General features: G+C 41.9%; 2 protein-coding genes across 3 annotated transcripts in view; one reads left to right on the top strand and one right to left on the bottom strand.

Annotated features, from left to right (window-relative positions):
- The window catches only part of LOC139383990 (WD repeat domain 25), a 31,872-nt gene extending 4,788 nt beyond the window's left edge, over nt 1–27,084 (top strand). Inside the window, exons 2-7 of one of the 2 annotated variants that reach the window (XM_071128620.1) lie at nt 4,717–5,367; nt 16,228–16,375; nt 21,524–21,654; nt 22,315–22,485; nt 25,570–25,710; nt 26,487–27,084. In XM_071128620.1, coding sequence (XP_070984721.1) covers nt 4,735–5,367; nt 16,228–16,375; nt 21,524–21,654; nt 22,315–22,485; nt 25,570–25,710; nt 26,487–26,708 — 1,446 coding nt within the window. In that variant the 5' untranslated portion in view covers nt 4,717–4,734 and the 3' untranslated portion in view covers nt 26,709–27,084. Of the gene's footprint in view, nt 1–4,716; nt 5,368–16,227; nt 16,376–21,523; nt 21,655–22,314; nt 22,486–25,569; nt 25,711–26,254 lie in introns of both variants that reach the window. The other variant, XM_071128621.1, reaches the window with a different exon arrangement.
- A 7,598-nt stretch (nt 27,085–34,682) lies between these two features.
- LOC139383815 (brain-enriched guanylate kinase-associated protein-like) lies at nt 34,683–61,174 on the bottom strand. The gene is made up of 6 exons (XM_071128385.1): nt 61,104–61,174; nt 55,078–55,239; nt 52,658–52,724; nt 42,436–42,543; nt 38,641–38,724; nt 34,683–36,182 (listed from the first exon to the last, which is right to left on the bottom strand). The coding sequence occupies exons 1-6, from the start codon at nt 61,172–61,174 to the stop codon at nt 34,683–34,685; spliced, it is 1,992 nt and encodes a 663-aa protein (XP_070984486.1).
- Between the last annotated feature and the right edge of the window lie 10,915 nt (nt 61,175–72,089).

Below are 72,089 nucleotides of genomic sequence, written 5' to 3'. Positions count from 1 at the left end.
GGGCTGTAGCAAGCTCCAATGGCACTTGTTTAAAGACGAGGTTCTGGAAGACAACATTTCTATTATTTAGAGTCCACTCAGTCAGTGAGAATGAATTCTGAGGGAGGCGTGTCAGGCCGAGTACTCAAGAATGGCGCATAGCTGCCAATCCTTCATATTCAATGGTGGTGTACAAAGACTCCACATCCAAGGTGACTGAAAAGGAAGCTGTGCCTCTGAAACTGTGCCTCGATTCCTTGATTTTATTCAACACATCTGTGGTGTCTTAAAGAAAGGCTAGAAGTGATGGCAGAAAAGGCTTAATAAAGTAATCAATGTACTTGGAGATGAGTTCTATCAGGCTTTCTGCCTGAGGGGGCTCTCTTATCTGAACTCATTATCTGAAATATAACTCTGTGAGGACCCCTTTCAATCGGGGCAGCAGGTAGCCTAGTGGTTAGCGTGTTGGACTAGTATCCGAAAGGTTGCAAGATCGAATCCCCGAGCTGACAAAGGTACAAATCTGTCGTTCTCCCCCTGCACAAGGCAGTTAACCCACTGTTCCTAGGCCGTCATTGAAAATAAGAATTTGTTCGTAACTGACTTGCCTAGTTAAATAAAGGTAATAACAATCCCATTTTAGGGCCTCTAAGGATGAAAGTAAGAGATTGGTAGAATTCATCATTGTATAATTGACTTCTGTCACATTTTATTCTTACCCCACACTACTGTAGCACCACTGTCTGACCGCATTCTGTTCATTTTTGGACAAGGATTCAATTGCATCCCGCTTTGTCTTTGAAAGGTTACATTTTGTTTTTTATTATGGATCCCATTCAGCTACTCTTCCTGGGGTCCAGCAAAATTAAGACAATACATTCACAGATTTCACAACCTGCTGTGTGCCCTCAGGCCCCTACTCCACCACTTCCACGTATCTACATTACTAAATCCATGTGTATGTATTAGAGGTCGACCGATTATGATTGTTCAACGCCGATACCGATTATTGGAGGACAAAAAAGCCGATACGATTAATCGGCTGATTTAAAATGTTTTATTTGTAATAATGACAATTACAACAATACTGAATGAACACTTATTTTAACTTAATATAATACATCAATAAAATCAATTTAGCCTCAAATAAATAATGAAACATGTTCAATTTGGTTTAAATGCAAAAACAAAGTGTTGGAGAAGTAAAAATGCAGTCTGTGCCATGTAAGAAAGCTAACGTTTGAGTTCCTTGCTCAGAACATGAGAACATATGAAAGCTGGTGGTTCCTTTTAACATGAGTCTTCAATATTCCCAGGTAAGAAGTTTTAGGTTGTAGTTATTATAGGACTATCTCTCTCTATACCATTTGTTTTTCATATACCTTGACTATTGGATGTTCTTATAGGCACTTTAGTATTTCCAGTGTAACAGTATAGCTTCCGTCCCTCTCCTCGCTCCTACCTGGGTTCGAACCAGGAACACAACGACAACAGCCACCATCGAAGCAGTGTTACCCATGCAGAGCAAGGGGAACAACTACTCCAAGTCTCAGAGCGAGTGACGTTCGAAACGCTATTAGCGCGCACCCCGCTAACTAGCTAGCCATTTCACATCACATCGTTACACCAGCCTAATCTTGGGATTTGATAGGCTTGAATTCATAAACAGCAGAGCTGCTGGCAAAACGCACGAAAGTGCTGTTTGAATGAATGCTTATGAGCCTGCTGGTGCCCACCATCGCTCAGTCAGACTGCTCTATCAAATCATAGACTTAATTATAACATAATAACACACAGAAATACGAGTCTTAGTTCATTAATATGGTAAAATACGGAAACGATCATCTCGTAAACAAAAAAATATTATTTCAGTGAAATATGGAACAGTTCCGTATTTTATCTTATGGGTGGCATCCATCAGTATAAATATTCCTGTTACATTGCACAACCTTCAATGTTATGTCATAATTACGTAAAATTCTGGCAAATTAGTTCGCAATGAGCCAGGCGGCCCAAACTGTTGCATATACCCTGACTCTGCGTGCAACGAACGCAAGAGAAGTGACACAATTTCACCTGGTTAATATCGCCTGCTAACCTGGATTTATTTTAGCTAAATATGCATGTTTAAAAATATATACTTCCGTGTATTGATTTTAAGAAAGGCATTGGTGTTTATGGTTAGGTACACGTTGGAGCAACAACAGTCCTTTTTCGCGAATGCGCACTGCATCGATTATATGCAAAGCAGGACACGCTAGATAAACTAGTAATATCATCAACAATGTGTAGTTATAACTAGTGATTATGATTCAGTTTAATGCTAGCTAGCAACTTACCTTGGCTTCTTACTGCATTCGCGTAACAGGTGGGCTCCTCGTGAGGCAGGTGGTTAGAGCGTTGCACTAGTTAACCGTAAGGTTGCAAGATTGAATCCCAGAGCTGACAAGGTAAAAATATGTCGTTCTGCCCCTGAACAAGGCAGTTAACACACTGTTCCTAGGCCGTCATTGAAAATAAGAATGTGTTCTTAACTGACATGCCTAGTTAAATAAAGATTAGATAAAGGTGTAAAAAAGAAAAAATCTGAAAAATCGGCCATTCCGATTAATCGGTCGACCTCTAGTAAGTATAGTGCGTATGTTATTGTGTGTGTATGCAAAAGATTGACCTATTTTGTTTCTACATCTGAAGGCCTGGTACAAGAAAAATACCTTTCCAACTACAGACACCAGTGTCAGGTCAGTCAGTTTCTGTGCCCTCAAACACATTTTAAGCCTAAATCTACTTTGTCCAGAATGCAACAAAACAAATGTACACATTTTGATGTGGAGAACCTGTTTTAAAGGGTAAAAGTGACACAAACCAAACATAATGTCTGAACACTATCAACAAGGCAGGTCCTACAGGCCCTAGTTTTGTCGCACCTTGACTACTGCTCAATCGTGTGGTCAGGTGCCACAAAAAAGAACTTAAGAAAATTGTAATAGGCTCAGAACAGGGCAGGACAGCTGGTCCTTGGATGTACACAGAGAGCTAATATTAATAATATGCATGTCAATCTCTCCTGGCTGAAAGTGGAGGAGAGATTGACTTCATCACTACTTTTATTTATGAGAGGTATTGACATGTTGAATGCACCGAGCTGTCGGTCTAAACTACTGGCACACAGCTCAGACACCCATGCATACCCCACAAGACATGCCACAAGAGGTCTCTTCACAGTCCCCAAGTCCTGAACAGACTATGGGGAGGCACACAGTACTACATAGAGCCATGACTACATGGAACTCTATTCCACATCAAGTAACTTGACTAAGCAGTAAAATTAGATTTAAAAATAAATTAATAAAAAACATTGGCACAAAGCAACACAAACATTAGTACAGACACATGCATATGAGTTAAGTTAATTAGTTGAGTATTTGGGAGCAAAGGACATTCGTTTAGACAAGACCCTTACAGTGTCATCAGAAAGGGGTTCTCCAGAAATGTTGATCACAGCCTTGTTCTGGTCCTGCTCCATGTGGTTGGATAATCTTGCTTTCTTCCTCCTCCTCTGTGTTGGCCGCATCCTCTCCTCTTTGTGAACCTTGCGTGGCTCGGCTTTCTGGCCTAAAAAATCTTGGTAGGAGCCGGCCTCGCGGAGTGTCTTGGATGATCCTCATCGTCGACTTCACCTCTTCTAAACTTCCTTAGCTTGTCCAGCTTCAATTTAAGAGTGAATGTGTCTATGTTGAGGTATGTACGCTTGTTCCAGTTTGGTGGGTGTGGTGAATTGTGGCCATTTTAAATCGCAAAACTTGTGCAGCACACTATACGGTAAGCACCATCTGGGCCACCATAATCAACTTTTTTTTTCAGCTGGTAATTCAGAACTGTTTCTGTTAAATTCAATGTTACACACTTTTTTCAAATGTTCTGTTGAACTGAACACAACCCAGGATTGTTACTAAAGCACCTTATACCACCCACCACTGCGACCTGTATGCTCTAGTCGGCTGGCCCTCGCTACATATTCGTCGCCAGACCCACTGGTTCCAGGTCATCTACAAGTCCATGCTAGGTAAAGCTCCGCCTTATCTCAGTTCACTGGTCACGATGGCAACACCCATCCATAGCACGCGCTCCAGCAGGTGTATCTCACTGATCATCCCTAAAGCCAACACCTCATTTGGCCGCCTTTCCTTCCAGTTCTCTGCTGCCTGTGACTGGAACGAATTGCAAAAATCGCTGAAGTTGGAGACTTTTATCTCCCTCACCAACTTTAAACATCTGCTATCTGAGCAGCTAATCGATCGCTGCAGCTGTACATAGTCCATCGGTAAATAGCCCACCCAATTTACCTACCTCATCCCCATACTGTTTTTATTTATTTACTTTTCTGCTCTTTTGCACACCAGTATCTCTACCTGCACATGACCATCTGGTCATTTATCACTCCAGTGTTAATCTGCTAAATTGTAATTATTTGCCTACCTCCTCATGCCTTTTGCACACAATGTATATTGACTTTTTTTTCTTTTTCTGTGCTATTGACTTGTTTATTCCATGTGTAACTCTGTGTTGTTGTCTGCTCACACCGCTATGCTTTCTTGGCCAGGTCGCAGTTGTAAATGAGAACTTGTTCTCAACTAGCCTACCTGGTTAAATAAAGGTTAATAAAAATAAAATATATATTTTTTAACACTGCTTTAAACCTGTCTCAATAAATCGTCTTTTATTGACATCCCACAGGGTTCTGGGGAAAGGACAATGACCTCGTTAGTGGCCTATGATGATTCTGACCAGGAGGATGATGACGGAGCACTCCCTCATCTTGCCAACTGTCCCATGGATGATATCAGGCAGTCCCAAGGAAACCAGAAATGGTTGGATTCTAACTTCTATGGACCATTATTACCCAGTCCCCATTACAAACAACTGGAAATAGGACAATGTGTTGAAGGTAGGACAGTGTCTGAACCTCACAGGGGGATTTATCCCCTTCCATTGGGTCTCTCAGGGGTTGTGGAGAACAGCTCAAACTCAAAACCATACTCCGCTCCACAATACTGTGTTAATTTGACCACAGCGAAGAGGCATCAGGCTGCACCACCTGGTGTCTCGCCATACATTCCTAAGAGACAGAGGTTGGCCACACAAGGAACGAGAGAAGAACCAACCTCTTTGGAAACAAATGATAAGTCCACTGTCTCCAGGCTGCTGACCGAGGTCTCTGAGCGGGTGCGTCCGTACCTGGGGCCCAGGCCTGGCAGGGCAGCGGTGCCGAGGTGCATGCAGCTCAGCCTCCAGGCCCACCAGGCTCCAATCAACATGATCCAGTGGTGCCCAGTGCCCCAGCTCAGCCATCTCCTACTGTCTGCCTCCATGGACAAGACTGTCAAGGTAACCATGATGATGTGTGTGAGCCATTGTGTGCTCCATGTTTTCGGGTCATACATGTCGTAGTGTAAATCATAGCCTACACACAGGCATACTTTTACACCTGTCAGTCCTAGGGACAGGTAAGTGGGTAATTAGTGTACAGATCTGACGTTCAATGGAAGTGGCTCACCAGGTTAGACGGTAAGATGGATGATAACAGAGCGAGACATGCTGCCTTTAGAAACACCTGTGTCACTGTCAGAGCAATGTGTGTCAGGACCCATGGGATTTCCTTTCCTCCACTACTACCTACTATTGTTGTCACGATACCAGAATTATGACTTGGATACCATGTTCAGTATCACAATACTCGATACCATCACGATACTACATACTAAAACAATGCCCAAATGATACCACAGCAACAACAACAAAAATAATGCGTATTAGCCAAAGTCACAGGATGGCACTTGATCCAGATATCTTTTGAGTTCAATATAATTCCATAGATTTTTGAATGTATGCTTTAATTAATAAAATACAATCATACAATCAATTTCAATTAGTTTTTTACCAGTCTAACTACATAACAGCATAATGGTAATAATTTATTTGAATGGTAAATCTCTATTGATAGACTGGGTAAATCAAGATGTAGCCTAGGCCTGTTCACAATACACGTGAATGCATTGAGCTTGTTTTTCATGAGGCTACAGATGGAAAACAATCAGTTTACCTTCCATTTGGGACATGTTTTATTTTACTGATCAACAACATTTACATAGAAGCAGTCTCTTCTTTTATAAAAGTGCCATGATGTCATTCACACACAAAGAAACTCCCAGTGGTGAGCACATTTGTATGCACGCAAATAATTTGATATTACATTGATTTACGGGAGTAAGCAGAGCATGGAAATTGTCATGTAAACATCTTACTCTGCTTATCTTAAGGTCAAAATCGAAGTAGGCATATCATACATACACCGATTAAAACCCCTGGTTTTCAGAGCAATCTTTCAAATTATTAGGGCATGTAAGCGGCTTAATCTGCACATGTGCCAGCAGCAAGACTCCCTGTTATGCCGAGTGAAGAGTTCAGGAAACACCTGTAAGTATGCATCTTAGAAATAGTTTTCACATACAAACTTTAAATGTCTGAATTCCGAATCAAATGGAATTTGATTGACATGGTCACTGTGGTAGAATGTTTCTGTTTATGGCCTGATTTCAGATGTGAACAGGATTATTAGGGAAAATGTTTAAAACTATTTATATTAATTCTGTGCAACTTCAGATGCGCGTTTACTGTGAACACTGAAGCTGAACCCGCTTTAATTTACTGTTTTAACAGTGACCAACTAGGCTACTGTGGCTATTTGATTAAAATGTAGGCCTACCATGAGAAAATGCATCAACATTTTAACATGAAAATAGCAGTTATATCATTGTCTACAGTAGCGGCCAATGTGTGGTGTTCAATGTAGGCCTACATTCCATGAGACTTTTGGAAGAAAAAATAACACACAGGGCCTGACATTAACCTGTTTATCCACTTGTCCTTCAGACAAGGAGGTGACTGACCATTTTGTTGTGGTGTTTAATGTAAGAAACCACTTTCATTATTCCCATTACAGAGAATCAGACAAATTATAATACCCTCTGCCTATTGGCTACTTAGCTTATTCAAGCCTGTCTCAAAATACAACACTGACCTTTTTTTTTAAGACAGACTGTACCAGACTTGCTTTTCAAAGATCGCTTCAAATGTACACACTTTGCTCTTGTTGGAAGCAATCACTCCCACATTGCTGACTACAAAGTAGCTATAACTCGGACAATAACGCACTAACTAGCAAAGAATATGAACAAATGTGCACACGTGGCTACATGCAGCGCTCGCTTTGATCTCAAAACAATTGTGTAATAATCATGACTGCTCATGCTGTAAAATAGTCCAGTTCAAAGTGAATGGCATATCCATATATGGCAAGGGTCTATTTGCATATAGGTCTACTGCAGCTCTGATTGGTTATGGCTCACCGGTCTGTACTCTGTATAGAGTACTGGCCTGAGTAATGCCTGTCAATGCAATAAAATCTGATGCTCTATGCCTACAACTAAATCTCTTGCATAGTTTTGCATACAAAGTCTTGCATAGTTAGTTTTGTTTCGGTATGTTGCATTGAAAGTGGTTAATATTGCATTGATTCGATCACATAATTCCACAGTAAAGGGAAACGTTGATGGGGTTAACTACCGGGGGGAAACTCCACTCAACTTTCTAAACTCCTGCTTCTCTGTGCTGGCTGTTATTTTTTCTGCAAGGCTGTCCTGGCAGAGCTGCACCCACAAACAGCTTAAATGGAACATTTATATGTAACCGTGCTCAGTGTTTCCTCATGGCAGGCTAGAGCTAGCAATGAGTGCGCTATGGGAATATCAGCTGTGCTGAAAGACAGACTTGATCCTCTCTCAATCAGTAGATGACATGGGACACATTTGACAGAAGTACCCAAAAGTATGTTCTAGTATCGAGAAAGTACTGACGTTTCGGTGTACCATGTAACACTACTACCTACCACATTTCACCAGGGTCGTATGGCACCAAATGGAAGAAAATGGAATGAAACTGTGAGGGACTACCTTAACTTGCCAGATAAGAAATTGTTTTAATTTTCTGTTGCAAAATGTTTTGCTACGGTGTGCCCCAATTAAAACGACCCAGGAAGACCTACATTTACCTAATGTAACCTAGGTTCTATGATATGAGGGATGTCTCTCACTTTGGGTAACACCTCTTAGGGATGGAGTCTAGGAAGGTCCAATCACACAACGTCTGTCGGACAGGCGCAATGACCAATAGTGGACCAACCCACTTTCCATATAAGGAGCCGTAGTCTGCTCCCATCTTCACTTCTAAGTACGTTCATCTTCCTTACGCAAAGCATGAATGCGGTGAGAGACCTCACTCATAATATCATAGAACCGGGGTTACATTAGGTAACCTAAAGTTCTATTTCAATTACTCGTTCGGTCACTTTGGGGATATAGCCAAATCGAGTAGCGCTCATATACTCTGAAGCCATGTCTGGATCGGATCAACCTTCAAAGTCCCGACAATAAGCACTATATGCTCTAATGAGGGTGTAGTGACGTCCAGTTCGTAGAACCTCACGAATGTATGGGGGGTACCCCAGCATGCCACATTATAGATATCTTGAAAAGAGATGCCTTGGAACAATGTCCATGATTTAGACAAGCTTCCACTATACAATGGGATAAAGCACTACTAACACAAGGGACAAACCTTGGATATCGCTGGGGCAAATCATAGGTAGTTGTGGCCTGACGGTGCATGCAGCTCTCCAACCTGTTTTGCTAATGCAATGGCTAAAGGTAAAGCAGTTTCAAGCAAGCAATCTAATTTTCACGCTTTCCAGTGGCTCGAACTGCAGCTGTGAAATGGACTCAAGCACCACAACGATTGTAGGATGGGTCTAGCTGTTTGGGTACTGAGCGTAGACTACGCTAAAATGTGAGGTTGTCATACTTGGGATCAGCTAGCCACTGTTCACCCAGGAGATTACTATTCTGACTCAGGCTTCCACCATGTTATCCGGGGTGAGCATTGTTGCGCCTCATTTGACCGTAGTGCTGTGCGGTGTAAGTGGTCAGTTTTAGCTGTAGCTAGCTAATAATTCCAGGTATCTGAGTGCTTGGTTTAGTTCGTCCAGTACGGGGAAAACAATAGCCATAATGCTGAGCGAGAAGGTTCTGGCAGCTGGTTTATATGTGAGCTACTCAAAGCCTGGCCGTGGGGTCTGTACAACTCACCTAGCTAAACACATAGCTGTAGTTAGCCGCAGAACACTATTGCTCTTTACAGGCTGAAACATCTCCCACGACCATAGTACCAAGGCACAACTGGTCAACCTAGCCAGCGAGGGCGCTGGTAAGCTACATACGGGGGAAAGTAACACTACCCAGTGTAGGTATAAGAGCTAGCTCAAAGTGTGTACTGGCGGACGGTAGCTGTGGTGCTAGCCCTGGTATTAGCTGGCTGGCAATTGCCTAGCTATTGCTTGCACACTGATAGCTGAAGAACGTGAATGGCATACTTCTTAAGTGAGCTTCGCCTAGTAGTGTTGCGTGGGCTAACTGCATCACAGCAGGGGACTCGCCCTGTGCAGTGGTAAAAGTAGCCATATCTCTGGTATGGAGACCTGGGCTATGCATCTGCTATTCGAAGCTTAGCTGTATAGCTAGCGAGTCCGTTCGCCCAGTGGGTCAGTAGTCTAGTTATATCAAGCATACTTCCCGGGGAGGGAGATCTTGTTGTGTGCTTCACCAATACTTAGCTGTGCAGCCAGTGTTCCCTGGCGTTTAGCTAGCTAACTTAGTAGCCTCGTCCCTAAAATAGGAAGCTTGGGGAAGTTCCATGGCAGAAATTAGCTGAAGAGGGGTCGAAAACCGCTGTAAATCAGTGATGTTGGCTGGAGCTCCAAAGGTGCTCACCAGATTAGTGCCATAGGAGCAACAGTGTGCGAGGGCTGAAAATGTCAACAAAATGAGCACTGGTGACCTTTTAGAACTAAACATTTTTTGAAGGCCAAAAAAATAGCTAGCCACAATGAGGTTCATTTTGAGAATTCGGCTAACCTTGAAGGCAACCTAGTTAACTAGCTAGCTGCTTCTCAAAACAAACCTCATTGTGGCTAGCTATTTTTTGGGGGGTCTTGAAATGTAACATCCAATCAAAATCTCCAGGCCTCCAAGGGAGTAAGTGATTTGAGGTATGGGAACGTGAGAGACTAGTAGCCTAGCTATAGCAAGCACACCACTAACTGAAGAATGTGCGTTCTTTCTTAGCTAGCAAGGTTAGTTTAGAGTCTGGCTAACCGAATCTCGAGTATATTTCCTTTCTTCCACTTTGGTGGGAATAAGCAACACGAAGCAGGTATCTGGGCTGGTAAGGCGAGAGCTGTCATGTGAGGGCAATCCTCAGCACGAAGCTTCTGTCCTGCGCTTGGCGGCTGAGTTCTTGACCGTCCACCTGTGAACAGTTAAGCAGAGGTCCAAGTCGATGCTGAGTAGAGGACCTTAATTTGAACCCGTGAAGAAGATGAAAGAAGTTAAGATACTACGACCCCTTATATGGGAAGTCGATTGTTTCTCTATTGGCGGTTGCACCCGTCAATGACCGACTTTGTGTGACTGGATCTTCCTAGACTCCGCCCCTAACAAGGCGTTACCCAAAGTGAGACACTGAAAGAGTGATTGTAAATAGAACCACCAGCTAGCTATTCATCTCATCCATAGGCCAATTGGTGCAGAAAGCAAAATATTTTGATCCAGAGCAAAAGTGCGTTTCCTGCACAGCGCCAGAGAGCATTAGCTACCTGCTACCAATGGGCTCGATATAATTAACAATTTAAATATTAATGATGAAATTTGCCTATTCATGCAGGAGTGCAAGTGTACTGCTGCTAGGCTCCCTCTGTCACTTGGCAGACTAATTCAGACGGCAGGGCTTGTGAGTTAGTTGTCTGTTGCTGGGGATTAGATCAGTTAGTAACACTAGATTCATAATTGTTTTCCTCGTCCAATTACTTACATAAAACCTATTTGAGGATGCAAATTAATTGAGCCCTTATCAATATTTATTGTTTGTATAATAATCTGTCTAAAGTCGATCAATCTCACAAATAATTTGAATGGGCCACCCAATTGGAATATGCAATGCAAAGTTAATCCAGGGAAACCCAAATAAAAATTAGTGCCAAGCTGAGGAAGGGGGGACAGGTCAGTAGGGTACACGGGTAGGTCAGAAGAGGACCCTATGTCCTTGGCCAGCCCTGGTCTTTTGTAGGCTACTATTTGTAATTTAGCTGCACGAGAGAGATGTTTGTAGCTCTGTACACAGTCACCATGGTTACAGCAGGTGTCTCGCAATAGTGTTTATGTTGATAACATGAATACAATTTTTATATTTTTTGTTACTTAGAAACCATTAGGAGGCTGATTTTTTTATTTTTATTTGCCAGGACTTTAAGTGACCAGTGAAATGGAAAATGTTGCAAACATTCATTTTCTACATGTTACATTAGAGGGCAGTGTTTCTCTTACAATGATTATTTAGCTGAACTTGTTTAGATGTTGCTGTTGTTCATGATAGACGGAAATACTATTGTACAGTTCACCTACTCCAGTATATTTAATTTTCAGCTCTTTTTTTGTGTTGCTCTGGCATTCCCTCTAATGTCTTCACTGCTTTACATTTCCAAAATATTTGCCTCTAAGCTTCTAGGGGATTCTGTTTGGTACAGAGCAGCGAAGAAGGAGCTTGTTCCTGAATTGACATGTCACACATTCCTGTCGACTCTCTGTGGAGTATGGGGGCTGTCATACTTCTCCATGCTCTTTCATGCTCCGTGCAGTACAGTGTTCAATAATGAAATAGAGGGAGACGGATCTGGCTCACAGATCTTCAAAGACCCTCTCTGTGGGTCTGGATATTCTATGGCATAGAAACTTCTCATCATTAGTTTTGGCCTTCACACATGAGACCACCCACTCAATTTCTGACGTTTCCTGAGGAGACTTTTCCAAATGGACTGGCAGACGCTTTCTTTTGACACAGATGTCTTCCATGGCACCTACAGTTGGCAACATTGCCACCTACTTGAATCGGGGTTTGTCAGGTTCAGCAAGCCTCTAATCTCCAAAGGGTGAAATTGACTTATTTCTGTTGTCATTGGGCTGTTTTTGCAGCCTTCTTCTTGTCAAGTAGTAGAAACTACCTAATCACACTCGTGACAGGCTGGTGCACTATTCCTTTGTTTCTTCACGACTAGGATCAGAGAAGCCTGTATTCAAATCACAAAATCATTCAGCTATTTCTTGCTTTGAGATCGATTTATGGCACTCCAAGTTAATTAGCTAGATAAATGAATTAGTGAGTGCTGTCTTGCTTTTTTTAAACCCTCAAAATAAGCCCTAATCTACAACTGAATTAAGCCAATTTGTCAGTAAATAAAATAAAACACCTTTTAAAGGTCCAATACAGGATCAAATCATTTCTGGTTGACAATTAAGTACTTTATTGTGATTTGTATTCAATGAAAATTGTAAAAAGGATTGAGCAAAGAGCAATTTCTCAAGAACTTCGCTAGTGCTGTCAGGGAGTGGTCTGAGAGGGGGGCAACTGAAAACTAGCTGTTATTGCCAAAGAGGTTTGGAACTCTCTCTCTTATTGATCTATGAACTCGGGAGGCTAAAACTCCCTCCCACCAAAACAGGCTAACAATTCTGTCAGCCTTTTCAGACAGCTATTACACTAAAAAGGCATCATTTTCACAATTTCACAGTATTATTCCAACCTCAGTGTGGAAATATACACTGAACAAAAATATAAATGCAACACGTAAAGTGTTGGTCCCATGTTTCATGGGCTCAAATAAGAGCCAAGACATTTTTCCATATGCACAAAAACTTATTTCTCTCAAAGTTTGCACAAATGAGCTTATCCCTGTTAGTGAGCATTTCTCCTTTTTCCAAGATAATCCATCCACTTGACAGGTGTGGCATAATCAAGAAGCTGATTTAAACAGCATGATCATTACACAGGTGCAACTTGTGCTGGGGAAAATTAGAAGGCCATTCTAAAATGTGCAGTTTTGAGAATGCCGAGTGTGTGCAAAGCTGTCATCAAGGCAAAGGGCTACTTTAAAGAATCTCACATATACAATTTATTTAGATTTTGTTTAACACTTATTTTTTGGGGTTACTACATGATTTCATGTGTTATTTTGTAGTTTTGATGTCTTCACTCTTCTATAATGTAGAAAATAGTAAAAAATTGTGTGTTCAATCTATTGACTGGTACTGTGCATATATAAAAGACAGAAAAATCATGTTTTTTACTGTACTGGTCCTTTTTAAAGGGATAGTTGACCAAAATGTAAAAAATCTAGTAACAAGGAGAGACTGCAATCCAGACCTGCGTTCATGACGAGTACCATTTTAAATCTTTACTTCCATAGTAATTTTGGTGTTTGCTTTAGTCTGGAGGGGCTCCTCTATGGGAGGAGTTAGATTAGTTGCAAAACTGCAATTAGTTCCATTTCGCTAGGGCAGCTCAATCACTCCCAACTAAACTTTTTGAAATTATTTTAAATAGTTTTTGACCCAAGGTCTGCTGCAATCCATTAATTTTCTGGGTTAACCTAGACACTGTCTTCAACCGCTAAAGTTGTTAGTATGTTCTAAGTTCTTGGCCCAAATGAATGCAAGCATATCAGTTTTTGGTGCATATGCATTTGTTTCCTAGCCAAAGTGAGAGGTGAACACAGAGCCTCAGATTACCGTTTCTCCCCCCTCAAAAGTAATTCAATGCCATCCTAAAGGACTGTGTGGCTGCCTGGGGCCCCAATGTAGGAGGCAGCAAATAGTATGTGAGATTGTTTACACGTACAGCAGCCCAGGGATTTTACTCTGGTTTCAATTTCGCCGCCAGATCATTATCTCAGCGTGGTCCTACTAGTAGATATGGATTGCCGGCTTTACCTCAATTGCCTTGTCACATTGACATTTATTCACACAGTCTGAAAATAGCATTCCTGTTGGCTCTGGAGGTGACGGTAGAGCACCAGGATGTATTCGACCAGAGGCCCTGTCATCATGTCACTCAGGGGACAGCAAAATATCCTTCTCAAATAGCTCTAGTTCTCCACCAAAGCCATTGATCTAGGCGGACATGTTTTGTAGTTTGAGTGTTTGCTTGTGGACTTAATTTAGCACAAACCCTTGATCCAATGTGCTATTGGAAGCAAAATACTTTTTCAAATTAGATGTTTGATCTACAGTTAAAATAAAATTTAAATAAAAGATCCCTTCTGCATACACTTAGCAATATGATAGTGGGAGAGGCAACTTTTTTTTTATTTAGGCTAATTTATTTGAATTGAAGAACTGTGAAAGAAACCGATGAGTATCTTTTCCCCTGTAATCTATAGGGAAATTGTCCAGTTTGAAACGCCCCATATTACCGATTTTACTTAGGCAAAGTGTGAGTGTAGCACCCTCTTAAAGAACCATACTTTTTTCTGATACAGAATAATGCGTGTGATTTTAAAAAGCCTCTTTGTGCTCTCTCTGGGGTGTATGAGAATTCCCATTACAACCTTTTAAAGCTCCTCAAAACATGACTGTCTCTAATGAACCGCTGCACTGTATCCACGGGTCTATTCATTAGGAACCAGACAGAAGCAAATGGGATGAAATGGGGAGCAAACTACCTGAATTTCAGTGCAGCTGGAAGCTCCAGTGCAGCTGGACAATGATCCAAAACACATAATCAAGTCTACATGAAAATGTCTTAAAAGTAACAAATTTGAAGTTTTGGAATGGCCTAGTCAAAGTTCACACCTAATCGCACTTGCGATGTTGTGTGCAAAACTTGAAATGAGCAGCTCACGCTTGAAAACTCACATTCTGCTGAGTTAAAGCAGTTTTGCATGCAAGAGTGGGCAAAAATTGATCCACGGGGATGTGATGCTAATCAAAATAACAGGAAGCATTTGGTTGGAGTCATTGCATCTACAGGTGGCACACTCAGGGGAATTGGGTGTTGCATAACTTTGTTAATAAAATAAATAGAATAAGTAAAAACAATAAGATTACACTTGTAAACTCGGGTTCCCTTTTATCTAATATTAGGTTTCTGTTGAAAATGTTAAAGTGTAAAAATAGAGAATCAGAAAGGGGGCAAATACTTTTTCACAGCACTGTACATGCAGCTTCTCTTCTGTCATTATATGTTGCCCTAAAAGACAATTAACCCTTGCTCACCAAAATATCATAAATCGTTAGACTGAATGCTTCAATCTATTTGAAGCATCGGTAAAGTTTAATCTCTTCTTTCGCGTTCGCAAAGACGTTTAGGGACGGGAGAAAGTGCAATAAGAAAATAAAAAACGGAGATATAATATTGTTTTGACCATTTGTAAGGAAATAGAAAGCTTTGAAAACAACCCAACATGTTTCTGTTAAGATTTCAGTTCGGCTTGGATGTGGATGCATATTTTGTGGTTTAAATACTATCAGCTTTGATGCTAATAATGATGGCACCTCTACAGATGGTATCTAACTGAGCATTTGCATTCTCTCAAGATGCTGAAAGAAAGTAATCATATTTCTCAAGACTTAGCCTACATTTGGCATATGACTTTACTGCAAGAAATGCTTAATACTGCAGGAGTTAATATGAAGGCTATGTGAGAGGTTATGGACCTATAGTCAGTGTCCAGATTTCAGTTTCCATTTAACCCATCTGAACAGGAGGCTACAGTGCCCTTGACATGCCAAAGGCCTATTTGAAGACCTCATCTTGTGACTGTCAAATTTGTATAGATCTTCACAAAACATCCTCATTTACCACTTCACAATTTTTTTCCCGAAACATTACTTTTCTTGCCATCTGTCTCCTTTCAACTCTCCTTTCGCGCCTTTCCTCTTACTGAATTCAACTCCGACATTGTCCTTTTTGCCTCCGTGGATTGACATGAACGTTTTCTTCCTGTTCCCAAAAGCATTTGGCAATTGACGCACGAACAGTTAGGCCATGAAGCTTAGGCTTATGCACTAATGCCAGATAGCTCAAAATAATTAAATAAAAGCCTCAATGTAGCCTATAGGTACACATTTCACATGAATAATATATTTAGATTTTAAGATATTGTTCTCTCTTTATTCAACCCGCATGCCACCTTTCATCCACATAATATTTAATGACCCTAAACCTGTCCACCCCACTGAGACTGTGGGTTCTGAGTCAACCCGCATCACTAGTTTGCACTAATGAATACACCCTGTTTTGCAGATTTGGGATGGTGCAGAGAGTGGGCAGTGCCTGCAGGTATACTCCTCCCACTCGGGGGCGGTGCGAGATGCCTGTTGGTCCCCCTGTGGGCGACGCCTCCTCACCGGCTCCTTTGACAACACGGCCATGGTGACGGACGTGGAGACAGGTGAGCAACTCTCTCTGGAACAATCCAAGTCACTTGTATTTCATATTGGTGACCAAAAATGTTTTGTGTGTTTTCTTGATTAGTTTAGGTCTACTAGTATCCCTTTTACATGTATTTCAAATCAAATCAACTTTAATTGGCCACACACATGGTTAGCAGATGTTAATGCGAGTGTGTAGCGAAATGCTTGTGCTTCTAGTTCCGACAGTGCAGCAATATCTAACTAGTAATCTAACAATTCCTCAACAACTACCTAATACACACATCTAAAGGGATGAAATAAGAATATGTACATGTAAATATATGGATGACCGAGCGGCATAGGAAAGATGCAATAGATGGTATAAAATACAGTATATACATATGAGATGAGTAATGTAGGGTATGAGAACATTATTAAAGTGTCATTATTTATAGTGACTTCTCCAAGATTTAATATTAGACCATTGAAAAATGCCATATGTAGAAAACTTTGGATAATCGTTGAGACAAATAGCATTTTATATAAGGCTGATTGTGCCCTTAAACTGGCATAGCCAACGTAAGTGGAAAATCTTGTAAAGTCCGTCCCCTTAAATCCTCCTGTAATGCATATCCTATTTTCTTAAGTGTTTTTTTCCAACCGTAAACACATGTAAGTACGTGCGTTGATTTAAAGCTCTCAGTGGCTCTCCATCTTTTAGGTCACCACATGATTAGTCGTTGCAGTGTGCACTTCCTCTCCCCGCGTGGCTGTCAATTCTGCCAATAAAGCCCTTGGATAATTGCTTCACCCGCCCATTAAATAACCTGGCAGCTCGGGGTAAGTGATCGATAGCAGATCCACAGGCAGAATCCAGCATGCCCACACACCGTCAACCCTCAGGCACCAGACTGCTGTGACATTATCTCCCGTTTACCCCTTCCTGTCGTTGGTCACAGAGTGTGTTGACTCATTTAGAGGACTGACCCAGCAAACGGGGGATGTCCTTAGGACATAAGAAGATGCTCCCGTTGGGCTCCCTTTAGGGTTTTATCGGAACAATATCCCACAGAGCGTTCTTGAAAAGTTACATGTTTACCTCAGTTTGGTTTGAAAATAACATTACAGTAAGGACTCTTCATGACCATTTGGAATGACAGTTAGGCTCCATCAGTCAACTTTTACACTGGCAGTTCAGCACTCATGTATACCAGTATGCAATGCTTCTTTATCTGGCAGGCAGGGAGACTAGGCTCACTTGCTCCCTCTACCGCCATGACTAGATTTATATCCCTCCGGATGGCGCATTTTGGTGAGGTATTGAGATTATTAGAATATCAATGCAGCAGCGTTTGTTATGTCCACGCTGACAGTCACAAATTCATATATATGTTAATAGCAGGTGGACTGAGGAGCTGGAGTGGTGTGCTTGTGTTTGGAGCATCAGCTCGTAATCAATAGATGTGATTCATTGGCTCTTGATGCTCTTCAATAAATCAGAGGCTCTCAGCTGCAACGAGAAAGGCTGGGTTCTTTAGATGATGGGCTGTCAATGTAAACAGCACAGACCTTGGCTGTCTGGCTGGCTTTTGGAGAGCCTGCACTTAGTGCCTTCAGAAAGTATTCATACCCCTTGACTGATTCCACATTTTGTTGTTATAGCCTGAATTCAAAATGGATTAAAATAAATTCTCACCCATCTACACACACTACCCCATAATGAAAGTGAAAACATGTTTTTTTTTATTGATAATGAAATACTGAAATATCAAATTTACATGTATTCACACCCCTGAGTCAATACTTTGTAGAAGCACTTTTGGTAGTGATTACAGCTGTGAGTCTTTCTTGGTAAGTCTAAGAGCTTTCCACACCTGGATAGTGACAACATTTGCCAATTTTAAAACAATTATTTTCAAAATTCTTAATTTTGTTTTTATTTATTTTTTACCCCTTTTTCTCCCCAATTTCGTGGTATCCAATTATTTTAGTAGCTACTATCTTGTCTTAACGCTACAACTCCCGTACGGGCTCGGGAGAGATGAAGTCAAGCGTCCTCCGATACACAACCCAACCAAGCCGCACTGCTTCTTAACACAGCGCCATCCAACCCGGAAGCCAGCCGCACCAATGTGTCGGAGGAAACACTGTGCACCTGGCAACCTTGGTTAGCGCACACTGCGCCCGGCCAGCCACAGGAGTCGCTGGTGCGCTATGAGACAAGGATTTTCAAAATTCTTCAAGCTCTGTCAAATTGGTTGTTGATCGTTGCTAGACAACCATTTTCAGATCTTGTCATAGATTTTCAAGGAGATTTAAGTGAAAACTGTAACTAGCTTATGGTAGATAAATTAACATTAAATTCTCTGGCAACAGCTTTGGTGGACATTCAGTCAACATGCCAATTGCACGCTTCCTCAACTTGAGACATCTGTGGCGTTGTGTGACAAAACTGCACGTTTTAGAATGGCCTGTTATTGTCCCCAGCACAAGGTGCACCTGTGTAATGATCATTCTGTTTAATCAGCTTCTTGATATGCCGCAGGTGGATGGATTATCTTGGAAATGGAGAAATGCTCACTAACAGGGATGTAAACACGTTTGTGAATTTCTTTTTATGGGTATAATAATAAATATTAATATTATTTTGCAAGGCATTGGAAAACCTCTATGGTCTTTGTGGTTGAATCTGTTAAATATTTACTGCTCGACGGAGGGACATTACAGATAATTGTATGTGTGGTTGTACAGAGATGAGGTAGTCATTCAAAAATCATGTTAAACACTATTATTGCACACAGAGTGAGTCCATGCAACTTATTATTTGACTTTGTAAGCATATTTTTAATCTATTTAATTTATTTAGGCTTGCCATAACAAAGGTGTCCGGTATTTATTGACTCAAGACATTTCAGATTTAAATTTTTAATTAATTTGTAAACATTTTACATTTTATCAATTTAAAAAAAATTCAGGCTGTACAACAAAATCTTGGAAAAGTCTGAATAGTTTTCGAAGGCACTGTACATTATCTGACCCCTTGACCTCAACGGTCCAGATTAAGGTACCACTACACATGCTTTGGCCATTTGTTTGCATTCAATGGTACCATGCTTCCACCTTTTCTTTCTTTATTTTATTTTTTTGTTAGTAGTTACTATCTTGTCTCATCGCTACAACTCCCGTACGTGCTCGGGAGAGACGACGGTCGAGAGCCATGTGTCCTCCGAAACCCAACCAAGCCGCACTGCAGCGCGCATCCAACCCGGAAGCCAGCCGCACCAATGTGTCGGAGGAAACACCTAGTGCACTGCGCCGGCCCGCAACAGGAGTCGCTAGTGCGCGATGAGACAAGGATATCCCTACCGGCCAAACCCTCCCTATCCCGGATGACGCTAGGCCAATTGTGGACCTCCCGGTTGCGGCCGGCTGCGACAGAGCCTGGGCTCGAACCCAGAGTCTCTGGTGGTACAGCTAGCACTGTGATGCAGACCACTGCGCCAGCCGGATGCTACTGAACTGTGACGGTCATTTTCAAGGACATCTTAAGTGTTTGTCTCAAGAAGCTCGGTCCAATTCATTACATTTGTTGAGTCCTAAAGCAGTCATATTTGGCCTACAGAATGACTGTCACAGTTCAGTAGCAATCGAGAGTTGGAGGGATGGATTAAATGCATTTTATTTGAAGGGCATTAGTGAGAAGTGGCAGCTGCTTTTTGGGCTTTTTCAAGCCTGTTCTTGGGCCAGTGTGATTGCAAGCCACTGGAAGAATATTCACAGGCAGTGGTTTACAACAGAAGCTCTAACTCCACTTTGAAAGCATCCACTTTCATACATTATGCTTTTGCCTTCAGCCATTCATCGTGTTTTTGGACGATTCTTTCTTCTGGGAGGAATGTATGTGAAGTGGTCATAATATCCTATGTAGCTCAACCACTAGTGTCCTGCTTTTTGTAGTTTCTCTAATGAAGAAAGATTTTTTTTGTGTTTTTTTTTTGCTCCATCTATCTTCAATGTCCTCTCTCTCTCGTATCATGCAGGCCAGCACTGTGGATCATATGGCTAGGAGTTCAGAGACCAGCTCCAGCACAGAGAACGGTCCCCTCCCCTTATCTTCAAACTCCGCTAAGCTAATCAATGTTTCTTAATTAAAACACGAAAGGCCTTATTTGTTATGCAAATTAGGCTGGTTTCTCATAGTCTCCCCAAACATTAGCTTTGAATCTCGATGACAGATCTCAGATCCCTCCCAAATCAAAACCATTAAAGGCAAAGATGTGAAATGCACCCCACCTGGCCACACGCCTGAAGAAATATTCCACAAACTTTGCTGATCAATAGGACGGGGACTCGCTCCCCCCAATAAATAAGCGAGTCCCTTGTCTTTGGTTATTTGTGGTGACACTTTCTCATTTAAACAAATTTGTGTGGAAATACACATTTTAAATATGGGGTGGTGTTTTGTCCGGCACTTACTAGAATTTAACACTTTTGAGGGAGTCTTTAACACTGCTTATAGAAGTCTTGGTTGTGTGTGGGATTGATTTTAGAGGAGTCGCATGGCCCTGAGGCACATCTCACATAGCCTTTGACAGGTCTGCTGCCTGGGTCCCCATGCAGGTTTCTGCTGTACGTTCTGACGGAAACATTGGGCTGTTGCACCCTTTTCAGGCTTGATTATATTTAAGCCCTGCAATGTTTGTTTTGAAGCTCAACATCACTATAAGTTAATAAGGAAAAGCTTGTTGACACTTGCTGGCCAAAACAGTGGATTTTTGTTTAGTTTTTTAAAATATCTTTATCATTTCTTTGTCAGTTTTAAATTAGCTTTTTATCTGGACTTCTTTTTTTACCAGTGTGTGAGAAAAGCTGCTTTTGGTTTTCAAATACTAATTTGCTCTGCATGGTTAAGGGCATAGTTCCAAAAATATCACAGGACTTTCCCAAATGTCTCGTACTTTATTTGGATATCACTGATTCATTGTGCCAAAACATTGTGCTAACTGGGTTTGTCATATATGGGGTGGTGCAGGACCTTCCTTGATCTGAGGGCTCCTTTGACTTTGAAGTGGCTCTGTGTCCAATTTCTCTGTCATGTATGCTTTATCCAAACCGTTATTTTTTTCCGTACTCCTCTCCTGTTTGCTAGAGGTTTGTGGTGGTGGTTTCTGTGTTTGCTTCCTCAGGACAGCAGATCGTGAAGGTGGGGAACCAGTTCAAGGTGATGTGCTTGGCAGTGCAGCCCAACGACCCTGAAGTGTTCCTGTGTGGGGGTTACAGCGCAGAGGTCAAGGCCTGGGACGCCCGTACCTGCAAGGTCAGCCGCATCTCTTCTCTCCAGCACCGTAGGCCTATCCCTGTTAGACCTGGATTCAAATAGTATTTGTTTTTTTTGAAATACTTTCGTAATGGAAACAATAGAATAGTCCCAAAAGTGTAAACCTCATCTATCTGGCACTCTAGGCAGGCTCTGTCAAACACTCAATTTGATATTTGTTCCCAGGTCTGATTTCTCGCTGTGGCTGTCCGTCACCGAGAGTCATCTAACAGCACTGTCGAGGCATGCTAATCTACAATGTGGTGCACTGCACCCCTTCTGGCATGAGTTCAGACTGGCATGTTCCCAATTGCCTAGCCACTAGTACATTTTAATGACAAAGTATTTTTTTCTGGCAGTAGGTGTCAATGTACACTACTGTTCAAAAATTTGGGGTCACTTAGAAATGTACTTGTTTTTGAATGAAAAGCACTTTTTTTTTTTTGTCCATTTTAAAATAACATCAAAATTGATCAGAAATACAGTGTAGACATTGTTAATATTTCAAAAACAAGGAAATTTCTAAGTGACCCCAAATTTTTTAACGGTAGTGTATGTTGCAGAGGAATTGGAGTAGTCATATCTGCTAGAGGAGCCAAGCTTCACAACATGCAGTATTTATTCAACCTTCAATTTATGCCCTATCTTCTGTGTTCCCAGGTGGAGAGGGTGTACAGGGCACGGATCCAGCAGACTCTGGCCATCCTGTTCCTGACCGGGGGCAGGGAGTTTGTGACCAGCAGTGACTCGGTCAGCCGGGACTCTGCCGAGCGCACGCTCATTGCCTGGGACTTCCAAACCACCGCTAAGGTCTCCAATCAGATCTACCATGTAAGTAAGAACAGGGTCGTGTTCAGTAGGGCATACTGTATCAAAACAATTTGCAACAGAAAATGTATATGATAGTTTCTTATTGGATAATTTCAGTTAGTACCTCCCTAGTTATCTCTGTTTCAAATTGTCCCTACGGGACAAGGCCTAGATAGCTTGTCTCATCCCAGCCATGTTGTCCCTGCTATTGCAAACACACTGTGCCTGTAAGGAGCAAAGAAAATCTCTTAACTAGTCATAAAGTACTTTATCAATCTATGATTGGTAAATAATTTTTTACAACTTTTAAATGAATTATATACACTGCTCAAAAAAATTAAGGGAACACTAAAATAACACATCCTAGATCTGAATGAATGAAATATTCTTATTAAATACTTTTTTCTTTACATAGTTGAATGTGCTGACAACAAAATCACACAAATGATCAATGGAAATCAAATTTATCAACCCATGGAGGTCTGGATTTGGAGTCACACTCAAAATTGAAGTGGAAAACTACACTACAGGCTGATCCAACTTTGATGTAATGTCCTTAAAACAAGTCAAAATGAGGCTCAGTAGTGTGTGTGGCCTCCACGTGCCTGTATGACCTCCCTACAACGCCTGGGCATGCTCCTGATGAGGTGGCGGATGGTCTCTTGAGGGATCTCCTCCCAGACCTGGACTAAAGCATCCGCCAACTCCTGGACAGTCTGTGGTGCAACGTGGCGTTGGTGGATGGAGCGAGACATGATGTCCCAGATGTGCTCAATTGGATTCAGGTCTGGGGAACGGGCGGGCCAGTCCATAGCATCAATGCCTTCCTCTTGCAGGAACTGCTGACACACTCCAGCCACATGAGGTCTGGCATTGTCTTGCATTAGGAGGAACCCAGGGCCAACCGCACCAGCATATGGTCTCACAAGGGGTCTGAGGATCTCATCTCGTTACCTAATGGCAGTCAGGCAACCTCTGGCGAGCACATGGAGGCCCCCCCAAAGAAATGCCACCCCACACCATGACTGACCCACCGCCAAACCGGTCATGCTGGAGGATGTTGCAGGCAGCAGAACGTTCTCCACGGCGTCTCCAGACTCTGTCACGTCTGTCACGTGCTCAGTGTGAATCTGCTTTCATCTGTGAGGAGCACAGGGCGCCAGTGGCGAATTTGCCAATCTTGGTGTTCTCTGGCAAATGCCAAACGTCCTGCACGGCTGTAATCCAACCCCCACCTGTGGACGTTGGGCCCTCATACCACCCTCATGGAGTCTGTTTCTGACCGTTTGAGCAGACACATGCACATTTGTGGCCTGCTGGAGGTCATTTTGCAGGGCTCTGGCAGTGCTCCTCCTTGCACAAAGGCGGAGGTAGCGGTCCTGCTGCTGGGTTGTTGGCCTCCTACGGCCTCCTCCACGTCTCCTGATGTACTGGCCTGTCTCCTGGTAGCGCCTCCATGCTCTGGACACTACGCTGACAGACACAGCAAACCTTCTTGCCACAGCTCGCATTGATGTGCCATCCTGGATGAGCTGCACTACCTGAACCACTTGTGTGGGTTGTAGACTCCGTCTCATGCTACCACTAGAGTGAAAGCACCGCCAGCATTCAAAAGTGACCAAAACATCAGCCAGGAAGCATAGGAACTGAGAAGTGGTCTGTGGTCCCCACCTGCAGAACCACTCCTTTATTGGGGGTGTCTTGCTAATTGCCTATAATTTCCACCTGTTGTCTATTCCATTTGCACAACAGCATGTGAAATTTATTGTCAATCAGTGTTGCTTCCTAAGTGGACAGTTTGATTTCACAGAAGTGTGATTGACTTGGAGTTACATTGTGTTGTCTAAGTGTTCCCTTTATTTTTTTGAGCAGTGTATAAATGCCCATTGGTTCTTGAAGAATATAACATAGAAATGCAGCTTAGTTTATTTGTCATACCCCATCAGAACTGAAAATATTAGATTGGAATAAAACAATGTTGGTTTAAATGTAAATAAACACAATATAGCCTCAAAGCATAAATAAAACTATACTGTACAAAAATATAAAAGCAACATTCAACGATTTTACTGCGTTACAATTCATATAAGGAAATCAGTCAATTGAAATAAATTCATTAAGCTCTAATCTATGGTTTTCACATGACTGGTCAGGAAGCCATGGGTGGGGCGTCGAAGGGCATAGGCCCCACTGACTGGGGAGCCAGGCCTAGCCAATCAGAATGAGTTTTTCCCCACAATGGTTTATTACAGAAATAAATTCTCAGTTTCATCAGCCTTCCTGGTGACTGGTCTCCGATGATCCCACAGGTGAAGAAGCCGGATAAGGGGGTCCTGTGCTGGCGTGGTTACACGGTTGGATTTACAGCCAAATTCTCTAAAATGACATTGGAGGCGGCTTAGAAGTTAACATTCAATTCTCTGACAACAGCTCTAGTGGACATTCTTGCAGTCAGCATGCCAAATGCACACTCCCTCAACTTGAGACATCTATGGCATTGGGTTGTGTGACACAACTGCACATTTAGGTGATATTTTGTCCCCAGCACAAGGTGCACCTGTGCAATGATAATGCTGTTTAATCGGCTTTCTTGATATGAGATGGATTATCTTGACAAAGGTGAAATGCACAACATTTTTGAGAAATAAGCTTTTTGTGCATATGTGAAGATTTCACGATGCCTCGTGAAACATGGGACCAACACTTAATATGTTGTTTTATATTTTTGTTCAGTATATAATGTTGATATCATGGATGGTAAGTCCTTGCATCCATAACTATATTCATGATTTTGAGTAGTTACATTTTTCTAGCCTCTATCCTTCAGCTTTTTACTCAAACAGTGACGGGGTGCGCTGCTTTGTTTCAACTGCAGATTGCCCCTTTAAAGCTCTTGTTTTTGTTTTCCATAATAGTTGGATACTACATTTTTCCTCTCCCTGTAATGTATGTAAATGTCGGTCCATTCAGTCCTATGTCTTATTGACTATTTAAGTGCATGTGGGTGGTTTTTATGGCAGAAAATACAGATACTATCATTTGAGTATGAATGCCAAGCCAGTTGAATGCTTTCTGACCTTCTCCCATTCACTTGATTTAATCCAGGAGCGGTACACGTGCCCCAGCCTAGCCCTTCACCCCCAACAGGACTCGTTTGTAGCACAGAGCAATGGCAACTACATGGCCCTATTTTCTGCCCAGCGGCCATACAGAATGAATAAGAGGAGGCGGTATGAAGGACACAAGGTCAGTGGTGATGAGGCTGTGCGGTTGCATGGGAGATCTATACGCTCTACAAACCGCTCTATAGCTAAAAGCAGTAGTCCCTCTGGTCTGTCATTTACAGTCCTCTACAAACGCACATGGTTAAACAAAAAACAATTACACCGATGAGTCACATAAAGAACGTGACATTCAGATATGTTATACAAATATTAAAGGGACCTGCTGAGGTTTTGCTGTAAATATTTGTCTTACGAGTGAGTGTAGTTTCAACGTTGGTCCTTTGTGTAAAAACATGGTCTGTCTGCTAAACGGTGCTAATATATATATATTTTTTTACATTCCAATTAGAATAAACATGTCATTTATTTGTTTATGCATGTTATTTCCCCTGTGTGGGAATGATATGCTAAACAGTACTGAGATGTGTATTACTAACAATAGACATAGGTGGTCTTTATCTTAAATCCTCTCATGTGCATGACGGAGGTAATAAAGGAAACAGTGTGAATATGAAATGCATGCAAAGCAGTAATAACAATAATACTTGTTTGGGCTTTTCCACCAGGTGCTCTAACTACTATAGGGGGAGTCTCAAGCAGACAGCAGAGGATTGCAACCTCAATGTAATCTCGAGCTGCATTATTGTAAACTTGTATTTCATGAATAGCCCATTCCTATCTGCATTTTTATATTTTTTTGCACTGCAAGTATAGTGGAAAATGTGGGCCCGGGTCATTTGTGGTGTGTGTATAGTGTGTAAATTGATTTCATTGCTAATGTAAGGTGTGATGGTTTAGGTTGAGGGCTATGCGGTGAGGTGTGGCTTCTCTCCGGATGGGTCCATACTGGCCACGGGCAGCTCCACAGGCTCCGTCCACTTCTACGACCAGCAGAGTGCTCGGACGCTGCACACGCTGCTCGCACACCAGCAGGCATGCATGTGTGTGTCTCTGCACCCTGTGCTGCCCGCTGTGGTGGCAACGTGCGACTGGGGTGGCGAGATCAGGATCTGGCAGTGATTGGCACAAAGAAGGGGAGGAATTATAACACCCAGACACTACAAACATCCAGGCATCCTTCCTATCTGAGCTGCCGGAGAGAAAGGAAACTGCTCAGGAATATTTCCATAAGGGCAATTTACTCTTCATACTGAAATTCGCTTCCATTCAAATACATACCTGTTGACCAAACTGCTGGCAGTTGTCTATTGCTTAGCTTATATCATAACTTCAATCAAATGTCAAGGCAAAAATGTAAAATTGACTTTTTTTGGTTGTTTTTTTTGGTACCATAGCTTACTCAGGAATTAATGTACAGGATTCTTACTCGCATTGTAAATGAATGACGTGATGACCCTGTTTGTCACAGCTTTAATAAAAGTACTGACCTATTCTACATTCATTGTCATGTATGTAGTGTGTGGTCTTTGTAGAAAATGATAATTTGCAGTCAGGGGCACATTACAGTGCAGAGGATCAAAGACAGGTTTTCTTAATTAGCATTTCAAAGGGTACATTTTTAAAAGCTTTGAGTTTATTATCATCAGACAGTAGTGGGTATGGATGCAGCTCTAGCCCGTCTGCCATATTAAGTCACTGACCGAATTGCGAAGCAAGTCAGAATTATTCTCTAAATTCAGCAGCTTGTATATTTCCTCTACCAATAGTAATTTGGTAACTAAAGAAACTTTTCAAAGGAATATCCAGGCCTGTCAATCATAAGTATTCCCTAAGGCCAGGTAACAATGATTAAATCAACTGGACGTGTAAATATTTTTGAATATTTGTGTACCTAAATACATCTAGCTGTTGGTAGTGAGTGACATCTAAATACCTAAGATTGAATGTAACGGATAATGTCAAATGCATCAATTACATTTTACAAGATTATAGTGTATTTTACTTTAGATTACCTCCATTTTAACTGCTGATATTCCATTTGTCCTCCTCTTCTCACCTGTGTATGTCTGAGCGAGGCAAGGCTCGCACTCCTGGTCGACCTGCCACCCAGTTTACTTCCCTTAATCTAGGGCCGATCCTGGACGTGCCCCCAATCTAGGACCAGAAATTGGCTTTGAGGGCAGGACGACCAGAACAGAACAGTTACTGCAAATATAATGGATCAGAGCCATATATTTTGAAGAGTACAGACAATTTCTTTAAATGTGGAATATTGTTCTCATTCTAAGCATTGTTTTAATATTCCCCCATGTAATATTAATGGGGGAGCTAACATGGCTGCCATATAATTTTGAAGTGTTATATACAGTTGAAGTCAGAAGTTTACATACACCTAAGCCAAATACATTTAAACTCTGTCCTGACATTTAATCCTAGTAAAAATTCCCTGTTTTAGGTCAGTTAGGATCACCACTTTATTTTAAGAATGTGAAATGTCAATAATAGTAGAGAGAATTATTTATTTCAGCTTTTATTTCTTTCGTCACATTCCCAGTGGGTCAGAAGTTTTACATACACTCAATTAGTGTTTGGCAGCATTGCCTTAAACAATTTAAACTTGGGTTAAACATTTCAGGTAGCCTTCCTTAAGCTTCCCACAATAAGTTGGGTGAATTTTGTTACATTACATTACTGAGTCAGGTTTGTAGTCCTTGCTCACAAACACTTTTTCGGTTCTGAACACAAATTTTCTATAGGATTGAGGTCAGGGCTTTGTGATTGCCAATACCTTGACTTGGTTGTCCTTAAGCCATTTTACCACCGCTTTGGAACTATGCTTGAGGTCATTGTCCATTTGGAAGACCCATTTGTGACCAAGCCTGAACTTCCTGACTGATGTCTTGAGATGTTGCTTCAATATATCCACATAATTTTCCTACCTCATGATGCCATCTATTTTGTGAAGTGCACCAGTCCCTCCTGCAGCAAAGCACCTCCACCACATGATGCTGCCACCCCCGTGTTTCACGGGATGGTGTTCTTTGTCTTGCAAGTCTCCCCATTTTTCCTCCAAACATAAAGATGGTCATTATGGCCAAACAGCTCTATTTTTGTTTCATCAGACCAGAGGACATTTCTCCAAAAAGTACGATCTTTGTCCCCATGTGCAGTTGCAAACTGTAGTCTGGGTTTTTCTATGGCGGTTTTGGAGCAGGGGCTTCTTCCTTGCTGAGTGTTATGTGGATATAGATACTTTTGTACCTGTCTCCTCCAGCATCTTCACAAAGTCCTTTGCTGCTGTTCTGGGATTGATTTGCACTGAGTTAGGCTAATTGACATAATTTGAGTCAATCAGAAGCTTCTAAAGCCATGACACAATTTTCTGGATTTTTCCAAGCTGTTTAAAGACAATCAACTTAGCGTATGTAAACTTCTGACCCACTGGATTTGTGATACAGTGAATAAGTGAAATAATCTGTCGGTAAACAATTGTTGGAAAAATGTAGATGTCCTAACCGACTTGCAAAAACTATAGTTTGTTAACAAGACATCTGTGGAGTGGTTGAAAAACAAGTTTTAATGACTCCAACCTAAGTGTATGTAAACTTCCAACTGTAAATGCATCATAATGCTCATTCTCTTCTAGACATTATATTGCCCATGTATTAAGGTGGAGCTAACAATGACGAGACAGCTTACAGCGAGGAGGTAAGGGCCCTGGCGGAGTGTTGGCAAGAAAATAACCTCCGTAAACGTCAACAAAGGAGCTGATCGTGGACTTCAGGAAATAGCCGAGTGAGCACGCCCCTATTCACATCGCCCCTATTCACAAGCTTCAAATTCCTCACAAACTGAAATGATCCACCCCCACAGACAGTGTGGTGAAGAAGTCACAACAGCGCCTCTTCTGAGGCTGAACAAATTGTGCTTAGCCCCTAAGACCCTCACACACTTTTTACAGATGCACAATTGAGAGCATCCTAACGGGCTGTATCACCGCCTGGTACGGCAACTGCACCGCCCAGAACTGCAGGGCCTGTCCTCCAGGACGCCTACAACACCCGATGTCACAGGAAGGCCAGAAAGATCAACGACATCAACTTCCTGAGCCACGGCATGTTCACCCCGCTATCATTGAGGTCAGTACAGGTGCATCAAAGCTGGGACCGAGAGGCAAGGCCATCCGACTGTTAAATGGCCATCACTAGCCGGCTACTCAACCCTGCACCTTAGAGGCTGCTGCCCTATAGACATGGCATCACTGGCCAATGTAATAATGGAACACTAGTCACTTTAATAATGTTTACATCCTGCTTTACTAATCTCATATGTACAGTATATACTGTATTCTAGTCATTGCCACTTCGACATTGCTCGTCCTAATATTTATATATTTCTTAATTCCATTCTTTTTTATTTGTGTGTATTGTTGTGAATTGATAGATACTACTGCAATGTTGGAGCTAGGAACACAAGCATTTCGCTAAACCTGCAATAACATCTGGTAAATGTGTATGTGACCAATAACATTTGGATTTATTTGACATGGCTGCCAAATAATTGTCATGTTAATGCATCATAATGCAGAAACCTCCTTTTATTAATAAGTAAATAAACATACAGCAAAAATATAGAAACATGCATCAAACAACCAGCTGGCCTTTTGGTCCTTAAAGTTATTTGTCGTACGTAGTCTGAGGTAGAACAGGACAGGAGGACAATTTATTCAGGGGTCAAAGTCAAGAACATCAACATAACCAGGATAAAAATATAAATGGTAATGGTTGTATATATTCTTATTACATCCACAATAAAAAATACTCTGTCTATGGGGGATCAGAATCTGGGCCCCTTCTGTACAGTAGTTTCGATTTAGGGAAACCATCAGGTCTGCAAAAAAATGGACAAAGTACCAAAATGGCCGCCTGGTGGAAGAGGTACAGTGATGCCAGTGCACAGAGGGGGGCAACTGCCTCTGTGCTCTCTCTGTCCCTGGCTTTAGCAGCATTTTGCAGGTGTCCACCTCCCCCAGATGGTATCCTGAGACCAGGGCATAAACAACGTGTCCTGGTCTTAAAGTTTTGGGGAAAGTTTATAAAAAATAAAATAAAAAGCCACAGTGAGAGGACTTGTCAAATAATTAAATGCTTTGTTTTGGTTAGAGATCCAATGCGGCTGATGCCAACAAGATTCTAGAGTAGGAAACCTGGCTGGTATATTAATTAACATTAATACCATATACACACACACCACTGTCAGAAGTGTAGAAAAAAAGAAGACTTGCTACTGAACAGAATTAAGGCAAAATGTACTACTAGCTAGTGGTTGGGTATTCATGCAACAGCATTGAATTCATGCTCTTTTCCAATTTGGACAATCAAAACTGCGAAGTTGAGACATTAGGTGCTCGGGCCAAATTCCTACATGTAATATTTAGACAGAGTAAAATTAGCCCAGGGACATGGAATATTTTACACCCTGCTGTGCAACCTTTTAAATCCTTTATCAGTATCTCACTTTTTATCAAAAGGGTTGCCAACGTCTGTTCTGTGGGGATATTTTCCTAGAAATAATATTGTACATATATATTTCTTATTTTCAGTATTATTGGAAGGAAAATACCCCATACTGCTCCACCAACTTGTTACATTTGTATTACAATGTACAATATGTATTTGAAATAGTTATTTAACAGTCTATTCTTTTGATTCATCGAATTCCAGTGCATGACACATTTATTTTTCAGACGTCTTCCTCCTAAGTATCAATATGCATGTAAATTGGATAAGAGACATTGAACAATTATTCGCTGTAGTCTCTCCCCAATGTTCAGGTGCTAACCATGAGTTGCTGCCTAGAAGAAATCACTCTAGGGTTAAAAAGGTTAAACACTTTTCATACAGTGCATTCGTAAAGTATTCAGACCCCTTCCCTTTTTTCACATTTTGTTACATTACAGCCTTATTCTAAAATTGATTAAATAATTTTTCCTCATCAATCTACACAAAGCAATAACTTTTCTTGAGGTGCAATTTTTTTTAAATAAAAAAAACAATACCTTATTTATACACCTTTTCAGACCCTTTACTATGAGACTTGAAATTGAGCTCGGGTGCATCCTGTTTCCATTGACCATCCTTGATGTTTCTTCAACTTAATTGGAGTTCACCTGTGGTAAATTCAATTGATTGGACATCATTTGGAAAGGCACACACCTGTTTATATAAGGTCCCACAGTTGACACTGCACATCAGAGCAAAAACCAGGCCACGAGGTCGAAGGAATTGTCCATAGAGCTCCGAGACAGGATTGTGTCGAGGAACAGATGTGGGGAAGGGTACCAAAAAATCTCTGCATCATCAAAAGTCCAAGAACACAGTGACCTCCATCATTCTTAAATGGAAAAAGTTTGGAACCACCAAAACTCTTCCTAGAGCTGGACTCCCGGCAAAACTGAGCAATCGTGGGAGAAGGGCCTTGGTCAGGCTGTTATCGCTGTCCAAAGTGCTTCAGCAAAGTACTGAGTAAAGGGTCTGAATACTTATATAAATGTAATATTTAAGTTTTTAAACGTTTTTATAATTTTGTGAACATTTCTAAAAACCAGTTTTTGCTTTGTCGTTATGGGGTATTGTGTGTAGATGGGGGGGGGGGGGGGGGGGGGGTAGGGGTTCAATCCATTTTAGAATAAGGCTGTAACGTAACAAAATGTGGAAAAAGTCAAGGGTTCTGAAGACTTTCCAAATGCACAACATGCAGTTTGTACATGAGAAAATGAGGCCTTAGAAGTTAACAGCTTTCGAGACAGCAGGATACATAAACTCAGCAAAAAAAGAAACGTCCCTTTTTTCCCTGTCTTTCAAAGATACTTCGTAAAAATCCAAATAACTTCACAGATCTTCATTGTAAAGGGTTTAAACACTGTTTCCCATGCTTGTTCAATGAACCATAAACAATTAATGAACATGCACCTGTGGAACGGTCGTTAAGATACTAACAGCTTACAGACGGTAGGAAATTAAGGTCACAGTTATGAAAACTTAGGACACTAAAGAGGCCTTTCTACTGATTCTGAAAAACACCAAAAGAAAGATGCCCAGGGTCCCTGCTCATCTGCGTGAACGTGCCTTAGGCATGCTGCAAGGAGGCATGAGCACTGCAGATGTGGCCAGGGCAATAAATGGCAATGTCCGTACTGTGAGACGCCTAAGACAGGGAGACAGGACAGACAGCTGATCGTCCTCGCAGTGGAAGACCACATGTAACAACACCTGCACAGGATTGGTACATCCGAACATCACACCTGCGGGACAGGTACAGGATGGCAGCAGCAACTGCCCGAGTTACACCAGGAACGCACAATTCCTCCATCAGTGCTCAGTCTGTCCGTAATAGGCTGAGAGCGGGCTGGACTGAGGGCTTGTAGGCCTGTTGTAAGACAGGTCCTCACCAGACATCACCGGTAACAACGTCACCTATGGGCACAAACCCACCGTCGCTGGACTAGACAGAACTGGCAAAAAGTGCTCTTCACTGACGAGTCGTGGTTTTGTCTCACCAGGGGTGATGGTCGGATTCGCATTTATCGTTAAAGGAATGAGCGTTACACCGAGGCCTGTAATCTGGAGCGGGATCGATTTGGAGGTGGCGGGTCCGTCATGGTCTGGGGCGGTGTTTCACTGCATCATCGGACTGAGCTTGTCATTGCAGGCAATCTCAACGCTGTGCGTTACAGGGAAGACATCCTCCTCCCTCATGTGGTACCCTTCCTGCAGGCTCATCCTGACATGACCCTCCAGCATGACATTGCCACCAGCCATACTGGTCATTTTGTGCATGATTTCCTGCAAGACAGGAATGTCAGTGTTCTGCCAATCGAAGAGCCCGGATCTCAATCCCATTGAGCACGTTTGGGACCTGTTTGATCGGAGGGTGAGGGCTAGGGCCATTCCCATTAAAAATTCTGGGAACTTGCAGGTGCCTTGGTGGAAGAGTGGGGTAACATATCTCACAGCAAGAACGGGCACATCTGGTGCAGTCCATGAGGTGGAGATGCACTGCAGTACTTAATGCAGCTGGTGGCCACACCAGATACTGACTGTTACTTTTGATTTTCACTCCCCCTTTGTTCAAGGACGCATTATTCCATTTCTGTTAATCACATGTCTGTGGAACTTGTCTCAGTTGTTGAATCGTGTTATGTTCATACAAATATTTATACATGTTAAGTTTGCTGAAAATAAACGCAGTTGACAGTGAAAGGATGTTTCTTTTTTTTCTTTTTTGCTGAGGAGTTTATGTAGCCTTTAGTTGATATTATGCCATTGTAATGAAATTCTCAATAGCGGGGGTTTGATGGGAACTTGGAGCGCTCAGCTCTCACATCATAGGTCTGTCTGTCTGCCGAAATGAATGGCAGACATTATGCTTGCACTAAATTATGTTGTGTTACTGACATACTTCAAATGCTAATAGCTTATATATTTAGTACAATAGTTACTGCCTTAATACTGTCATAATTGTTAAGCGATAATTTGTCTTGTGAGCCTTCTCCGAAATAGCTTTGAGCTTGCTGAATGGCTGTCTCAGAGAATAAGGGATGATATACTGTAGGAAATCTGGTGTCTGGTCTCTCTGATAACTACACCGTATCATGACATAAACAGCCCCCCAAAAAAACACAGCTGTGTAGCATCTGACAGCTTGAAGCTTGCCTTCACCGGATTACAAAAACATCTAAAATCCACACCAACTGTGTGTTTGCCACAGAAAACACGATGTACATAATCGTCACGCATAAAAGGAAGAGCTGTTGGTAACACTACTTCAAGCTAACCGGTATAATTGTATTTTTTTTTTATTACTTGTTATAAGCACGCATGAGCTTTTTATTTCTTATTACAAGGGTTACAATATGTTATGGCTTTTTATGAAGTATATTTTCAACTTGCTCACAATTGCTGTTATTTGGCCATTGAGATAATATTAAGACTTTTTATAAGGGGTCATACGTGCTTATGACAAGTCTTACAATTAATTATAACCGCATCATAATGCATTATACCTGTCAAGTCTAAAGTGTTACCGAGCTGTTCAGTTCAGGAGGGTGCCGTACAGCTGGGCCTTGGTAAGACTGTCCTTCCTGTTAAGTCCTGTTCCTGTGCTTCCAAATTTTTGGTGGTGTTGAGAACTCTTCCTGGGAACAGCCAGGCTCAGGCTGGGCCTCACTCTCTCCCTCTGGTAGTGTTGCTGCTGCAGACCGGGGGCTTCCAGGGAGCTTTGGTGGTCTAAGGACTCGGCCAAGCTGTTGGGGATCGCATCCACATGTTCCTTGTTCATGGTCCCCCGTGCCGCTCCAGCCGCTCCGCTCTCCTTGTCCTTCAAGCTTCCTGAGAGGAACTGGCTGCACTCTGAGTCCTGGCTGTCCTCCTTGGCTCTGTAAAGGGGCTGGGGCCTGCCCCGCAGGCCCATGCTGGGGTGTTTGGGACTGGGTGAGAGTCCGCCACCACCGACGGCAGCGGCCAAGCACTGGTCCAGCACATGGCTGTGGAGAGAGACGTTCGCGTCCCCCTCCTGGAAGGTGAAGTGCTGCTCGGAAAAGCTGTAGGGAGACATGCGGCCCGGATTGCAGTTGTAGGAGTACGAGTTGATGTCTTCTACACTCAGCTGCCTCCAGCTTCCAGACAGTTCTTCTTCGGTGGGGACACCTATGCTGGCCTGGCTGTCAGAGCGCTCCACCGCCCGGGGTCCTCCTCCACCCTGGGCCGAGCCCTGGCTGTGCGACGATGCTAGGTGGGGCGAGTGGTATGGCTCACTGTAGCCGCAGGACGGCGTGTGCACGTATGCTGGTGAAGAGCCGCCACCACCTTTCGCCGGGTTGGGGGAAGGCAGCATCGCCATGTGCTGGAAGCTGTGGGACTTGGGGAAGAGGCTGAGGCTGGGAGGGCTGTCTTTCTCATAAGAAGAGGTGCTCTTGTGTTCACCGTACCCCCCATCCCGCCAGTCCATGTAGAGCGCCTGGTGGGAGGAGGACATGGCGCTGCTGGTGCCACCGCCGCAGCCTTCCCCTCCCTTCTCCTCCTCGGAAGCCTGACTGAAGCTGGAGTAGGAGCTAGAGAGCGGCAAGGAGCCCACAGTAAACTCTCCGTGGAAGGAGGGGGCCCTGTGTTGGGAGAAGTTACCTGAATGGAAGGCCACCTCCTGAGGGTTGGAGTTCTGGGCCTGGAGGAAGAGATCCTTGGGGAGGCCGTGGACCTCTACGCTCTGCCTGCGCTCCTGCCAGCGCTCCGGGCAGTAGAGGGCCGTGTCGCTACAGTACAGGTCGGCAGTCCGGAAGGCGGTACGGCGCTGAAAGATTTCACCGCCCACGCTATTGGTCACGAAGTCATGGTCATGGCCCTCGTCCACCAATGGCTGGGGGCTGGTTTTGTGGTCGACTGGGCAGCTGCTGCCCGGCTCTGGCTTCTCTAGCACCTTGGCGATGACGGCGGTGGGCACAGCATCGGAGTAGGATGAGTGGCACAGCGCCATTGTGACGTCGCATCTGTGCTTCTCTATGTGGGAGCTCACCCGCTCCTGGAAGTCAATGGGCAGCTGGAAAGAGAGAGTGGGATGGTGAGGAGAAATTCTAAGAGAGGAAGGAAAGAAACCTGGATAGCCAAACAAAGGAAGAAATGGGAGTACATTTAAGAGATGGATTCAGACATTACAGCAATCAATAACAAAGGAGGACTACTACTGCTCTAACGAAGTAATGTTTTAGCGATTTTTACCAGCATAACTTTCTCTAAAACAAAGCATTCCTAAAAATAGACTGCATATAGATTCATACAATGCTGACAACCACTATCAAATCTGCCCATACATATTCACAACCACGCCATTATCGAATGCTTGCCACATCCACACAGCTGTTTTTGCCAATGCTGTTCCCTAGACTCCAATCTAGAGTTTGAATTCAGTGAAGTAAATTATTATTGTGTGTTTACTCAGACTAGCTCGGACACCCGTTGGGACCCTCTCTAATGAACTTGTCAGAACTTTGCTGACCACAACCCCTCCATTACTGTGCTTTGGCCCTTCTTTTTCTAATTTCTCAGTTTACAATCGGTAAGTTGTAGGATACACACATCCGCGTGGACAGAGGTACATCAAGACACACACTTTCATCAATCCTCACTTGTACAATGCCTTCGAACTATTCATGCCCCTTGACTTATTCCACATTGTGTTGTCACAGCCTGAATTCAAAATAGTTTTAAAAAACAAATGTTCCCACCCATCAACACATAATACACCACACCAAAGGTTTGCACATTTATTGAAAATTAAATCCCCAAAATATCTCATTTACATAAGTATTCGCACCCCTGAGTCAGTACTTTGTAGAAGCACCTTTGGCAGAGATTACTGCGGTCTCTCTTTCTGGGCTTTCCCCATCTGGATTGTGCAACATTTGCCCACTATTCTTTAAAATGTTCAAGCTCTGTCAAATTGGTTGTTCATCATTGCTAGACAACCAATCAATTCTTGCTGTAGATTAAAGTTGAAAATGTAACTTGGCCACTCAGGAACATTTAACTGTCTTCTTGATAAGCAACTCCAGTGTAGATTTGGCCTTGTGTTTAGGTTATTGCCCTGCTGAAAGGTGAATTCTTCTCCCAGTGTCTGGTGTAAAGCAGACTGAACCAGATTTTCCTCTAGGATTTTGCCTGTGCCTAGATCCATTCCGCAAATTTTTTTTTAAACAATTACCATCATACCCATAACATGATGCAACCACCACTATCCTAAAAATATGGAGAGTGGTTTAATAACTTCAAAATGCTCTAAAAGGGATATTCAATGTCTGCTTATTTTTTGGACCATCTACAAATATGTGCCCTTTTTGGATAACCTCCCTGGTCTTTGTGGTTGAGCTGTTTGAAATGAAATGCTCGACTGAGGGATCTTACAGATGTGTGGGGTACAGAGATAAGGTAGTCAATTTAAAAAAATTGATGTTCAACACTATTATTGTGTCCATGCAATGTATTATGTGTCTTGAACACATTTTTACTCCTGAACGTATTTAGGCTCCTGAACGTATTTAGGCTCCTGAACGTATTTAGGCTTGCCATACCAAAGGTGTTGAATACTTATTGACTCAACACATTTCAGCTTTTCATTTTTTATTCATTTGTAAACATTTAGAAAAACAATTCCACTCTGATATTATGGGGTATTGTGTGTAGGCCCTTAATAAATAAATAAAAATCACCGGGAGCAGCTTCAATTTAAATTAGACCAGTGCTCAAGGTCTCCAGCTGAGAATAAAACATCTAAAAGAGCCACTATTGTTTTTTGTGTTGAAAATAGACACCTAGCAGAAATAATACCAGTGTTTTGAAGTATGGAGCTATTTTTTATTTTTTTTGCAGCCTTGCTTTCCCCATTTGAGAATTGATTGGAAAAGTAGGTGAGACTGCAGGGTTAATGCGTCTCACTCCAACACGCCGTTTTCCGCAGCTTTCCCGAGGGGCTCCTCTGTACACTATACATTTTCTCTGGCTGGGTAGCAGAGTTAAGTCCCAGTGCAAATCATACCGCATCCCTTTGATCGCACTCGGCTATATTCATCGCTGCATTTGTGATGGATTCGTCAATGCTCTGGAATTGGTCACTTTGTCGACTCGAAAGGAGGAATGTGCTTTCAAAAGCCAATCACTGTTATTTCATCGGAGTATGATTATGGGGAGCCGAATGAGTCAGCAGCTGTGGATGCTGATATCCTACAGTACCTCAATAACTCTGTCAATTTCATACCATAGCTGCATTACTACTTCATCCATATATGCGTGACCTTACGTTTTAAAAGGTAGTCCCACGTCTTTTGAGGATTTTTTTTTTTTATGAGGAACTGTGAGGATTTTTCTCTCTCTCATACCTCACTTCTTACTCCCCTTCGAGTGGACTAGATGTTGTCTTAGGCGGTTTTGCACGGTGAAATCAACAGGGGAAATGATACGTGGGGCTACTTGTTAGTGTGAGTGTAGAGCAGCGCAGAACTCACCTCGGATAGCTTGTGGGCTCTGTGGTGTGACTTGGAGCACTGGAGGAGCTGCGCTGCCAGGTTACAGTCCTTCCTGTAAAGGTCCTGGGAAATGGGAAAGATGAAACACTGTTGAGTCATAGGTTGGGATGCCATGCAGACTAAGAACTGTATAAATTGCAATGGGAGTAACTGACCCAACATTTGTTTCAAATAGGTTGCTACATGTAATGACATGGTATTACTACAACCAAGTAGAATGGGACCAAATAGTCATTTCAGCATGTGGCGTTGCTAACCTACCATTGCTTGACAAACAAAAAAGAATGCCCCCGAAAAAAAATATTCCAGATTGATTGCTACATCCTGAAGTTGTTTTCCCCCTCAACCCTCTTGTGACAACCCCAAATGTTTACTTCAAAGCTCTGAGGGTCTAACACTTTGGGAGAACCCAATCGAAGTAACAAACGCATCATCGGCCACAGAACAAATCCATCCACCCAGAAAATAGTGCTTGTTTTTCTCATCAGGCCCCTGTGGCGCTGACAATGGCATTAATGATCCGCAAAATCGTATTAACTCTGAGGGACTTTTTTCAATTGCAATAAAGCTCTTCACTGTAATTTCATTACGGGGCTTCTGAAATGGGCTCTTCTCCTCTGATCTAGAGGCTAGGCTAGTAAGTTTCCTCTCTGTCAGTCTGTATCCATGCTCTCGCTTTCCCACTGCAACTCCTCTGTGACACAGCAAACTCTGACAGCCCTCTCATAAACATCAAAGGCATTTCTTTGACAGCTTCAATTCTCCTTCTAGTTAACTGTGTGCAATTTTTTTTCTCACATACAGAACAATTGGGACTGTGGTAGTTTGAAGGCAGCACAAAGACCTGTCTCATCCAGTCATTGATGTCTCAATGTCAGCCATGTTGTTTTCTCTCAGGACTCTGATGTGAAGAAGTTCCATGCTAACTGAGAGAATAGCTTTTGGCTGCAACCAGAGGAAAATGGCTCGCTGTGAAAGCTGTTGCTAACAGAAGTAGGTACAACAACAAAAAATGGGTGACAAAAGACACATTTACCGTTACACCCAACTCTTCCTTCCACATCTGTAAATGCAGCCAGAGTCAACCCAATGACTTATTTGGTCTTCCTCATATTAGAATCAGTTCGCCATCTCCAATTAATTCAAAGCATTCCCTTAAGACAAAATGTCTGCCTACTCCTGCTAACAGATAAAGTTATCCTGTAAGACCTAATTCTGACCCCAATCAGCCTCCCTGGATTCAAGAGGATTCTCATCATGCCCAATGGCTCAGATGTGTCTAGCTAGCACAGCAGCCCTGCAGAGAGCTAGATAGAGTGCGAAGCTAGGTACAGTGCCTTGCGAAAGTATTCGGCCCCCTTGAACTTTGCGACCTTTTGCCACATTTCAGGCTTCAAACATAAAGATATAGAACTGTATTTTTTTGTGAAGAATCAACAACAAGTGGGACACAATCATGAAGTGGAACAACATTTATTGGATATTTAACTTTTTTAACAAATCAAAAACTGAAAAATTGGGCGTGCAAAATTATTCAGCCCCCTTAAGTTAATACTTTGTAGCGCCACCTTTTGCTGCGATTACAGCTGTAAGTCGCTTGGGGTATGTCTCTATCAGTTTTGCACATCGAGAGACTGACATTTTTCCCCATTCCTCCTTGCAAAACAGCTCGAGCTCAGTGAGGTTGGATGGAGAGCATTTGTGAACAGCAGTTTTCAGTTCTTTCCACAGATTCTCGATTGGATTCAGGTCTGGACTTTGACTTGGCCATTCTAACACCTGGATATGTCTATTTTTGAACCATTCCATTGTAGATTTTGCTTTATGTTTTGGATCATTGTCTTGTTGGAAGACAAATCTCCGTCCCAGTCTCAGGTCTTTTGCAGACTCCATCAGGTTTTCTTCCAGAATGGTCCTGTATTTGGCTCCATCCATCTTCCCTTCAAATTTAACCATCTTCCCTGTCCCTGCTGAAGAAAAGCAGGCCCAAACCATGATGCTGCCACCACCATGTTTGACAGTGGGGATGGTGTGTTCAGCTGTGTTGCTTTTACGTCAAACATAACGTTTTGCATTGTTGCCAAAAGTTAAATTTTGGTTTCATCTGACCAGAGCACCTTCTTCCACATGTTTGGTGTGTCTCCCAGGTGGCTTGTGGCAAACTTTAAACAACACTTTTTATGGATATCTTTAAGAAATGGCTTTCTTCTTGCCACTCTTCCATAAAGACCAGATTTGTGCAATATACGACTGACTGATTGTTGTCCTATGGACAGAGTCTCCCACCTCAGCTGTAGATCTCTGCAGTTCATCCAGAGTGATCATGGGCCTCTTGGCTGCATCACTGATCAGTCTTCTCCTTGTATGAGCTGAAAGTTAGAGGGACGGCCAGGTGTTGGTAGATTTGCAGTGGTCGGATACTCCTTCCATTTCAATATTATCGCTTGCACAGTGCTCCTTGGGATGTTTAAAGCTTGGGAAATCTTTTTGTATCCAAATCCGGCTTTAAACCTCTTCACAACAGGATCTCGGACCTGCCTGGTGTGTTCCTTGTTCTTCATGATGCTCTCTGCGCTTTTAACGGACCTCTGAGACTATCACAGTGCAGGTGCATTTATATGGAGACTTGATTACACACAAGTGGATTGTATTTATCATCATTAGTCATTTAGGTCAACATTGGATCATTCAGAGATCCTCACTGAACTTCTGGAGAGAGTTTGCTGCACTGAAAGTAAAGGGGCTGAATAATTTTGCACGCCCAATTTTTCAGTTTTTGATTTGTTAAAAAAGTTTGAAATATCCAATAAATGTCGTTCCACTTCATGATTGTGTCCCACTTGTTGTTGATTCTTCACAAAAAAAAACCATTTTATATCTTTATGTTAGCCTGAAGCCTGAAATGTGGCAAAAGGTCGCAAAGTTCAAGGGGGGTCCGAATACTTTCGCAAGGCACTGTAGATGCTTGGGGATTCACATCAACGAGACTAAGACCGTAGATTGACACAGTAGGTCCCCAGGGCCAAATCCAGACTCTAGCTTTAAACCTGCTTACAGTCTCAAATCCCCTATTGATTTAGGAGTAACTACTGTACACAGAGTACAAAACATTATGAACACCTTCCTAATATTGAGTTGCACCCCCTTTTGCCCCCAGAACAGCTTCAATTTGTTGGTGCATAAACTCTACATGGTGTCGTTCCACAGAGATGCTGGCCCATGTTGACTCCAATACTTTCCACAGTTGTCAAGTTGGCTGGATGTCCTTTGGGTGGTAGACCATTCTTGATACACACAGGAAAATGTTGAGTGTGAAAAACCCAGCAGCATTGCAGTTCTTGACACACTCAAACCAGTGCATTTGGTTGGAGTCATTGCATCTACAGGTGGCCAAACCAGTTATTGAGTGTAAGGGGGCAATTACTTTTTCACACAGGGGAATTGGGTGTTGCATAACGTTTGTTAAAATTCAATAAGTAAAATAAGTACAAAACATTTTTTATTTGTGAACTCAGGTTCACTTGATCTAATATTAGGTTTTGGTTGAAGATCTGATAACATTCAGTATCAAAAATAGAGATACTTTGTCACGTGTCTCTCTCCAGACAGTAGCACTTCAAAGAATGTACTATCAGCGCAGGTATTTATGTTGGGTTCATGTTATAGGTGGCACACGTGGCAAGGCCGCCACCGGGCATTGGTCGTCTTAACTGTCCGTTTAGTTGTTTCAGTGATTCCCCGATGCGCAACGACTGGCTTATACAGGATACTCACGTTGTCTCCCCTGAGCTTTTCAATGGTGATCTTGGCCTCCAGGAGGTGATTGTTGAGGGCGATGATCTCCCGGCTCAGCGCTCTTTTCTCGTCCTCATGGTGCTGGGACTAAAGGAGGGAAGGGAGCGCGAGCGGAGGAATTGAAAGACCAGGAAGAGAAAGGAGAGTGAGAAGAGGTGTCGAGCAGTCAGCCAGTCAGTCAGTGTTCCTGCTCTCTATGCCAGTAGCAGGTCTTAATTAAAATAAGACTTCACTGGCCAGTGCCCAAATAAAATCATTTACTCTCCCGGGGGGGGGGATTTGACAAAGGATGCATCATTGAGTCTCCACCGCACAAGGGTCACGATTGTTTTTGAAACACGGGGTGGGGGAGCAGTTTTAATAGAAGTCAATTATTGTCAGTTCAAGCAACAGGTTGGCATTGATATTCAAATCCATTCTGTAAGTCTCTCATTAATCTGCTCTGGCATGTTGCTTTGGCGGTCTCATTCAGGCACATTATGTGCCACATTGTAATCACTTTTCACTCTGGGGGAAGGTGAGTTTTACTATAGACCTCCGACATAGGAGACTGACATGAGTCTCCTCCTGACACGAGTCTCCAAAGCTGCTAACGCCTTGTCCCTGGCTTTTTTCAGAGATTTTCACATCCCAAAACCACCTCTCACAAAACTAGCCCTTCCTAACGTGGAATGGGTTTGTAAAGTTGCCAGAAAGGTATTGACAGTGTCCACTCCAGGGAAGGTGGAAATTGTAAAAATGTGAGTTGTAGCCATTACATTTAGCTTGAATTTGAATGACTCACTTCAACTGTTTCTTGAGTTAGTTGAATACCCTAATCTGCAACCTGTTTGGATTGACATTCTGCCATGGGCTGATTTAACATCCGAATATTAGAAATCGTCTAGAGGTTGCCCATAGATTAAAAGAGTGAAGGATATTATAGATTTGCATATGATGACTGACATGGTCATATACCATCTTGGCAGTACAGTTTGAGGCTTTATTGAATTACAATTGTTGGGGTTGAGAGTGAGTAATGGCCTCCACACATTCAAGCACCTTTGGAACATCTACATTTAAATAAAAAGTCCAAATCAATCAAATATACACCATCACAATAAATCCATTGTTTATTTTAGGCAAGTTTAAAGAAACATTGGTGTGAAGAACATTTATTTCAGAAGAACAATATGAGTCGTCTTACTGTACGTAATCTGACTATGTGCCATGCCACAGGCTGTAGGCTTGTTCATTTAGCAGACAAGATATGTTTCTAAGTCCCGTGCCATTAATTTAATACTATATGCTTTTATAGTAAGAAGAATATAATTGAACTTAGCTGAATAAAATAGAAAGACAATTTTTTTCCCAGTCTGGAGAGAGTGAGAGTGCGCATATGAAGTGGCCAGTAGAGGAAAAAGTACCCAATTGTCATACATGAGTAAAGAAAATGACTCAAGTAAAAGTGAGTCACTTGAGTAGAAGTATTTGGTTTTAAATATACTTAAGTATATTGACTCATGACTGGCGTTGTGGTGGTAATATGGTCACCGCAACAGACCTAGTCATGGCCATCCAGTGACTGACTTGAAAACTTTTTTTGTTCCCCATAGAGTCGACAGTGTAGCCTACTGTACTTTCATCCACATCCAGCCAAAGTTAGATCATTTGATGTACCAATGCCTCACACAATGGGGCAGCAAGGCAATTTACAGAGGTTAGAGTACTTTTTTAAAATCATAGACTGCAGAATACTACTGGGCTTATGTGAATATTGAAAAATCATATTTGTACATGCAGATGCAATTCTTGTCCCTCACTTTAGCCTCAATTTGGAGCGAAATTGTGTTTTGCAGTGTGTTCTTATTATTTATTTATTTTTATATCCCCCTGCCTGCCTGTCTCCACTGAACTGCTGTCTTCACCTGACAACAAACGGAGCTTACCCCCCCCCCACGAGACGCAATTACTGTATACTAGAGTTGGGGAAGGGGAGAGAGAAATACAAGATTTACAGGCTTCTGAGAAAAAATACAATTTGTAACCTGAAAAAAAAGGATATCAGCCTCTCAAGAAATAAATAACTACCTGCTCAAAAGTTTTCAATGATCAATCGGTGTAAAATTCTCTGAAATGCCTACAAGTCTCTAAAGGATAGGGCTGGCCATATGTGACTTGAAAGCCAATTAATCTAAAGTTTGATGTGCTTCAACTAAATATTTTAGGTTTTCTTTATCTCCTTTTCCCTTCTGGCCCCAGTTCAATTCTTAGGGTGAGAGACAGTATCTTTTGAAGAAGCTTTAGTTCATGTCTTTATCTAGGTCAAGTTTGATTGCTGTTTGAGATTTTTTACATCAATCCGTGACAAGCCTGGCTAATGGATAACGGGTAATGCATGTTGGGTACGTCAAATGCTGAGAAAACTAGCAAGACCATAATAAACGGCTCTCTATACACTGGATGTGTACCAAACTCACTAAAAGTGGCAGTAATAAAGCCTCTCTTGAAAAAGCCAAACCTTGACCCAGAAAATATAAAAAATAAATGAATAAATAAAATTCGGCCTATATCGAATCTCCTATTCCTCTGCACTTGTGAAGGTGGTAAATTACCTTTTAATGGCATCATACCGAGGCTCTGCATCTGTCCTCGTGCTCCTAGACCTTAGTGCTGCTTTTGAAACCATCGATCACCACATTCTTTTGGAGAGATTGGACACCCAAATTAGTCTACATGGACAAGTTCTGGCCTGGTTTAGATCTTATCTGTCGGAAAGATATCAGTTTGTCTCTGGATGGTTTGTCCTCTGACAAATCCACTGTAAACCGTGTTCCTCAAGGTTCCATTTTAGGACTGCTATTGTTTTCACTATATATTTTACCTCTTGGTGATGTCATTCGGAAACATAATGTTAACTTTCACTGCTATGCTGATGACAAACAGCTGTACATTTCGATGAAACATGGTGAAGCCCCAAAATTGCGCTCGCTGGAAGCCTGTGTTTCAGACATAAGGAAGTGGATGGCTGCAAATGTTCTACTTTTAAACTCGGACAAAACAGAGATGCTTGTTCTAGGTCCCAAAAAACAAAGAGATCTTCTGTTGAATCTGACAATTAATCTTGATGGTTGTACAGTCGTCTCAAATAAAACTGTGAAGGACCTCCGGCGTTACTCTGGACCCTGATCTCTCTTTTGATGAACATATCAAGACTGTTTCAAGGACAGCTTTTTTCCCATCCACATAACATTGCAAAAATATAACTTTGTCCAAAAATTATGCAGAAAAATGAATCCATGCTTTTGTTACTTCTAGGTTAGACTACTGCAATGCTCTACTTTCCGGCCACCCGGGTAAAGCACTAAATAAACTTCAGTTACTAGCTGCTAGAATCTTGACTAGAACCAAAACATTTGATCATATTACTCCAGTGCTAGCCTCTCTACACTGGCTTCCTGTCAAGGCAAGAGCTGATTTCAGGGTTTTACTGCTAACCTACAAAGCATTATATGGGCTTGCTCCTACCTATTTTTCCGATTTGGTCCTGTGGTACATACCTACACGTACGCCACTGTCACAAGACGTAGGCCTCCTTACTGTTGCTAGAATTTCTAAGCAAACAGCAGGGCTTTCTCCTATAGAGCTACATTTTTATGGGAATGGTCTGCCTACCCATGTGAGAGACGCAGACTCGGTCTCAACCTTTAAGTCTTTATTGAAGACTCATCTCTTCAGTAGGTCCTATGATTGAGTGTAGTCTGGCCCAGGAGTGGGAAGGTGAACGGAAAGGCTCTGGAGCAACGAACCACCCTTGCTGTCTCTGCCTGGCAGGTTCCCCTCTTTCCACTGGGATTCTCTGCCTCTAACCCTATTACAGGGGCTGAGTCACTGGCTTACTGGGGCTCTTTCATACCGTCCCTAGGAGGGGTGCGTCACTTGAGTGGGTTGAGTCACTGATGTGATCTTCCTGTCTGGGTTGGCGCCCCCCTTTGGGTTCTGCCGTGGCAGAGATCTTTGTGGGCTATACTCTACCTTGTCTCAGGATGGTAAGTTGGTGGTTGAAGATATCCCTCTAGTGGTGTGGGGTCTGTGCTTTGGCAAAGTGGGTGGGGTTATATCCTGCCTGTTTGGCCCTGTCCGGGGAATCGTCGGATGGGGCCACAGTGTCTCCCGACCCCTCCTGTCTCAGCCTCCAATATTTATGCTGCAGTAGATTATGTGTCGAGGGTATAGGGTCAGTCTGTTATATCTGGAGTATTTCTCCTGTCTTATCCGGTGTCCTGTGTGAATTGAAGCTCACTCACTCACTCTCTCAGTCTCACACACACACACACACACACACACACACACACACACACACAGGACCTGAGCCCTAGGACCATGCCTCAGGACTATCTGGCCTGATGACTCCTTGTTGTCCACTTCGCTGTGCTGCTGCTCCAGTTTCAACTGTTCTGGCTATGGAACTCTGACCTGTTCCCCGGACGTGCTACCTGTCCCAGACCTGCGGTTTTCAACTCTCTAGAGACAGCAGGTGCAGTAGAGATACTCTGAATGATCATCTATGAAAAGCCAAAAGCCAACTGACAAGCCATTTACTCCTGACCTGTTGCACCCTCAACAACCACTGTGGTTATTATTATTTGACCCTGCTGGTCGTCTATGAACATTTGAACATCTTGGCCATGTTCTGTTATAATCTTCACCCGGCAGAGCCAGAAGAGGACTGGCCACCCCTCCTTCCGTGGCCTCCAACTGCTCTTAAACGCTAGTAAAACCAAATGCATGCTTTTCAACCGTTCGCTGCCTGCACCCGCACGCCCAACTAGCATCACCACCCTGGATGGTTCCGACCTAGAATATGTGGACATCTATAAGTACCTAGGTGTCTGGCTAGACTGTAAAGTCTCCTTCCAGACTCATATCAAACATCTCCAATCTAAAATCAAATCTAGAGTCGGCTTTCTATTCCGCAACAAAGCCTCCTTCACTCACACCGCCAAACTCACCACAGTAAAACGGACTATCCTACCAATCCTCGACTTCGGCGATGTCATCTACAAAATAGCTTCCAATACTCTACTCAGCAAACTGGATGCAGTTTATCACAGTGCCATCCGTTTTGTTACTAAAGCACCTTATACCACCCACCACTGCAACCTGTATGCTCTAGTCGGCTGGCCCTCGCTACATATTCGTCGCCAGACCCACTTGCTCCAGGTCATCTACAAGTCCATGCTAGGTAAAGCTCCGCCTTATCTCAGTTCACTGGTCACAATGGCAACACCCACCTGTAGCACGCGCTCCAGCAGGTGTATCTCACTGATCATCCCTAAAGCCAACACCTCATTTGGCCGCCTTTCCTTCCAGTTCTCTGCTGCCTGTGACTGGAACTAATTGCAAAAATCGCTGAAGTTGGAGACTTTTATCTCCCTCACCAACTTTAAACATCTGCTATCTGAGCAGCTAATCGATCGCTGCAGCTGTACATAGTCCATCGGTAAATAGCCCACCCATTTTACCTACCTCATCCCCATACTGTTTTTATTTATTTACTTTTATGCTCTTTTGCACACCAGTATCTCTACCTGCACATGACCATCTGATCATTTATCACTTCAGTGTTAATCTGCAAAATTGTAATTATTCGCATACCTCCTCTTGCACACAATGTATATACTCTTTTTTTTTTCTTTTTTTCTACTGTGTTATTGACTTGTTTATTGTTTACTCCATGTGTAACTCTGTGTTGTTGTCTGTTCACACTGCTATGCTTTATCTTGGCCAGGTCGCAGTTGTAAATGAGAACTTGTTCTCAACTAGCCTACCTGGTTAAATAAAGGTGAAATAAAATGTAAAAAATAAAATAGCTAGGTTCCTCTCTAGGTTTCTTCCTAGGTTTATGGCCTTTCTAGAGTTTTTCCTTGCCACCTTGCTTCTACACCTGCATTGCTTGCTGTTTGGGATTTTAGGCTGGGTTTCTGTACAGCACTTTGAGATATCAGCTAATGTAAGAAGGGCTTTAGAAATAAATTTGATTTGAAGAAGCTTGGTAAACAAACAAAAAAGCAAAACGGTGGCAACAATAACCCAATTTGGTGAGCTGTATGTTCTGTGATGCCTATCCCCTGGGTGTGATTTACACTTTTCATTGAAAAGCATTGACTAATGAGTGCACTGCGAATAGCACATTGAGAAATGTGCGGCTCAGAAAACAGGCTCTTCTGGCACACTGGTGAGCCTGGCAGAAAGGCAGCACACCCTGATGAGAACTCTAATTAGACTAAGAGTGTCAGCACCGCTCACTGCAGTGCCAGTAGGGCCGGGAGCTGCCTGCTTAGCCGGGATCTTGAAAGGCACACACACCCCTGCTTGTGTGCAAGCACACACACAAACATCTCCTTGATCACAAGAGCAATATTACCCTCAAGGTGCCATACTGTATGTGAATCATTCATTAGCTGTTAGCTATTTCGCCCCCAGATCATGTGTGGTGGCTTTTGACAACAACAACACTAACAAAAACAACAACCACTCCAGGGGCCTCAGCCCCACTAATTACCTTGTTCACTGGTGTCATGAGGAGGCAAGCTAACCCTTCCTCATAGAACCATGGCTTCATTAAGCTTTCCACTCTATTCTGATGGGCTAATTAAAGTAGTCATTAGAGTACACATTTGTTCTGGGGGCCTTGTATTCTACTAATCCATATACAGTTCAAAATGGTATTTTACTAAATACTATTTTGATCTATGTAGAGCTAGAAAAGTGTTAGACATAGTTAAGGTACAGTTAATGTGATATTTAATATGGTTCAGTGTGCTGCTGGCTGGGCAGCACTAGTTCAGCACCCTGGAGAGGGCCCTTTCCTCTGGCCTTCGCCCAAATGGCTTTTCAGCACTGACCAGGCAGACAGCTCCACAGCTCTGTCAACACTGGAGTCGCCACAGCCAGGGTCCAGGGAGGACTTAATTTCTTTTTTAAATAGGGGTTTTTCACTGACCGTGTGACCTGACCAGGTTACACTCTGGGCCCTAGTTGAGTAACATGGTCTGAAACAACTCTTGTCCCTATGCAAAATAATAGAAACCCTTGTGGAAATCCTCCCACTCTATTCTCTTACTTTCTTTTTTTTTCTATTTTTTTTCTTCTAATGACCTTCCCTGTAGATTCTCCTCCAGAACTTTTTAATTGCATGATTTGATAGACACTCGGTGACAAAGAGGTTCAATCTAAGGCCATTTCCTGCTCGAGAAATATTTTGCCCTTAAAATGCCATTTCGAGACATCAAAAGGAATGGCAATCACAATGAGGCATGCTTCTGAAGCAATCCTGTACTACTTCCTGTCATAAATGGTGATTAGTTACACCAAGGTCCAAGGAAGCTAATTCCTTTGAAAAGCCAACCACTTTTTTTTATTTTTATCACATGACTGGAATACAGTAGAAGTGTGTGACAGAATATGATTCAGGATACATTTTGTGGCTGTTGTCTTTTGTGACAATGCAATTCTGATTACTCAGACGTGCTAAAGAGCGATGGGTGAAGAAACAGCGAATAATACACAAATACTGTAGAACTGGTGTAAATAATCTACAGTACTTTGCCTGGATCAATGTTAGAAATGTGTCATATAACGACATGTAATAGATAGGCTATTGGTTTTCTACCTTTATACCTCAGCACCAATGGATATAATAGGCCTACAAAACATGTAGCCCACAAATAGGCATATCTAGGGTCAATGTTGAGACAATGTTGTATGAACAGTGTTATCACCACAATCTCTTGCCTGAGGCAATCATCTTAATCATCTAAGAAGAGGTGGTTGGGAAAATACACTAATTTCACACAGTCGTATTCTATTAAAATGGCCACGGAGAATCAGCCATTGACACAAAACTTCTGTTTTGATGAGATTAAAAATCTCTTTTTAATCATGATAGTCATACAGTACGTCTTAAATATGGACCCGAGGCCTGAACATGAACTCATCTTGAACAGTAATGACAGTGTCTTTGGGGTCTGAAGGAGGAACGAATGGAAAGGGGAGCTTTTGTCGGGGGAGATTGGGAGATATGCCCAGAAAAATAAGTTGTAGTAGTTTTCTAACAAGGTTCTATGGCAGGTTCTATCAATTTGGACATGGAAAGCGCTCCGTCTCTGATCATGTAATTGCTTTTAGAGTGGTGAGAGGGGCCTTTCACCAAGGGAGGCCGCATGTTCGGATCAATTATACTGGAGTTCTCATCTAAGATCTCAAACCACAGACCACATAGCCGATCACCAAGAAAGACAGCTCCACCTCAATTCAGGAGGCGTATGGAATAATCAATATACCCATTCTTAGGTGTTCTTACTTTTAATATTTTCATGATAGCTGTTCTTGTTATAATTTTTTACTGTTTGGCCTATGTTATATTGGCTCTATTTTACAAAACAAAGCTGGTAAGCCTCTTAGCAGTCTGTCACACACGTCTTCAAACACACACACTCACTCACTCACTCCTAGAGCCCATCTGTCCAAGCTCCAATTACAGGGCCAAGGTGCCTCAGAGCCGTGTGTGTGCACGTGCGTAAGTGTGTGCGTGAGATTGTGTCAGATGCTCGATCAGGTTCTGATGGGAGATGTATAAGGGAAATATACTAATGAGACTAACAAAGTTTCAAACCCCCCTAAACGGAAGATCTCAGACAAAGCTCCACCCCTTCCAATAACGTTCTGCTTGAAATCATTGCTTGAATTCCCCGCCCCCACGTTTAAGTACCATCTTCACCCAATCCTGATAAGTCAAAATAACCAGTGACGGGAAACCAAAGCACCAGAACTACGGTTGCTCGTTAGTCGTTGCATTCAGCAGTCTTTTGACAGACGTGACGCTACCATTTCTGTTATGTAGTCTCTCCATGAGGGACGAGGGTGTGTGTGATGCAAGCGTGCATGCATACGTACGTGTGTGATGCTATGCTCTATGTGTTGCTTAGTGAAACAGAGCTGGGGCTTTCCCCTTTCATACACTGATGCCAGACCCTGACCAACAGGTCAGTCTTATCAGCAACATTCATATTCTAAAGCCTTTTTATCTTCAAGGATATGAGACATTAAAATAACTCCATTGTAAATGCAACATAAGGTGCACGGCGGAGGTGTAACTATCAAGACATCAACTTGACAACCATCATTGGAATGGTTGCAGGGGAAGTAAACATGATTTCTCAATTCACTGGAGTGTGGTGCAATGGAGCTGCATCTCAGGCTGCCCTAAATAGAGCTTATTCCTTAGATGCTGTATTCACCAGGGGCCCCAAGGGTGCCACCGGAGTGGCCGGTGGGGAGCGTAGAGCAAACCTCCATCCACCTCCTACATTATTTATGAGAACAAAGTGAGAGCTGAGGTACTTACAGGGAGCATTAGGACGCAACAAATCTCTCCCTGCAATGTCAATACCAACATCTTGGTAATGCCCCTCCGCCACAACAGTGAAGAGGTGGAGACTCTTAGGAGTGAAGAAGTGCTTAAGGGACAGGACTTTATGGGCACACTAGGTGATGTACTGTAACACAGAGTAATGAAGGTAGGAATGCCATTTTAAGGTTGAAATTGTTGCCAATTCAAATGGTCTTCTCGCAGGTCTCGGGAAGATTCCAGGAGACCTGAGGGTGAGATGCTGTTTCTGAGTTTCTTCGTTGACACCAGTATAGACTGTCAGAGGCAGACACAATGCTGTTTGGGAGTCTTGCAACAAACTGCCAAGAACAATAGTTGTTTTTAGGTCATTTCACTGAACACCGGCTCAGTGGAGTCAAATGTGAAGGATGGCCTTACTTCAGTTCTGCTTGATTGAGCTTTACCGGCGGAACAAATCAAAGTGTCAAAAGTGAAAACATTGTGTAGTATTGGAAGTGGGTGTCAGCGGAGTGTATGGCTGAAGCAGCGGAGTGTATGGCTGAAGCAGCAGAGTGTATGGCTGAAGCAGCAGAGTGTATGGCTGAAGCAGCAGAGTGTATGGCTGAAGCAGCAGAGTGTATGGCTGAAGCAGCAGAGTGTATGGCTGAAGCAGCAGAGTGTATGGCTGAAGCAGCAGAGTGTATGGCTGAAGCAGCAGAGTGTATGGCTGAAGCAGCAGAGTGTATGGCTGAAGCAGCAGAATGTATGGCTGAAGCAGCAGAGACTATGGCTGAAGCAGCAGAGTGTATGGCTGATCAGGTGTCTTACTGTCCTGTGCACCTTGTCCTCCAGGTCTTGATTGATCTTCTGCTGAGCTGCATAACTGCTCTGGATCCTGCAGGACAGGAAAGAGTACACATTGATGAAACATAGTCTTGAATATGCTTTCAAAACCAAATAATTCATTGCCCTTTAATTCAAGATGATGAATATGAAAATCCAAAAACAGTTATTTGAATTTCAAGATCATTCAATGGATATTTCTGATTTACTGTGCTATACTGTACAGTAATACCTTTTAGATGTGAATCCTCACAATTGAAGCATGGAGAAACGCATTTCATGTGATGAAAGCAGAATTTAAAAAAAATAATTTAGGAGAGAAAAGGTGATGGAAAATGCAGAATCAAACCCATGAATGAGCTGAGGATTTTGGCAACATTTCAGCGCGGGTCGAGGTGTGTTTCCCCGCACAAAACACTGTCTGGTCGGCTTCCAAAACATTAGTGGGATTAATGGAATAAGCTGTTCTTTCACCTTCCATTAGTTAAATCATTACCCGCATTAGGCTACTATCTCTGTCAGCACACAGTGCTTTCTGCATGTTATTATCACTGGCCCCAGTCTCTTGGGGGTTTGGATACAAGCATTTTGAGATTCATTGTAAAAAATGTCTGTTATAGAAGAAGACGGTGCTTTAGAAGTGGATTTGGAGGTTATATTTCAGGCTGCTCAACAATGATTGATCTCATAACATGTTCTATATTTAAAACAAATAATATTTTTCTTTGTTTTCTGTCAAGTTAAATTGTAGGCCCAAAAACATTTGGTATTGCAGGGAGAGACCGGGGACAATTGTAACACGGGTTACAGAATAAACAACTCCAATCAGAAGCCACTTAGAGAGGTGTTATTCAATGAGCCGATGGTTAGTGTCTTTACAAACATGACTATGAAGAGTTTGAAATTCATGAATCAAGTGATTATTGATCTGTGGAACATTCTCCATATATCTAACATACAGTGTATATTTGTTATCAGTAAGATAAGGTATTTAGATGAATATAGTTCATGACAATAATATATTTTTCTTCTTACAAGCCTTTAATTAGTAAACTTGGGGTTAGTTGTAACACAGTGTTACAACTTACCCCTTACCTAAAATGATATAGTATATAGACAAATTAAGATTTTACATAAATGTTGGCAGTGCAACTAAGATTACACCTTAGAAAAAATAATGTTGAATGCTTATACAAAATATGATATTTAAATATATCATGCCTAAAATATAAAATAACAATATTTTGTCAATTTAGTGTCATCCAAATATATCAGTTTCAAATCTTAACATTGTTGAATTACTACTCATTTGTACTATTAAAGACAATGTCCAATATACTGGTTCAACTAACCCTTCTATTGGGGTTAATTGTAACATCGGGATCTTTTCAGATTTAAGGCAGAACTGTGAAAAAGCCACATTTAGCACAGTTCTCTGAATGTTACTATTAGTTAGCAGACAAATGTACATTTTGAAATCTCTACATCACAGTGTTAAAGTACATGTGATTTTTTTTTAAACTCCAAAATGTGTTTCAACTCTCCCGTCTCACCTTATTAATTGGGAATATCAATTACTTTAAGTCAGAAAATGTGACCTTTATATAAAATAAAAAAACATTTTTCTTTGTCTCTGGCGAAATGAAAAGCCACAGGCTGCATATGTACTTCTGTTGTAAATGACTTACATTTGAATTATTACTGGCTTTCGATCATCTTGCCCTGCAGTAACACAGATGATTCGGCTAATTATAGTCCGGACTAAATACATTGATTAGTTGAATCAAGGTGTGTTCCTGCCTGCCAGACGACTCACCCTGAATTTAATTCCACTGCTCTATCGATCGCTACATACATTAAGTCTGAGACTGCCATCCTAGAAGTCGTTTGTGTGACTTCGAAGTGAGGGGCATTGTACAAAACAAATTCATCAGCGATTGGATCGTCTCTAACCAATCAGAGTATCAAAGTTCATAACTTCCTTATGTAGTAACCAATTGGTTTCTGGGACCAACCAGAATGTCAGAATGTGTTCGCATTATAGAAATTGTTGGGGAGGGAGAGAAATCCAGACTAATCTTGGAAGAAGAAAAATCAGTTGGCCAGAGCAATGTGGAAGGGTAGCCAGGCAATGTTACTGCAGGGATAGGATCATAGACAATAGTTGTAGAACCTTGCATTAGATTATTCCCAATGCAGACTCAGTTGAATTAGTCGATTTGTAAATCCATTGACTCATTAGGTGGAAGTGAAAGATGGCATAGTCACGCTTTGTTAGACACAGGAGCTCTGGTAAGAGAATAAAGATGGCATAACGGGACTGACATGGAGTAACGGGAAGGACATGAGGTAAAGGAACTGACATGGTGTACCGGGACTGACGCCATGTAACAGGGCTCACATACCTGCGTAGTTTGTCAGTGAATTTCTCCAACTCTTCTTGGGCTCGACGGAGTTCCGTCTCCAGGTACTGACGGGTGGAGTCAAACTCAGACTCCACCATCTCTAGTTTGTGGGTGGTGTAGGACAGGCGCTTGTGAAAATCATCCTTGTGATCATGTAGAGAACTAGACAGGAAGTAGAGTGACGGGCAGACAGACAGGGTCAAAACAGCTCATGGTATCACGAGGTCTTCATTTAGGCTGTGCCCAAACTGCTGAATATTCTTTTAGGTAATTGAAGTGCATGACTAGACATAATGTACATTAGATATGAATGAACAAAACAACATTTCACAGTCATTTAGAAAAATAATATATTATTTATTATCTACGCATGTATCAATATACAATATGTAATCTACATATCAACTATCTTCTGAATTGTGACTAAATTCTCAAAAGGTACTAATTGTTCACAGTACTGTTGCATAACCTGAACACAGTCAGACTTCGATAAGAGAAAAAGAGAGAGGTATGAAATGGAGATTAAATCTAATTCAGCATGGTGTGAAAAGTCCCAGCCAAGAAAGGCCCGTGGGTATGTATTGATAGATGGAGGCTCGAGCGGTAATGATCTTCCATTGATAGCTACAGTGGGGAGAACAAGTATTTGATACACTGCCGATTTTGCAGGTTTTCCTACTTACAAAGCATGTAGAGGTCTGTAAATTTGATCATAGGTACACTTCAACTGTGAGAGACGGAATCTAAAACAGAAATCCAGAAAATCACATTGTATGATTGTTAAGTAATTAATTGGCATTTTATTGCATGACATAAGTATTTGATCACCTACCAACCAGTAAGAATTCCGGCTCTCACAGACCTGTTAGTTTTTCTTTAAGAAGCCCTCCTGTTCTCCACTCATTACCTGTATTAACTGCACCTGTTTGAACTCGTTACCTGTATAAAAGGCACCTGTCACACACTCAATCAAACAGACTCCAACCTCTCCCCAATGGCCAAGACCAGAAAGCTGTGTAAGGACATCAGGGAGACAATTGTAGACCTGCACAAGGCTGGGATGGGCTACAGGACAATAGGCAAGCAGCTTGGTGTGAAGGCAACAACTGTTGGCGCAATTATTAGAAAATGGAAGAAGTTCAAGATGACGGTCAATCAACCTCGGTGTGGGGCTCCATGCAAGATCTCACCTCATGGGGCATCAATGATCATGAGGAAAGTGAGGGATCAGCCCAGAACTACACGGCATGACCTGGTCAATGACCTGAAGAGAGCTGGGACCAAAGAAAACCATTAGTAACACACTACGTCGTCATGGATTAAAATCCTGCAGCGCACGCAAGGTCCCCCCTGCTCAAGCCAGCGCATGTCCAGGCCCATCTGAAGTTTGCCAATGACCATCTGGATGATCCAGAGGAGGAATGGGAGAAGGTCATGTGGTCTGAAATAATAAAAAAAAGCTTTTTGGTCTAAACTCCACTCGCCGTGTTTGGAGGAAGAAGAAGGATGAGTACAACCCCAAGAACACCATCCCAATCGTGAAGCATGGAGGTGGAAACATCATTCTTTGGGGATTTTTTTCTGCAAAGGGGACAGGACGACTGCACCGTATTGAGGGGAGGATGGATGGGGCCATGTATCGCGAGATCTTGGCCAACAACCACCTTCCCTCAGTAAGAGCATTGAAGATGGGTCGTGGCTGGGCCTTCCAGCATGACAACGACCCGAAACACACAGCCAGGGCAACTAAGGAGTGGCTCCGTAAGAAGCATCTCAAGGTCCTGGAGTGGCCTAGCCAGTCTCTAGACCTGAACCCAATAGAAAATCTTTGGAGGGAGCTGAAAGTCTGTATTGCCCAGCCCGAAACCTGAAGGATCTGGAGAAGGTCTGTATGGAAGAGTGGGCCAAAATTCCTGTTGCAGTGTGTGCAAACCTGGTCAAGAACTTCAGGAAATGTATGATCTCTGTAATTGCAAACAATGGTTTCTGTACCAAATATTAAGTTCTGCTTTTCTGATGTATCAAATACTTATGTCATGCAATAAAATGCTAATTAATTACTTAAAAATCATACAATGTGATTTTCTGGATTTTTGTTTTAGATTCTGTCTCTCACAGTTGAAGTGTACCTATGATAAAAATTACAGACCTCTACATGCTTTGTAAGTAGGAAAACCTGCAAAATCGGCAGTGTATCAAATACTTGTTCTCCCCACTGTATAGGGAACCAGGGCAGCTCACAATGTAATGGTGAGTCCCATTACACACATCTCCATGTCATCACTGGCAAACCAGAAAGAGATTCTGATTCTATCAAGATACAATGCCATAAGGGGTTTGTGGGAAGATGGATGTGACTGGGGTTGCTCAGTTGGTGAATAAGTTTGGTCTTATAAAGTACTGTATTATACAGGAGAATACTGACAACCTCTGGAGAGTTTCTCTAACGTGCAAACGTTTTTCTTTGGTAAATGATAGAGAGAATGTGTGCATGAGTGCTTGCGTGTGTGTGAGAGCGAAAAATACACAGACAAAATAAAAAGAGAGAGGCTGGAAATAAAGTAGGTCGGAAAGGGAGCGTAGAACAGGGAGCAGTTTGCTCTGGGGATTTAGAGGAGACTGATACAGCGCCTTGCAAAAGTATTCAGACCCCTTGGATTTTATTGTGTTACAAAGTAAATATAGTTGTTTGCTAAATTATTCAGTCCTTTTGTTTAGGCAAGCCTAAATTAGTTCATTTGTAAAATGTGGCTTAACAAATCACATAAGTTACATGAACTCACTTTGTGTGATTTTGTTTTGTTTTTACGACTAAACCTCTGTCTCCCATACATACAATATCTGTAAGGTCCCTCGGTCAAGTAAAGAAGGGCAGTGATTGGTAGATGGGTAACAATAACAAATCAGACAATTGGATATTTCTTTAAGCATCGTCAAGTTAATAATTATGCTGTGGATGATGTATTAAACCACCCAGACACATCAAAGATAGTCATCCTTCTGAACTGAGCTGCAGGACAGGAATGAAACTGCTCAGGAATGTTACCATGAGGCCATTGGTGATTTTAAAACAGCTACAGAATTCAATGGCTGTGATGGGAGAAAACTGATCTATTGATCAACAACATTGTAGTGACTCCACAATAATGACCTAAATGAAAGTGAAAAGAAGAATACGAATATACAGAATAAAACTATTCCAAAACATGAAGAAGAAAGGAATACAGTTTTTGGTCCACTTGCAAAGCCTTATGTTTGGGAAAAAACACAACACATCACTGAGTAACTGCCTCCTTATTTTCAAGCATGGAGATGGCTGCATCATGGTATGGGCATTCTTAACATCGGCAAACACTGCAGAGTTTTTCAGGATAAAAAGTAACGGGATGGAGCTAAGCACAGGCAAAATTCTAGAGAAAAACCTGCTTTGATCACCAGACTGGGAGAGGAATTCACCTTTCAGAAGGACACATCTACACCAGATACTTACCAAGAAGACAGTGAATGTTCCTGAGTGGCCAAGTTACAGTTTTGATTTAAATCTGCTTGAAAATCTATGGCAAGACATGAAAATTGCTGTCTAGTCATATTCCCCAACATCTTGACAGAGCATGAATCATTTTGAAAAGATAAATGGCCAAAAATGGCACAATACAGGTGTGCAAAGCTCCTATAGACTTAACCAAGAAGACACAGCAGTAATCAATGCCAAAGGTATTTCTAACGTGTATTGACACAGGGAGCTGAATACTTATGCAACAACTATATTTTAGTTATTACATTTGTATTCATCTTATATATATAAAAAAATATAAAAAACGTGCTGTTTGACATATTTTGTGTATATTGACCAAAAAAAAATACAATTAAATCCATTTTGATCCCACTTTGTAACACAATAAAATGTGAAGAAATCCAAGGGGTCTGAATACTTTTGCAAGGCACTATAGATTCTGACAGTACCCCTGTAGAGGTTCAATATCAAGCTGCCAGTGGCACACTGATCTCATGTCATAACAGTCCGAGGACGGCCCATTTTAAGGGACCATGTGACTTTCTCACAGCCTGGTTGGCTAGTGCAGACAAGATTTTTTAAATTTTTATTTTAACTTTTTTTAACTAGGCAAGTCAGTTAAGAACAAATTCTTATTTTCAATGACGGCCTAGGAACAGTGGGCGAACTGCCTCGTTCAGGGGCAGAACGATAGTTTTTTTTACCTTGTCAGCTCGGGGATTCAATCCTGCAACCTTTCGGTTACTAGTCCAACGCTCTAACCACTAGGTCACTTACTCACGGTACCAATTTCTCAGTCATTCTCAGTTATCAGTATTCTATTTAAACTTTTAGACATATAACCTTCAAAACCTGATGTATTATACAGTACCATTACAGGGTTTTTCTGATTTATTGTTCTATATTGTAGAATAATAGTGAAGACATCAAAACTATGAAATAACACATATGGAATCATGTAGTAACCAAAAAAAGTGTTAAACAAATCAAAATATATTTCATATTTGAAATTCTTCCAAGTAGCCACCCTTTGCCTTGATAACAGGCTTGCACACTCTTGGCATTCTCTCAATCAGATTCACCTGGAATGCTTTTCCAACAGTCTTCAAGGAGTTCCCACATATGTTGAGCACTTGTTGGCTGCTTTTCCTTCACTCCGCGGTCCAACTCATCCCAAACATCGAAAATTGGGTTGAGGTCGGGTGATTGTGGAGTCTAGGTCATCTGATGCAGCACTCCATCGCGCTCCTTCTTGGTCAAATAGCCCTTACACAGCCCGGAGGTGTGTTGGGTCATTGTCCTGTTGAAAACAAATGGGATGGCGTTTCGCTGCATAATGCTGTGTTAGCCATGGTACAGAGTCACCAGCAAAGCACCATCGCACCTCCTCCTCCATGCTTCATGGTGGGAACCACACATGCGGATATCATCGGTTCACCTACTCTGCGTTTCACAAAGACACGGCGGTTGGAACCAAAAATCTCAAAGGACAGTTTTCCACCGGTCTAATGTCCATAGCTCGTGTTTCTTGGCCCAACCAAGTCTCTTCGTCTTATTGGTGTCCTTTAGTATTGGTTTCTTTGCAACAATGCGACCATGAAGGCCTGATTCAAGCAGTCTCCTCTGAACAGAGGATGTTGAGATGTGTCTCTGTTACTTGAACTCTGTGAAGCATTTATTTGGGCTGCATTCTGAGGTGCAGTTAACAGTTAATGAAAGTATCCTCTGAAGCAGAGGTAACTCTGGGTCTTCCTTTTTCTGTGGCGGTCCTCAAGAGAGCCAGTTTCATCATAGAGCTTGATGGTTTTTGCGACTGCATGTTCAAAGTTCTAGAAATGTTCTGTATTGACTGACCTTAAAGTAATGTTGGACTGTAGTTTCTCTTTGCTAATATGAGCTGTTCTTGCCATAATATGGACTTGGTATTTTACCAAATAGGGCTATCTTCTGTATACCACCCCTACCTTGTCACAACACAACTGATTGGCTCAAACACATTAAGGAAATAAATTCCACAAATGAACTTTTAACCAGGCACACCTGTTAATTTAAACGCATTCCAGGTGACATGAAGCTGGTTGAGAGAATGCAAAGAGTGTGCAAAGCTGTCATCAAGGCAAAGGGTGGCTATTTTAAGTATATTTTGATTTATTTAACACTTTTTTGGTTACTACATGATTACATATGTGTTATTTCATAGTTTTGATGTCTTCACTATTATTCTACAATGTAGAAAATAGTACAAATTCTGAGAAACCCTGGACTGGTATTGTATAATACATCCAGGTTTTGAAGGTTATATGTCTAAAAGTTTAAATAGAATACTGATGACTGAGAATGACTGACTGAGAAATTGGTACCGTGAGATGGTCGAACAGGTGGTGTCTAGTTGAAAAGACATTTGGATTATTTTGGTAGTATTGAGACAAAATCTTTTGGAATGGGTTCTCCAATGAATATGATTGATTCACATGAAATCAATGGCATTTATGAGTCAAACCACCACTCTTACCTTCTTTTCTGATGCTTGCAACCATTTCTCTGGGCTTTGAGAGCTGTTTTCCCAATATATATCTTTTTCATATTTTTCGCTGTGCATTCACCTTCATTTGTTTTCTAGTTGCTGATGACGCTGATGCAGAGTGTGACCTCTATCACCAACCACTCAAGCTGTAAGTCTTGCCTGTGGAGTCAGGCAGCAAGCAGTTGTCTATCTAGGTTGACTGTTGACCCTGCTAACAGAGCACAGAAAAACAGCTTTGCAGATTCAAGTGTACATGTGATACATTACTACTATGGTATGTGCTGTGAATTCATGCAATCATTTGCTCTTATTGAAAAAAAACGAATTCTTCATGGATATCAATGAACACATCATTAACTAAGATTTTCACCAGTGACCCCAATATGTCACTTAATGAGCTCCCCTTTCATATCTCTCCATTTGTCCCATTTAAACTGTCCAGTGTTTACACAATTCTATGAAATATGACTTATAATTAATTACAATATGAGTGAAATACTTTTGATCATGTAGTGTAATTAAACATTTTTGGAAGAGAAAGTATGTGGACACCTGCTTGTCGAACATCTAATTCCAAAATCATGGCCATTTGTTTTTTATTATGGATCCCCATAAGCTACTTTTCCTGGGGTCCAGCAAAATTAGGGCAGTTTATGCCATTTTAAAACATTACATTCACAGATTTGACAACACACTGTGTGCCCTCAGGCCCCTACTCCACCACCACATCTATCTTTTGGGGTGGCAGGTAGCCTAGTGGTTAGAGCGTTGGATTAGTAACCGAAAGGTTGCAAGATTGAATCCCTGAGCTGACAAGGTAAAATTCTGTTGTTCTGCCCCTGAACAAGGCAGTTAACCCACTGTTCCTAGGCCGTCATTGAAAATAAGAATTTGTTCTTAATAACTGACTTGCCTATTTAAATAAAGGTAAAATAAAAAATAAATAAACATCTACAGTACTAAATCCAGTGCTTGTTATCATGTTATCATGTGTCTGTGCCAATGTTTGTGTTGCTTCAAAGTTCTTGCTGTTCCATAAGGTGTTTTTTTAATCTGTTTTTTAAATCTAATTTTACTGTTTGCTCAAGTTACTTGATGTGGAGTAGAGTTCCATGTAGAGTTCCATGTACTCATGGCTCTATGCAGTACTGTGTGCCAGCCTGAGATATGGCTTTTTCTTTGCAACTCTGCCTAGAAGGCCAGCATCCCGGAGTCACCTCTTCACTGTTTGTATATGTATTTATTATGGATTCCCATTAGCTGCTGCCAAAGCAGCAGCTACTCTTCCTGGGGCCCAGCAAAATTAAGGCAGTTTCTACAATTTTAAAAACATTACAATACATTCACAGATTTCAAAACACACTGTGTGCCCTCGGGCCCCTACTCCACCACTTCCACATATCTACAGTACTAAATCCATGTGTATGTATAGTAAGTATGTTATCGTGTGTGTGTATGCATGTGTCTGTGCCAATGTTTGTGTTGCTTCACAGTCCCCGCTGTTCCATAAGGTGTGTTTTATCTGTTTTTTAAATCTAATTTTACTGCTTGCATCAGTTACTTGATGTGGAATAAAGTTCCATCTATTTAGTACTGTGTGCCTCCCATAGTCTGTTCTGGACTTGGGGACTGTGAAGAGACCTCTTGTGGCATGTCTTGTGGGGTATGCATGGGTGTCCGAGCAGTGTGCCAGTAGTTTAGACCGACAGCTCGGTGCATTCAACATGTCAATGTTACCTCTCATACCTCTCATAAATAAAAGTAGTGATGAAGTCAATCTCTCCTCCACTTTCAGCCAGGAGAGATTGACATGCATATTATTTATATTAGCTCTCTGTGTACATCCAAGGGCCAGCCATGCTGCCCTGTTCTGAGCCAATTGCAATTTTCCTTATTCCTTTTTTTGTGTCACCTTACCACATGACTGAACAGTAGTCAATGACAAAACTAGGGCCTGTAGGACCTGACTTGTTGATAGTGTTGTTCAGAAGGCAGAGCATCGCTTTATTATAGACAGACTTCTCCCCATTAAAACAACTTTGGGAGACTGGTTATTGTTCGGAATTTCGGATGACTGAGTAAAAGTAAACTGCCTGCTACTCAGACCCAGAAGCTAGGATATACATATAATGGTAGCATTGGATAGAAAACACTCTGAAGTTTCTACAACTGTTAAAATGTCTGTGAGTATAACAGAACTGATATGGCAGGTGAAAATCTGAGGAAAATCCATCCTGAATATTCTTTATTTGAGGTCACAGGACATTTCAGTGCTAGCCTATGGGAAATACAAATAGATAGGACCCAGCTTGCAGTTACTATGGCTTCCACTAGATGCCAAAAGTCTTTAGAAAGGGTTTCAGACTTGTTTTTTGAGAAATGAGCAAGTAGTTGGAAAAACTACAAGGTGTCTCTCATTAGAAAAGTAGTCTTGTTGGAGCGTGAATGAGGTGCGCACTCTTTGTTATTTATCTTCCCTATTGAACATACTATTCTCCGTCTTAAATATGATAATTTATTTAGATATTAGAGTACCTGAGGATTAATTAGAAACATCGTTTGACTTGCTTGGACGAACTTTACCGGTAACTTTTTGGATTCGTTTGTATGCAAGTTGAACGAGTGGATTACTGAGATCATTGGCGCCAACTAAACTGACTTTTTTGGATATAAAGGAATTTATCGAACAAAACGACCATTCATTGTGTAGCTGGGACCCTTGGGATTGCAAACAGAGGAAGATCTTCAAAGGTAAGTGATTTATTTAATCACTATTTGTTATTTTGTAAGGCCTGTGCTGGTTGAAAAAGTATTTTGATGTGGGGAGCTGTCCTCAGATAATTGCATGGTATGCTTTCGCCGTAAAGCCTTTTTGAAATCTGACGACGTGGTTGGATTAACAAGAAGTTAAGATTTTAAATGATGTAAATGATGTATGATTTCATGAATGTTTAATTTTTGTATTTTGAATTTCGTGTTCTGCAATTTCACCGGATGTTGTCGTAGGTGTCCCGCTAGCGGTTCATGCGCCCACACAGGGAGAAGGTCCCTCTTTGCTGCTATAACAGCCTCCACTCTTCGGGGAAGGCTTTCCACTAGATGTTGGAACATTGCTGCGGGGACTTGCTTCCATTCAGCCACAAGAGTATTAGTGAGGTTGGGCACTGATGTTGGGTGATTAGGCCTGGCTCTCAGTTGGCATTCCAATTCGTTCCAAAGGTGTTCGATGGGGTTGAGGTCAGAGATCTGTGCAGCCCAGTCAACTTCTTCCACACCGATCTTAAATCAAATTTTATTTGTCACATGCAACGAATACAACAGTGAAATAAATGTTTACTTACAAGCCCTTAACCAACAATGCAGTTTTAAGAAAAATAAGTGATAGTAAAAAATAACAGCTAGTTAAAGAGCAGCAGTAAAATAACAGTAGCAAGGCTATATATAGGGGGTACCGGTACAGAGTCAATGGTTAGTCGAGGTAATGTGGGACAATGCAAATAGTCTGGGTAGCCATTTGATTAGCTGTTCAGGAGTCTTATGGCTTGGGGGTAGAAGCTGTTAAGGAGCCTTTTGGACCTAGACTTGGCACTCCGGTACCGCTTGCCGTGCAGTAGCAGAGAGAACAGTCTATGACTAGGCTGGCTGGAGTCTTTGACAATGTATAGGGCCTTCCTCTGACACCGCCTGGTGTAGAGGTCCTGGATGTCAGGAAGCTTTTCCCCAGTGATGTACTGGGCCGTACGCACTACCCTCTGTAGTGCCTTGCGGTCGGAGGCCAAGCAGTTGCAATACCAGGCGGTGATGCAACCTGTCAGGATGCTCTCGATGGTGGGGCTGTATAACTTTTTGAGAATCTGAGGACCCATGCCAAATCTTTTCAGTCTCCTGAGTGGGAATAGGCTTTGTCACAGTTCTTGGGCACAAGGAGTATGATGGTCTGCTTGAAACATGTTGTTAGTACAGACACAGACAGGGTGAGGTTGAAAATGTCAGTGAAGACACTTGCCTGTTGGTCAGCGCATGCTTGGAGTACACATCCTGGTAATCCGTCTGGCCCAGGGGCCTTGTCAATGTTGACCTGTTTTTAAAGGTCTTACTCACATCAGCTACGGAGAGCTTGACCACACACGAACCTCGAAGCGAGCATAGAAGTAATTTAGCTCATCTGGTATGCTTGTGTCCCTGGGCAGCTTGCAGCTGGGCTTCCCTTTGTAGTCTGTAATAGTTTGCAAGCCCTGCCACATCCGACGAGCATCGGAGCTGATGCAGTATGGTTCAATCTTAGTCCTGTATTGACGCTTGCCTGTGATGGTTTCGTCTGAGAGCAAAGCGGGATTTCTTATAAGCGTCCGGGTTAGAGTCCCGCCTCTTGAAACCGGCAGCTCTACCCTTTAGCTCAGTGCGGATGTTCCCTGTAATTCATGGCTTCTGGTTGGGGTATGTACGTACGTTCACTGTGGGGACGACGTCAATAATGCACTTATTGATGAAGCCAGTCACTGATGTGATTTACTCCTCAATGCCACCGGAAGAATCATGAAACATATTCCAGTATGTGCTAGCAAAACAGTCCTGTAGCTTAGCATCTGCGTCATCTGACCACTTCTTTATTGACCGAGTCACTGGTGCTTCTTGCTTTAGTTTTTGCTTGTAAGCAGGATAGGATAGAATTATGTTCAGATTTGCCAAATGGAGGGTGAGGGAGAGCTTTGTGTGCACGTCTGTGTATGGATGAAAGGTGGTCTAGAGTTTATTTTCCTCTGGTTGCGCATTTAACATGCTGGTAGAAATTAAGTAAAACTGATTTCCCTGCATTAAAGTCCCCGGCCACTAGGAGCGCCGCCTCTGGATGACCGTTTTCCTGTTTGCTTATAGCCTTATACAGCTCATTGAGTGCAGACTTAGTTCCAGCATCGGTTTGTGGTGGTAAATAGACGGCTAGAAAAATATAGATGAAAACTATCTTGGTAAATAGTTTGGTCTACAACTTATCATGAGATACTCTACCTCAGGCGAACAAAACCTTTAGACTTCCTTCATTTTAGATTTTGTGCACCAGCTATCGTTTACAAAAAAAAAAGACCGTTAATAGCGTTATTAGCGTTAATTTTTCCCTTCACTGGAACTAAGGGGCCTTGCCCGAACCGTGAACAACAGCCCCAGACCATTATTTCTCCTCCACCAAACTTTACAGGTAGTGTTCCCCTGGCGTCCGCCAAACCCAGATTAGTCCGTCGGACTACCAGATGGTGAAGCATGATTCATCACTCCAGAGAACGCGTTTCCACTGCTCCAGAGTCCAATGGCTTTACACCATTCCAGCCGACACTTGGCATTGCACATGGTGATCTTAGGCTTGTGTGCGGCTGCTCGGCCATGGAAACAATTTCATGAAGCTCACAGTGAACAGTTATTGTGCTGACGTTGCTTCCAGAGGCAGTTTGAAACTCAGTAGTCAGTGTTGCAACCGAAGACAGACAATTTTTACTTTGCATTTAGCCTCAAAAGTGTATTCCTTTTGCTTTTTTAAAGTATTACTTCAGTGCATTCAAGAAGCATGTTTTGGAATGGTTATATTCTGTATATTTGTCTTCTTTTCACTCAGTCATTTAGGTCATTATTGTAGTCACTACAATGTTGTTGATCTCTCCACAGTTTTCTCCCATCAGAGCCATTGACCTCTATGTAGCTGTTTTCACTTATGACCTCATGGTGACATCTCTAAGTGGTTTCCTTCCTGTCCTGCAGCTCAGAAGGAAACCTTAGTTTTTTATGTGTCTGGGAGGTTTAATAATTATGCTGTGGATGATGCATTAACTTGACAATGCTTAAAGATGATTTTTTATTGTTACCCATCTACTAATTACTGCCCTTCTTTATGAGGCTTTTGAAAAGCTTCCTGGTCTTTGTAGGTGAATCTGTGCTTGAAATTCAATACTTGACTGAGGGACGTTACAGATGTACGGTGCCTTCGGAATGTATTCAGACCCCTTGACTTTTTAATGACGAAGCAAAAACAAGTTTTTGGAATTAAAATAAATAAATAAATAACAAGGAAATAACATTTGCATAAGTATTCAGACCCTTTACTCAGTACTTTCTTGAAGCACCTTTGGCAGCATTTACAGCATTGAGTCTCCTTGGGTATGACACACCTGTATTTGGGGAGTTTCTCCCATTTCTTCTCTGCAGATCCTCTCAAGCTCTGTCAGGTTGGATGGGGAGCTGTGTGCTTAAAGGCGTTGTCCTGGAAGGCGAACCTTCTCCACAGTGTGAGGTCCTGAGCGCTCTGGAGCAGGTTTTCATCAAGGATCTCTCTGTTCTTTGCTCCATTTATCTTTGCATCAACCCTGACTAGTCTTCCTGCCGCTGAAAAACATCCCCACAGCATGATGCTGCCACCACCATGCTTCAATGTAGGGATGGTGTCATGTTTCCTCCAGATATGACGCTTGGTATTCTGTCCAAAGAATTCAATCTTGGTTTCATCAGACCAGAGAATCTTGTTTCTCATGGTTTGAGAGACTTTTAGGTGTCTTTTGGCAAACTCCAAGCGGCCTGTCATATGCCTTTTTACTAAGGAGTGGCTTCTGTCTGGCCAGTCTATAATAAAGGTCTGATTGGTGGAGTGCTGCAGAGGAACTCGAGAGATTTATCAGCCAAACATCTTCCATTTAAGAATGATGGAGGCCACTGTGTTCTTGGGGACCTTCAATGCTGCAGACATTTTTTGGTTAACTTCCCCAGATCTGTTTCTCAACACAATCCTGTCTCCAAGCTCTACGGGCAATTCCTTCAACCTCATGGCTTGGTTTTTGCTCTGACATGCACTGTCTACCGTGGGAACCTTATATAGAAAGGTGTGTGCCTTTCCATATCATGTCCAATCAATTGAATTTAACACAGGTGGACTCCAATCAAATTGAAGACACATCTCAAGGATGATCACTGGAAACAGGATGCACCTGAGCTCAATGTCGAGTCTCATAGTAAAGGGTTAGAATACTTGTGTAAATAAGGTATTTCTGTTTTATATTTTTAATATATTTGCACATTTCTAGAAACCTGTTTTCGCTTTGTCATTATGGGGTATTGTGTATAGATTGCTGAGGGGAATTAAAAAATATATATTTTAGAATAAGGCTGTAACGTAGCAGAATGTGGAAAAAGTCAAAGGGTCTGAATATCTTCCGAAGGCACTGTATGTATGGGGGACAGAGGAAGGGGGTAGTCATTCAAAAATCATGTCAATCCCTATTATTTTCCACAGAGTGAGTCCATACAACTTATTATGTAATTTGTTAGGCCACGTTTTACTTCTAAACTAATTTAGGCTTGCCTAAACAAAGGGAGTGAATACTTGTGCAATGACTATATTTTCATTATTTAATTTGTATTAAGTGGTAAACATTTGTAGAATTCTATTTACTTTGACATCATGTAGTATTTTGTATAGATCAATGACAAGAAATTACAATTCCATCTATTTCAATCCCACTTTGTAACTCAATGAAATGTGAAAAAATTTTCAAAGGGGTGTACACTTTCTATAGGCACTGTAGGTACCTTTTTGAGGTGTTTTTTTAAAATATATATATATTTTTTTTATTTATGATTTGGCAACAAATACAAGTATAGGATGAGTCAACAACATAATTTGGGTTTGAGTTAACGGAATATGAAGTTTCAAAAGTGGAATTTTCGCTGGACAGTTACTTTAATAATCATCAACAGCTGCATCCACAAATAACAAAATCCTATTGAGCATCGATGACCTGGCAGGTTATATAGATCAGCGTTACAATTTCCCGCGTACGGAACCTATGGTGTGTCTATTCATCACTCTCCATCTGAACTGACTGGGGTTGGGATCAGTGGAGGAGCTTGAAGAAGATGCCTAGCTAGCGTTGCTAATCTTGTCACAGTGCCCCCTGGGAGTCGGTCTGGTAAAAGGTCTGGTTGGCTAACTGTGAGATGGAGCTGAATCACAATAGTGACAGGCTGCTGCTTTCCTACTATTTTTACTTTATTTATGGCTAATGTTGGCAGTATTGACTGCAGGATTTACGATATGTTACTAAAATAGGAAAAAGAGGAGCTTGAAGGGTGGGAGGTGATCAGACATCTCATATCCACTGATTTCTCCAACACTGACTTTCTTAACACTGATTTCTCCAACACTAATTTATCCAACACTAATCTAACACATTTTTTTAACACTGATTTCTCCATAACTGATTCCCTTAACACTGATTTTCTCTCCTTCAAACTCAAAGGAGACCGTGATGAATCTGTACCAACTCTAATTCCCCACAGAGTTCAGGCACATCTTTAGCAATTGGCTCCTAAACATCCTCTAAAATGAAAGAGAAACTTCAGGCTGTCAATAATTCACTATGACAACAGTTGCAAGGGATTAGAGGCCTTTATGTGCAGGCTTGTCCTCACTCCAGGGATCTCGCCTATGCTGAGTGATTAGTCAAAAGGAACGTTTCGCTTTTGCATGCTTTGACAGTTATTACAGAAAAACTCTCCACTAATGATCGCTTTTAAAGTGGTTGAGAGCATAAACGAATTTGAAATACTAAACAAACTTTCAATCCCATAACAAACTCTTTTAGATGAACACTTCAAGTGTCAATTTGTGACTCCACAGAGTATTCAACATCATTCAGATAGCATCTTATTGAGAGAACGGCACAAACAAAATAGGCAAAGATACTGTCAATGTCTAGCAATTTACCCTATAAACGATCCAGCTGCAGGCACCCATTAACCTGATAAAAACATGACAATGAAGTTATACATATCTGTGGGGAAGCGTTATCACTGTGCTTTAAGAGCCAAAGCCTCAATGTAAATACCGAAAGAGCTGCAGAACAGAGTTGCTGTACTACAGCGAGGCAGCAAAATGAATGTTCGTCGCCTGTCTCTTTCGCTCCAAAGACACCACTACTTATTTTGTATTTTTTTAAATCTCCCTTTCACACTGCCTGCTAGAAAACGAAAAGGAGCCGGGATACACACTGAACACGGTCGCTAGCTGTGGTCTTCTCTCTAACCCGCAGAGAAAAGTTGCTGGAGTGAGGAATTGTGCCTGTGGCTAGCCGCCCCCCTCTTTACTCTCCGGTACTATTGTTACTCCCTCCCTGTGTGTATGACATTGGACCTGTAATCGAATACCTCAGGGGAGTTAAGAGAGGACTGGGCCAACAACATAAGACACTTCTGATGCTAGAGGATGTAAACGAACACAAGGTATGTCTCCACAGTCTTCAAAGGGCCCATGTTTGCAGCCTAGTCGTACTCCTGAATACATGTGCTACTCAACAAACAAACCCTGAACAAAATATTTGTTCAATTGTCATACATTCTAATTTCCCACCCTCCACAGCACAGTAAACACATTTTCACACAACACCTTTGAGCATTCCTTCCCCTCAGAGAAAGGGGAAGATAAATGATCCTTAATTCTGCTGAACATGCGCTAAAGGTCACTGCAATGCGACATCCATCTTCAGTGTGGTGCCTAGTGCCAGCGTCAGGAGGCTATTTAGTGCCTTTGAGTCATGGATGGTAAGATAGAGATACCTCCGAGATACATTACTTTATGAGCTAATGGAGGTCTGCAATTTTAATTACTACAATGTAATGTGATCACTCCTTATAGGCTAGACTGTGTGGACCTTTCAGGGAAAACAGCACGGTCTGTTAAAGTTTTAATCAAGGAACCAGATCCACCATGTTATAACTACAAAATGCACTTGGAGGAGTAGCCGTTCCACTTTACATTATACAGTATAACAGTTGTCGGTACTAGGTTATAATTTGTATTTACATTGTAAATGTACCTAATGAGAACAAACCAAAAAAGTACATGCAACTGGTGTAAATCCATGCAAAAAGTATGCATTGTATAGAAAAGGGAAAACTGGCTGTACGAATGGCAAGAATTTAAAAACAGTTTGGTCCAACTTTTTTCCTATTTTCTGTGGGCAAAACACAGCAATTGATTCTGAACACTCCAGGAAGCTTCTCCTATGTAATCCCCAGTGTGTGCCACCAAAGGCGATAAGGGCAAGCCAATGGTAACGGAATTGACTGAGACTCAGATTTGTCACCTTTTAAAATGTATGCCAAACAAAAACTAATTATTTCCTCTAGGAGTTTGCTTGTGCTTAGCTCCATTCTGTTTCTTTTTTATCCTGAAAATCTCCCCAGTCCTTAATGATTACAAGCATACCCATAACATGATGCAGCCACCACTATGTTTGAAAATATAAAGAGTGGTACTCAGTAATGTGTCGTATTGGATTTACCGCAAACATAACACTGTGTATTCAGGACAAAAAGTAAATTGCTTTGCCACATTTTTCCAATATTACTTTAAACAGGATGCATGTTTTGGAATATTTGTATTCTGTACAGGCTCCCTTCTTTTCACTCAGTCAATTTAGTAATGTGGAGTAACTACAATGTTGTTAATCGATCCTGAGGATGTAGTGATCACAATATAGTAGTCATATCTAGGAAAAGTTCCAAAGGCTGGGCCTAATATAGTGTATAAGAGGTCATACAATACGTTTTGTAGTGATTCTTATGTTAATGATGTAAATAATATTTGCTGGTCTGTGGTGTGTAAAGAGGAGTAACCAGATGCTGCACTTGACACATTTATGAAATTGCTTATTCCAGTTACTAATAAGCATGCACACGTTAAGAAAATGACAGTAGAAACTGTTCAATCCACTTGGATTGATGAGGAATTTAAAAAATGTATGCTTGAGGGATGAGGCAAAATGTATGGCAAATAAGTCTGGCAGCCCAATCGATTGGCAAACATACTGCAAATTAAGAAATCATGTGACTAAACTAAATCAAAATAAACTATACTATGAACCAAAAATAAATTATATAAAGAACAATAATAATAATAGTAAAAAGCTTTGGAGCATCTTAAATGATATTTTCAGA

This window comes from Oncorhynchus clarkii, chromosome 25, assembly GCF_045791955.1.
Source record: "Oncorhynchus clarkii lewisi isolate Uvic-CL-2024 chromosome 25, UVic_Ocla_1.0, whole genome shotgun sequence".
Lineage (NCBI taxonomy): Eukaryota > Metazoa > Chordata > Actinopteri > Salmoniformes > Salmonidae > Oncorhynchus > Oncorhynchus clarkii.
This window is presented reverse-complemented; position numbering and strand designations above follow the sequence as displayed.

Bases quoted from the DNA above. Each gene is read 5' to 3' on its own strand.
- LOC139383815 (XM_071128385.1), bottom strand. From the start codon at position 61,174: ATGAAAAAGATATATATTGGGAAAACAGCTCTCAAAGCCCAGAGAAAT. The intron at 42,544-52,657 runs GTAAGACACCTG...TCCCTCCTTTAG, and splicing joins AGGACAAGGTGCACAGGACA to TCCCAGCACCATGAGGACGA. The intron at 36,183-38,640 runs GTGAGTTCTGCG...CTCTCTTTCCAG, and splicing joins GAGCCCACAAGCTATCCGAG to CTGCCCATTGACTTCCAGGA.